The sequence below is a fragment of the Bubalus bubalis genome, chromosome 7 (assembly GCF_019923935.1).
Source record: "Bubalus bubalis isolate 160015118507 breed Murrah chromosome 7, NDDB_SH_1, whole genome shotgun sequence".
In the NCBI taxonomy this organism is placed as follows: Eukaryota; Metazoa; Chordata; class Mammalia; order Artiodactyla; family Bovidae; genus Bubalus; species Bubalus bubalis.
Window position 1 is genome coordinate 4,864,699 of NC_059163.1, and position 71,302 is coordinate 4,936,000.

At 45.4% G+C, this 71,302-nt stretch overlaps 2 protein-coding genes across 3 annotated transcripts; one reads left to right on the forward strand and one right to left on the reverse strand.

Moving 5' to 3' along the window:
* Window positions 1-6,462: 6,462 nt before the first annotated feature.
* On the reverse strand, window positions 6,463-16,569 carry CLRN2 (clarin 2). Its single transcript, XM_006060721.4, has 3 exons — window positions 16,143-16,569; window positions 9,856-10,035; window positions 6,463-6,935 (listed from the first exon to the last, which is right to left on the reverse strand). The coding sequence occupies exons 1-3, from the start codon at window positions 16,393-16,395 to the stop codon at window positions 6,670-6,672; spliced, it is 699 nt and encodes a 232-aa protein (XP_006060783.3). The 5' UTR covers window positions 16,396-16,569; the 3' UTR covers window positions 6,463-6,669.
* A 2,463-nt stretch (window positions 16,570-19,032) lies between these two features.
* QDPR (quinoid dihydropteridine reductase) lies at window positions 19,033-40,356 on the forward strand. Of its 2 annotated transcripts, XM_006060720.4 has the most exons (7): window positions 19,036-19,206; window positions 22,169-22,261; window positions 25,945-26,041; window positions 28,961-29,101; window positions 35,750-35,858; window positions 36,783-36,866; window positions 39,705-40,356. In XM_006060720.4, the coding sequence occupies exons 1-7, from the start codon at window positions 19,108-19,110 to the stop codon at window positions 39,808-39,810; spliced, it is 729 nt and encodes a 242-aa protein (XP_006060782.1). In that variant the 5' UTR covers window positions 19,036-19,107; the 3' UTR covers window positions 39,811-40,356. The 2 variants fall into 2 exon arrangements, with proteins under 2 accessions (XP_044801552.1, XP_006060782.1); XM_044945617.2 differs by lacking the exon at window positions 28,961-29,101 and having other exon boundaries at window positions 19,033-19,206.
* The last annotated feature ends 30,946 nt before the right edge of the window (window positions 40,357-71,302 follow it).

Genomic DNA, 71,302 nt, shown 5'->3' on the forward strand with positions numbered 1-71,302 from the left:
GTAAACTGCCAAACTCATTCTATGAGGCCACCATCACCCTAATACCAAAACCAGACAAAGATTCCACACAAAAAAGAAAACTGCAGGCCAATATCACTGATGAACATAGATGCACAAATCCTTAACAAAATTCTAGCAAACAGAATCCAACAACATATTAAAAAGATCATACATCATGACCAAGTGGGCTTTATCCCAGGGATGCAAGGATTCTTCAATATTCGCAAATCAATAATTGTGATACACCACATTAATAAATTGAAAGATAAAACCCATATGATTATCTCAATAGATGTAGAGAAAGCCTTTGACAAAATTCAACATCCATTTGTGATAAAACCCTCCAGAAAGCAGGCATAGAAGGAACATACATCAACATAATAAAAGCCATATATGATAAACCCACAGCAAATATTATCCTCAATTGTGAAAAATTGAAAGCATTTCCCCTAAAGTCAGGAATAAGACAATGGTGCCCACTCTCACCACTACTATTCAACATAGTTTTGGAAGTTTTGGCCACAGCAATCAGAGCAGACAAAGAAATAAAAGGAATCCAGATTGGAAAAGAAGAAGTAAAACTCTCACTGTTTGCAGATGACATGATCCTCTACATAGAAAACCCTAAAGACTCCACCAGAAAATTACTAGAGCTAATCAATGACTATAGTAAAGTTGCAGGATATAAAATTAACACACAGAAATCCCTTGCATTCCTATACACTAACAATGAGAAAACAGAAAGAGAAATTAAAGAAACAATTCCAGTCACCATTGCAACAAAAAGAATAAAATACTTAGGAATATATCTACCTAAAGAAACACAAGATCTAAATATAGAAAACTATAAAACACTGATGAAGGAAATCAAAGATGACACAAATAGATGGAGAAATATACCATGTTCATATATCGGAAGAATCAATATAGTGAAAATTAGTATATTACTCAAAGCAATCTATAGATTCAATGCAATCCCTATCAAGCTACCAACAGTATTTTTCAGAGAACTAGAACAAATAATATCACAATTTGTATGGAAATACAAAAAGCCTCGAATAGCCAAAAAGATCTTGAGGAAGAAGAATGAAACTGGAAGAATCAACCTGCCTGACTTCAGACTATACTACAAAGCTATAGTCATCAAGACAGTATGGTACTGGCACAAAGACAGAAATACAGCTCAATGGAACAAAATAGAAAGCCTAGAGATAAATCCATGCACCTATGGACACCTTATCCTTGACAAAGGAGGCAGAATATACAATGGAGAAAAGACAATCTCTTTAACAAGTGCTGGGAAAATTGGTCAACCATTTGTAAAGAAATGAAACGATAACACTTTCTAACACCATACACAAAAATAAACTCAAAATGGATTAAAGATCTAAATGTAAGACCAAAAACTAAAAAACCCCTAGAGGAAAACATAGGCAAAACACTCTCTGACATAAATCACAGCAGGATCCTCTGTGATCCATCTCCCAGAGTAATGGAAATAAAAGCAAAAATAAACAAATGGGACCTAGTTAAACTTAAAAGCTTTTGTACAATGAAGGAAACTGTAAGCAAGGTGAAGACAGCCTTCAGAATGGGAGAAAATAATAGCAAATGAAGCAACTGATGAAGAATTAATCTCAAAAATATACAAGCAGCTCCTGCAGTTCAATTCCAGAAAAATAAACGACCCAATCAAAAAATGGGTCAAAGAACTAAACAGACATTTCTCCAAAGAAGAAAATGCAAATGAAATCCACAAGGAGGTACCATCTCATGCTGGTCATAATGGCTACTATCAAAAAGTCTACAAACAATAAATGCTGGAGAGGGTGCAGAGAAAGGGAATCAACCCTCTTACACTGTTGGTGGGAATGCAAACTAGTACAGCCACTATGGAGAACAGTGTGGAGATTCCTTAAAATACTGGAAATAGAACTGCCATATGACCCAGCAATCCCACTGCTGGGCATACACACCAAGGAAACCAGAATTGAAAGAGACATGTGTACCCCAATGTTCATCGCAGCACTGTTTATAATAGCCAGGACATGGAAGCAACCTAGATGTCCATCAGCAGATGAGTGGATAAGAAAACAGTGGTACATATACACAATGGAGTATTACTCAGCTATTTAAAAGAGTGCATTTGAATCAGTTCTAATGAGGTGGATGAAACTGGAGCCTATTATACAGAGTGAAGTAAGTCAGAAAGAAAAACAGCAATACAGTATATTAACGCATATCTGTGGATTTTAGAAAGATGGTAATGATGATCCTGTATGTGAGACAACAAAAGAGACACAGATGTAAAGAACAGTCCTTTGGACTCTGTGGGAGAAGGCGAGGGTGGGATGATTTGAGAGAATAGCACTGAATCATGTATATTATCATATGTGAAACAGATCACCAGTCCAGGTTTGATGCATGAGACAGGGTGCTCAGGGCTGGTGCACTGGGATGACCCTGAGGGATGGGATGGGGAGGGAGGGGGGAGGGGGGTTCAGGATGGGGAGCAGATGTACACCCATGGTTGATTCATGTCAATGTATGGCAAAACCACTACAATATTGTAATTAGCCTCCAGTTAAAATAAATAAATAAATTTAATTTTAAAAATAAAATAAAATGTAATATTCAAGTCTTCAAGAAAAATAATAAACTGAATTAGGCATTTATTATTTTTTCATGACTCATAAAATGACCAGATTAACTACAGTCAGAATAAAGGAGCGATACTTTCTCTGTACCTTTGAGTCTCATGTGAGTGCACTGTGGCCCAGACATGTATTGTCTCCTCTCCTCCTCCCCTCACTCCTAACAAAACTGAGTACATTCCATATAGGAAGCTCTTCTGTGATATCCCTGAGAGACACCTTTCAGACCAAACCTGACTATCTCCAGAAGCATGAAGGTTGCTGCCTGGTGGGCCAGGGTTTGAAAATTTTCGGGTGTTATAGACACTTCTGAAACCTTTTGGAAAGGTGTAGATTCTGTCACTGAAAAAATACACACTCACACTAAAGCCTGCCCTTTGACACCATGGAGCAGATGGATCTTCATCAAGGTTGCCATCTTGATAAGGCCATTCTACTATTAGAAGCAAAACCAAATTCACTCTTCCACCACCTGAGAGTCTGCACAGACCTGAGTCTGATCAGGGTGAAAGCTAAGGCTTAGGCTGGCATTTTTTAGGAGCTCACAAGCTGTCAGAGATGAGTCACCAACCCCCAAGACCCGCCCAATCTCTGAGATTTTGTTCTAACAAAATCTCTGCAGGGGCAGGAAGTTTTGTCTGTCCACTGCTCTACTTGCAGAACCTTCAGCACTTGCTGAATGAATGAATACACGTCCCACGACCCTCAGATGTTTATCATATAAACTGTTGCCCAAGTTTTGTGTGTATGTTATTGATTGTAAAGAACTGTCCTCAGGACTTCATGTTAAACTTGATAGAACATTGACCTTTCCACTTGTTTTCAAGACAGCACTGCAACCTGCTTCTATCTTTTGGATGCATCTCCTGTCACATTTTTTTCTGCCTTCTATTGTGTGCCATTCTGCATATTTGATGAGTGACAACACTCTGCTAAGTAGGACTGCAGCTGTGTCTGGGGTGGGGACAGAGGGTTGAAAGGGGCAGGACACAGAGGGAATCACAAGCAATTAGAAGAGATTCCATGGAAACTTTCTGAGGTTCATTGTTAAGAGAAGTAGGGTGAGTCCATATCAGGTGTCATTTCAGTGAAAGCTAATCTGCAGGGGTGGGGGGGTGGGGAGTGAGATTGGAATACCTTTTACCTGGCATGAAGCAGGAGGGCTGGGAAAGGATTCACCCCAGCTGGCACAATGGGAAAGTGAATTAATAGACTTAACAGAGTGTGTTTTTCCAGTAGTCATGTACAATGTGAGAGTTGGAACATAAAGAAGGCTGAGTGCCAAAGAATTGATGCTTGGGAATTGTGGTGCTGGAGAAGACTCTTGAGAGTCCCTTGGACTGCAAGGAGATCAAACCAGTCAACCCCAAAGGAAATCAACCCTGAATACTCTTTGGAAGGACTGTTGCTGTAGCTGAAGCTCCAACACTTTGGCCACTGGATGTGAAGAGCTGACTCATGGGAAAGACCTTGATGCTGGGACAGACTGAAGGCAACAGAAGGGGGTGGCAGAGGATGAGATGGTTGGATGGCATCACTGACTCAATGGACATGAGTTTGTGCAAACTCCGTGAGATGGTGAAGGACAGAGGAGACTGGTGTGCTGCAGTTCATGGGGTCACAAAGAGTCAGGCATGACTTAGTGACTGAACAACAACAAACAGTTGTGTACTAGAGTCATGTGCCAAAGTAACAGAACTAATAGGATGTGTGTGTGTCTTTGTATGTGTGTCTGTATGTGTTTGTGTGCGTCTGTGTGTATGAGAGAGAGAGAGAGAGAGAGATTACAAGGAATTGGCTCACATAACTGTGGAGACTGGCAAATCCAGAATCTATAGGGTAAGCTGGCAGTCTGAAGACCAAGGGAAGAGTTGCAGTTTGGGTCCAATGGAAGTTTGCTGGCAGAATTCCCTCTTCCTTGAGGGAGTCAGTCTCTTTCTTAGGGCCTTCAACTGAATGGATGAGACCATCCCATATTATGGATATCCCATATCCCAATCTGCTTTCCTGAAAATCTACTGTTTAACCCCATCCCGCCCCCAAATACCTTCACAACAACATTTAGAGTAGTGTTTCTCCAATATCTCTGTACCATGTCCTAGCCAAGTTGACACAAAATTAACCATTGTCACAGCACCACTTAGGAAAACCTAATACAAAGCATCTGGGTTTGTCCAACAGCTGTGTTAGAGCAATATTCTAACCCTGCTGGGCATTCACATACTTTCAAGTCCCCTTTGTAAGGGTATGGCAACCCACTCCAGTATTCTTGTCTGGAGAATCCCATGGACAGAGGAGCCTGAGGGGATCCAGTCCATGGAATTGCAAAGAGTCAGACAGGACTGAGCGGCTAACACACTTAACACTTGTAATGTCATATGCCGTGCCTCCTTATCATTACTGACTCGACCTGGAATCCTTCTCCAACCTTGCTTCCCTTACTGCTGGAAAAAGTCTCCTCCTCTTTCAGAGTTTAGATCGGGTGTCAACTCTGGGATGCACACCGCATCCCCTCCCGAAGCATGAACTCCTTCTTGTGTCCTTTCTCCATATGCTGTGATAACACTGATCTCATTGCTCTGCGATTGTTTGTACACCAAACGTCAGGTTAGCCAAGTGGTTAAACATGTACCTTTTGGCTTCAGACTTCCCTCCATTTAATTCCTGACCTTGGCAAGTGATCCAACATCCTTATGCCTTAGTTTCTCCATCTATGAAATGGGACTTAAGTAGTACTATACCAACAAACTTGTGCTGAGGACCTAATGACTTACAGTACGTAAAGCCTTTAGAACTGAAGGCAGTAGCCACTCCAAAGAAGAGTGAAAAGTGAAAGCGAAAGTCTCTCAGTCGTGTCCGACTCTTTGTAGCCAGTCCATGGAATTCTCCAGGCCAGAATACTGGAGTGGGTAGACTTACCCTTCTCCAGGGGATCTTCCCAACCCAGGGATCAAAACCAGGTCTCCCGCATTGCAGGTGGTTTCTTTATCAGCTGAGCCACCAGGGAAGCCCCCAAAGAAAGGTGGTTATTTTCATTCTTACTGTTATTGTTGCTCTCTGATTCCTGTGTCCTGTGGAAAGACTAGGTGTCTCTGGTGGTCAGGCATATTACCATCTTCCTCTTAGCATCTTTCCTAGTATTGAGTGAAATATACCAAGAGTTTCTAGACATTTCTTGGAATGTATACTGTCTTATATGTACAGGGTGCCAGCCAGTATACAAAGGCTGGCAACACTATCATCCAAGTAACATCACATTGTTGACAAAGGTCCACATAGTCAAAGGTAAGGTTTTTCCAGTAGTCATGTACAGATGTGTTGGATCATAAAGAAGGCTGAATACCAAAGAATTCATGCTTTTGAACAGTGGTGTTGAAGACTCTTGAGAATCCCTTGAACAACAAGGAGATCAAACCAGTCAATCCTAAGGGAAATCAACCCTGAATATTCATTGGAAGGACTGATGCTGAAGTTGAATTTCCAATACTTTGTCCACCTGATGTGAAGAGCCAACTCATTGGAAAAGATGCTGATGCTGGGAAAGATTGAAGGCGGGAGGAGAAGTGGGCAACAGAGGATGAAATGGGTGGATGCATCACCAACTCAATGGACATGAGTTTAAGCAAACTCCAGGAGACAGTGAAGGACAGGGAAGCCTGGCATGCTGAAGTCCATGGGGTTTATAGGGTCAGACATGGCTTAGTGACTGAACAAAAACAAAAAACTCATTACAACATTGCAAGGTCATTAATATTCCCATTTAATAGATATTAAGTGAATCGTCCAGCATCTCAGACAGGTGGCAAGTGGCAGTCTCTAACTCCAAGATCAGTGAGAAAGAAGTACAGAGATGCTATAAATTCAGAATGTTTTCTTTTCTGGTGCACGTACTACCCTCCCTCCTCCCACTTCCTTATTCTTTCTGCCAGTAACACAGACATTCTGGACTGCGAAACCTGGAAAAAGAAAAGGGAGGTTTCCATTCACACCAAAAACTGGTTTTAGGTGCAGGTTATTAATACAAGATGTCCTCGGCTGTGACTGTGGCCTCTTCGATCTTGGCCTTGACCTCCGGCAGGGGGATCTGACTGATGGCCACCACAACCAGGTTAGTGGCATGGGCTGAGGCGCTGGCCACGCAGATCCAGAAGGACTCCTCGTACTGCTCCTCCACCACCACGAAGCGAAACAGCTTCTCCTGGAAGTTGGCGATTCGTTCTGTCAGGTCATGAAATTTTACTGAGGTCATGAAGCTGGCAATGGCCAAGGCCACGACTCCGCCTGAAACCCAGAAAGTGCACCCTCATACAGAGCCCTTTTTTCTGCAGTTCGATTCCTAGAGGTGAGGTGGCTTTTCTGGGGCACAAGCAACAAACTTTTGAGGTTTAAGTTGCTTGGCTGTATCCGACTCTTTGCAATGGATCCCATGGACTGTAGCCTTCCTGGCTCCTCTGTTCATGGGATTTTTCCAGGCAGGAATGCTGGAGCGGATTGCCATTTCTTCCTCCAGGAGATCTTCCCAACCTGGGGATTAAACCCAGGTCTCCTGCATTGGCAGGTGGGTTCTTTACCACTGAGCCACCAGGGAAGCCCCTTAAAACATTCGGAGGGTGACACAAATTTTGATTTCCTTTTAAAAGTGGCAGATAGTTCACTGTGTGAGGGGCAAGAGGTGTGGGAATCAGCTTCCTATCAGATCAACTTTGAATCTCAAGCCCTCTAATTTTTTCTTTACCCACGTTGGATAAGCTCAATCTCTAACTAATTCAGCCTGTGTATGCAGACCCTGAGGCTATAAGGAAAGACGCAAGAGCATCTTATGGGGTGGACTGGAGGATCAACAGAAAGCTAGACAGTTCTCTCCTCTTTAATATCCTCCTTCCAAGCTTAGTGATAAGAAGAGATAAGAGAAGCAGGAAAGGAGAGGAGAAGGGGCAGACTTCATGTCTTTCCCTCCCTGTTGCTTCGGGCTTGGACCTTCCAGATTCTCTCTGGTTCTTTTTCTCTCCCCATGTCTCTCTCTTTTGCTCAACTTTTCTCCTATCCTGATTTTAATTAATATTTTAAAAACACATTTATTATTCTCTTTCTTTAGATTATTATTCTTTCCTTGAAAAAAACTTGGACATCCAAGATAATCATAAAGATGAAAAGACAAATTTGCTTTTTCCCCTAAAAGTCAAATGAAAACACTTGGAACATTTTAGTATATTTCTTTACATTTCTCTCTTTTTAACAGAATTAGTATTATGGTACTCCTACTGTTTTACACTTGATTTTTTTCTCTCTAACTTGAATATTTTTTTCCATGTTGCTAAATATTCTGTTATAGCACCACTTTAAATTGGTCTATGATGCTTCATTCCAGTGACACACTTAATTAAGTTTAATTAAGGGTAACTTAATTTCTGGTTTTCTAGATTGCTTCCAATTTTTGATATTATAAAGTGCTGCAGGAAACACCTTTTAATGTATATTTTTGTGCTCTTTTCCAGTTATTTCCTTAGCATAAATTACTGTTTGGGGTTGTTTAATCAAAGGCTATTCATGTTTTTATGCCTTTTAAGAGTCAAGTTTTGTCAAATTGCCTTCTTAAAAATATTCTGAGCTTGAGAGTACTGCCTCAAGAAGGAAGGAAATTGACCTAGATAGGCATTTATTTAAAGAGTGAGATTGAACACTTTCTACATGCCAGTCACTGTGAGCATTTAGGCAGAGATATGCAAGTCTAGATGGGAGTGAGCCATGTCTATAAGAAATTCTACATGATGGTCATAGTCTGCAAATATAGGCAAGTATGTAATAACTGATCTACTGACATTAGGTTCTAATGCATGATAAAGCAACACTGTTGTCATTGTTCAGTCCCTAAGTCATGTCCAGCTCTTTGCAACCCCACGGAGGGCAGCACACTAGGCTCCTCTGTCCTTCACTATCTCCTGAAGTTTGCTCAAATTCAGGTCCATTGAGTCAGTGATGCTATCTAAACATCTCATCCTCTGTCGTCTCCTCCTTTTGCCTTCAATTTTGCCTTCTTTTTTTTTTAAAACCAACATCACTTGTTTTTATACTTGCTGGTCATCAGGACACCTTCACCATTTGACCTGGATTCTCTGAAATCATTTTTGGGATTTTGTTACTTTCATTACAGGTGATTTTTTTCAGTGCTGAACTAAAGGTGAATTAATTTCTATATACCATATACTCTCCTAAATTAACACACCTGCACACACTTATGCACATCTTTTGACTTGGCTTTTGTCTTGGAAAATAGGTCATGGAGGTCATAGATGACACCATGGATTAATGAAAAGACAAAAGGCCTAGACTCAGTTATACCTGGGTTGGAATCTTGCCTCTATTGCTCATGACTATGTGACTTTCAGTGCATCTTTTAACGTCTCTGAGCTTCAGGTTCTTCATCTGTAACTATGAGTCTAATAATACAACAGAGTCCCTTGGATTGCAAGGATATCAAACTAGTCAATTCTAAGGGATATCAGCCCTGAATATTCATTGGAAGGAGTAACGCTGAAGCTCCAATACTTTGTCCACCTGATGTGCAGAAGTGACTCATTGGAAAAGACCCTAATGCTGGGAAAGATTGAAGGCAGGAGGAGAAGGAAGTGGCAGAGGATGAGATGGTTAGATAGCACTATGGACTCAATGGGCATGAATTTGAGCAAACTTCAGAAGATAGCGAAGGACAGGGGAGCCTGGTGGGCTGCATTCCATGGAGTCCCAAAGAGTCAGACATGACTTAGCTATTGAACAACAACAACAAACATAGGGAGGTTGTGAGGGTTACAGAAAATAAGGACTGTGGGCTCCCCAGGTTCCTTCTCCTCTGTTCTTTGTGAGTTTCCTCCAGCTTCATGGCAGCAGCTCCCCTACCACTGGTCCCAGGGTCCCCATCTCTCCACCCCCGTCTTTCTGTCTTCCCTTGTCTCTCATCCCAACCTCTTTGCTGCTCCAAGTCCTCAGCCACTCATACACGCTAAGACCTGACTCTTCCTGATGACAGCTATCCTTCCACTTTTAGTAAGAAGGACATTGGTGCCCATCTAGAAGGTAACAGGCCCAGGGAAGTGAAGCTTGACGTGGGGTATTTTCACACCTTCACACCTTCTGCCCACCTGCTTGGAACCCAGCCTCCTGGTGATGTGGGCAGGAATCTCTCTCCCCATGGGACCTCCCTTACCTGCAAGAACATTCCATAGGCAGATGCCCCCAGGGCCGTTGACTGCCCGGTATGGAACTTGGATCATGTTGAGAATGGCAAAGCCCATGCTGACCAGAGCCAGCGCCAAGGCCAAGAAGAGGAGCAGCAGAAGTGTGACGTGGAGGCCTGCGTTGAGCTCCTTCACCAGGTGTGGGAAGACTGCAGAGACAAGACACAGCCAACACGTCAGCCTCAGAGCTCAGCTCAAGGGTACACGGCCCAGGCTGTTTACTGTGAAGGCGTTAGTACAGCAGAGTGAGGGCAAGGCAGCAAGCGCTGGGCTTCCAAAAAGCAAGAGACTTCCCAGATAAATTTACCCCTTATCAGTTGCCCAGCAACCTTCGCTTCCTTAGGGTGGATGCAAAATCAGAAGATACCCCAGCTAGGTGTTTAAGCTGCATCGGCCTTGCGGCTCTGGGATCTGGTGTGAGTTGATCCACACAAGCCCCAGAGGGTGTCTGTTTAGCAAAGGAGCCTGGCACGAGAAGCAGTCTAAGAAGGCCGATCACAAAGCTTTCATCAGGGTCAGAGTGTTGTTTGTCCAAATCTTTTGCAACCCCATGAACTGTAGCCTACCAGGCTCCTCTGTGCATGGGATTCTCCAGGCAAGAAGACTGGAGTGGTTAGCCATTTCCTTCTCCAGGGGATCTTCCTGACCCAGGGATCGAACTTGGGTGTCCTTTATTGCACATGGATTCTTTACTGTCTGAGGAACCAGGGAAGCCCCATAGTCCTATATACCATATGGTATATAGAGTTGAGAGTCACTGGCTTCAGTTATTATATATGAATGATTTAAAACAATTAAAGTGGGGACTTCCCTGGTGGTCCAGTAGGTTAAGACTTGGCCTTCCAGTTCAGAGGGGTGCAGGTTTAATGCCTGGCTGGGAGAGCTAAGATCCCACATGCCTCATGGACAGAAAAACAAAGCATAAAACAGAAGCAATGATGTAACAAATTCAATAAAGACTTAAAAAAATAAAATGATGAAAGCTAAAAAAATAAATAAAAACACCTGGGCAAACCGCTTCCTCTGCAACTACTCCGAGGTTTCTACTGAACACTTCCTGGTCTAACCTGGGTCCATCCTGTGCACTTCCGCATCCCTGCTTCACTACTTGGCACCAAACGGACCCGCCCATCTCCCACCCCAACTGAGATCCAGGACTCAAAGCTTTCCTGGCTCCACTCTCTGCCTGACCCCGTCCCCCTGCTCCTTTGCTGGCTCACCTGCCCATTTTTATTCAGAGAAGGCTGGTGTCTGCCAAGTCTGAGAACAAGAATTTTGTTCCCTTTAAAGTGTCCTTTCTGCTCAGAAGTTTCCAGACACAGCGCAGTTACATCTTTAGTTCTGATCGAATTTTCCTTTTAGTTCTGTATTTCCATGTGTATCTATCTTCATGTGGTTATCTCCTCGGCCTGAGAAACTTTACCCTGGAAAATGAACTCCTTCCCATGGGACTTTTCCCTGTAGGACTTCTCGTTTTCATTTCTATTCCTTATATCTCAGTGTCCTTTAGATTTTTATTTTTTATTGCAGACTCTCAGCACTTTTTTTTTTTTAAATTCCAAACATGGGAGCTTGTGCCTGATTACCTAATTGTTTCCTTATCCCCTTACTTGCTCATGCAATCCTTAGGACATATGACCAGCATAATAATCCTCACCAAACACTTAAATTAGAAAATCATCACCTATGTGATTGGCAAAGACCAAAGGTTCGCTAATACATGGTGTTGACGAAGGTATAGGGAAGGAGATGCTGTCAAACCTGGTAGTGATATTAATTTATAAACTTTCTTTGAGAGGAATTTGGCAGCATGTCTCACTGCAATTTCACTTCTAGGAAAAGACTCCCACATGTGCTCAAAGCTGTATATATATGTGTGTGTGTGTGTGTGTGTGTGTGTGTGTGTATCAGATATTCCTTAAAGTAGCAAAAAGTTGGAGAGAAACAAAAATATGAATTGGTGCTGTGCTGATTCCTGTCCAAGTCTTTTCAACCCCATGGCCTGTAGCCCCCCAGGCTCCTCTGTCCATGAAATTTCCCATGCAAGAATACTGGAATGGGTTGCCATTTCCTCCTCTAGGGGAATCTTCCCAACACAGGGATAGAACCCATGTCTCCTGCATCTCCAGCATTGGCAGGCAGATTCTTTACCATTGAACTACCTGGGAAGCCCATGAATCAGTAGGAGACTGATTTAATTAATTAAAGCACAGTCCACACAATATAGCTTTTGAAAAGAATTAATCATATCCATGTAATGGTATGAAGCCATCTCCAGATTTGATCTAATAAAAAATTGAGAAATAACCAGTGACTGTGATGGGCAAGGGCATTTTGGGGCATATGAAGTGATATGGGGGCTTCCCAGGTGGCACCAGTGGTAAAGAACCTGCCTGCCAATGCAGGAGACGTAAGAGATGCAGGTTTCATCCCTGGGTGGGGAAGATCCTCTGGAGGAGGGCATGGCAACCCACTCCAGTATTCTTGCCTGGAGAATCCCATGGACAGGAGAGCCTGGCGGGCTGCAGTCCATGGGGTCACAAAGAGTCAGACATGACTGAAGGGATTTAGCACACACACACAGCATAGCAAGAAAATCAGATAACTTGGATAAGCAAAGATGTAAAAATTTAGTTCTTGCAGAGCTGAAATTCTAGAAGCTTTATTTTGAATTTTCCTTTTTAAAAAAGAAATTATTTATTGGCTGCGTCAGATCTTCATTTCAGCACGTGGGAGCTTCCATCTTTATTTGCTCTCTATATTGGGAGTGTTGAGTCTTAGCTCCTGAACCACCAGGCAAGTCCTGAATTTGAATAAGTATTTTTATTGTGTACATATAAAAGCTACCTTGCTTGAATCCCAGAAGTGATTAATCAACCTATCAGCATCTCAAATTAGATAATTACCTTATTATTACATAATTTGTAATATCTTAGAGAAGTCCAGAGGTCCTTTTTACCCCTAGCAAGGCAAAAAATAATTTTAAAAAAGAAATAATCGATACACTAGATTTCATTAAAATGGAAAAAATTCTGCCCTATGAAAGACAGTGTCAAAAAAAAACAACAACATGGTCACTGAACAAGAAAAAATATTTGCAAAAGACACATCTGAGAGAGAACTGTTATCTAAAATAGACAGTAATAATAAAAGTGTGAGATCTGAAGTCAGTTACAGGTCTGGCTGTGGATGGAATGTTTGGGGGTGAGAGATGACGAGGGCCCCAGCAAATTGAAAATGATCAAGCACATACTACATTTCAGGCACTATATCAGCTGCTTTTACAGAAATTATTTTCTTTACTGGTTTCTCTGATCCTCAGTTTCCTCATCAGTTAGATGGGCATCAGTAGGATCTCCTTTCCAGCGCAGAAATGGATGAAGGAAATGAACAAAGAAGGAAGCTTGTGACACCCATGTGTCGCTGCTCAGGGATCACTTACTGCCTTTCTCTTTCCCGGATGGAAAGCTTCTAATGGCAGACACTCCTCTGTTTAGTTCATCTCTGTTTTCCTCAAATATCAGGCCCACAAATACTCTACAACATGGGTGAATATGTGAACGTGGCTAAACAAGCATCTGTCTCTTTCTTTCCACTCAAATGGCTAGGTTGTTTTGCTTTTATTTCAGAAAGTCTGGGTATAAGCAAGGATCTTAATCATGATTTTGCTGCATATGTGAGTGCTTATATATGTGCTCAGTCGCTCAGTTGTTTCAACTCTTTGCAACCTCATGGCCTGTAGCCCACCAGGCTCCTCTGTCCACGGGATTTCCCAAGGAAGAATACTACAGTGGGTTGCCATTTCCTTCTCCAGGGGATCTTCCCTATCTAGGGATTGAACCTGAGGTCTCTTGAGTCTCCTGCATCAGCAGGCAGATTCTTTACTGCTGAACTACCTGGGAAGTCATCCTGTATATATAGCTCTTTGCTTTTCTCCCGGGTTGATTTGGAAATTGACCTTCCTGGGCGACTCTAGGGGAGACCCCTCTGAAGGTGGGAATGGAGGCTGTTTGTCTTACGAGACCTAACCAAACCTTCCTACTCCAGTTTACAAAGCACTTTCACACCCACCCCCCAATTCTCCTGATCTGCACACAGGCCCTAGGAGCAGGATTTTTTTTTAAATTTCTATGGATAGTAGTAGGTAAATCCTGATTCCGTATTGGGGGGTGGTGGGCTCTGATGCACCCCCTAGGTACCTCACACAGGTAGGTGATGTTGGCTCTAGCAGCTGTACATCTAAAGGTAGAAATATACTCTGCTTTCTCTTCAAATCATATAAATGTTTCACCTTTTACTAAAGGTAGCGAGACTCACTTCTGATGAGAATATCCAATACAGAATAAAAATTTTGCAAATTATCTACAACTGTTTAAAACATTGTGCATCTCCCACTTAATTTTTTTTTTTTTTGTATAAGTGGTTTTGAAATAATCTTAATGCTACCAATAATTTTTTTTCCCCCCTGAACCATTTGAGGGTACATTGCTCCTTCAACCCTGAGTACTTCAGGGGCAGTTTCCTCAAAAAGGGCATTCTCTTTGACAACCAGGATACAACTATGCAAATCATTAGGGCAACACTGGCGTGTGACTGCTGTTTAATCCTGATGCCCGGTTCAAGTTCCGTCAGTTATCCTAGTGACGTCATTTACAGTGAATGGACCCAGCTCAGAACCAAGTACTGCACACAGTTGTCATCATTTCCTTTTAGCCTGTCCTATTTCTTTGTTATATTTTTTAATTTATTCATGTTAAATGTGTTTTCAGCTTTCTATGTAATTTTTTATTACATTTTCTGGGAGTATAGTTGCTTTACAATGTGGTGGTTAGTTTCTACTGTACAGCACAATCAGATTTGCTGATATATTTTATCCCCTCATATTCTTAAAAGACCTAGCTATTTTTTCAGTATCCCTTGTCCAATTTAATTTCTGGGTAAATATAAATATTCCCCAAGATTTTTCTTATTGCTATACCTAACAATTTTTAGTATATATATCCTTCATGTATATAAGTGAAGCCAATTTGTATTATTTGTCAGTGGTTCCAGTTTTCTCTCTTTATATGTTTAAGAAGATACTCTGGCTAAAGATAGAAAGTGAAGTCGCTCACTTGTGTCCGACTCTTTGCGATCCCATGGACCGTAGCCTACCAGACTCTTCCATCCATGGAATTTTCCAGGCAAGAGTACTGGAGTGGGTTGCCATTTCCTTCACTACAATCCTGACATATAGAAATCAAATAATGAATAAAATTCCTTATTCCCTTGTTTTTCCATTATGTGGGTTACTTATGAATTTGTAGGCTACTGTTCTTACCGGTAATCTGTTTCATTCTGAAGACATGCAGAATATTGGCCTTTTGGGGTTGGCTTTTCCTTCCCAGAGGACCCTCCGTACACTGGGCTTGGATTTCTGCTCTGTTTACACTCAGAGCAGCTCTGACGTGACCTGGATGTCCGCCTGCCCAGGTCGGTACCTGCTCACGTTCGCAGATAGCAGCTGTGCCCGAGCTCTCCCTGCCAGGAAACAACGGGTTTGGGCTTTGAACCCAGGTAGTCTGATTCCAGTGCTCGGATGTAGAGCTCTTTGGCTTTTTCTCAGACTCTGAAACTTTTATATTAATATAAACAGAAGTGTAAGTTTCATTTCAGCAGCTGGTCTACACTTGCAGGCCAGACTGGCTGAGTGCACCCCAGTTGCATGGCCTGCATCTGAAGTCTGACACTGTTTCCTGGCTGGTTGACCTCATGCAAGTTAGGTAATGAACTCTCCGAGTGTCCGTGTAACCCTCTGCAAAATGGGAATGTTAACAATGCCTTCTTTATAAATTTGTTACAAGGCTTAACAGAGATAAGCCATGGAAAGCATTCTGTAGAATGTCTGACACAAGTAACCACTCAAAATATTAACAGTGATTATTCACAGAGGTAACTACAAAGATCTACAAATCTCTGCAGAAAGGGAAAAAAAAAGATCTTTTCTTGATGTTGAACAAGAGTAAGTCCTTGGCTTACTGTGGATTTTGTCATCACGCCTTAGACTGAAGCGGCTCTTCAATTCTGCATTTAGACACAAGCCTACTCCAGTATTCTTGCCTGGAAAACCCCATGGGCAGAGGAGCCTGGTGGGTGGGCCACAGTCCATGGGGTCGCAAAGAGTTCGACGGGGTGACTGAGCCCGCGTGCACGCACCCCATACAAATATTTACAAATAAGTGTTCTAAAGCAGCTTCTGCGGCCGCAGTATACTCACTCGTGAACTGAGACTGGCGGCCCCCGAGCCCGCACTGCCGCACCTTACAACCGCGGAAGAGTCCGTAGTAAATGTCTCCGATGAATTTGACCAGCTCTGGATCCGTGGCGTTGACGAGGTCCACTCCCGTCTGACAGAGGATTTTCCCACTCAGCCAGTGGGGCAGTGCCAGGGCAACGATGATCAGGATGAAGGAGGAGAAGCTGAGCAGAGAAGCCAGCCCGTACCACGCCTTTTTGAACCATCCAGGCATGCTGCTGGGTGCAGGTCATGCTCCAGGGGTCCCAGCAACACCGGGGGTCCTCAGCATCTTCCGGACACTGGGTGATCCACTGCTTCAGGGTTGGCTCTCCCAGACACTGGCTCAAGAGTTCAGGTGCGTGTCCTGGTCCTCCCTCAGCACCTGCCCCCACAGCCCATGTTTACTACAACCACATGGGAAGTCTCTACGGAGACGTCTTCACCTGACTGCAGTGTGGAGGAGTGTGTTACCGAAGGAAGTAACCCTATATCTTCCACTAGACTAAGGTTTCAGAAGAGAGTTTAACTGTTCTTCATTTCGAGTATTTGAATAACCCTACTGCGGCTCTCTTAATGACGAAGGAGCTATTAGCAGGCAAAATCAGGTAGATCTGAGTCTAAAGAGACAACAAGCAGTCTCACAAAATGCAAACGGTAGAAGGAAAACAAAGATGGAAAGACTAGCCTTTGAATGTTGCCAACAACGCGCGGTATCAGATGTTGATCTCTTTGATACGTGCCTGGGCATTGCTTTCTCTGAAATGTCACTGCTGTCAGAACCCCTAGAAGTGTTATTAACACCATGGAATGACCTCTGTTCTCAACGCTTTTAATTGAAATGCATAAGCAAGGTTTTATGATTCTTGAATTTAACACTGGGTGGATCCGCTGTGGGTAAAATTGCAGCTTTGAGATGGCTGGGGCAGCCTGGACCCAACACTTACACACACACACACACCCTCTTTATCCTTCACAGGTCATGTCATCTGAATGGGAAAGTGTTTTTCTAATGTTTTAGCAAATAATCTCCCATTACCCTGCTGGGGTCTTTGTCTCTTCTGATAGTGAAGATCCCCTGGAGAAGGAAATGGCAACCCACTCCAGTATTCTTCCCTGGAGCATCCTTTGGACAGAGGAGCCTGGAGGGCTACAGTCCATGGAGTCGCAAGGAGTGGGACAAGACTGAAAGACTGAGCACACAGTAGTGAAGATACGTCACTTCCTTTTCACTTACAGGCACAAGGAATGCAATATTCCCTAATTTCTATCTTATATGGTGCGTTTAAAATTTTCATTTTTAGACAATTGCCGAATGTCAACTTCATGTCATGTGAGGCTGGCAACAGCCACTCGGATAGGTTTGGGGGCAGAGTGGGTTGACTTGGCCCAGTGAAATTCCTCCTTTGGTCTCAGATCTCTGGAGGGGGTCCTGGGGGTTGCATTGTTAACCAACAGGAGTTCAGGGAACCAGGCTCACCCCTGCTGGTGCTGCAACCCATTGTGGGGGGCAGGGGACGGGCCTTTCCAGACACTTCTTTCCTGGGGAAACTGAAGGTCTGGGTTGGGGCTGGAGATCAAGTCTTTGAAATGCTTCTTCATCACAATGACCTTGACATAGCAATTTTTTTTTCTGGTAATGAACAACATACTGTGAAATGAAAATATGTCCTTGCCATATCAATAAACAAGGAATGAAACAGCCATCAGCGATTGCTGGCCTCCAAAGGTGAATGAGGGCTCCCAAAACTAATTGTGACCCATGTGATCCAGTGGATGTAGCGGCTCCCCGCCCCCAGGCTCCCCCTAGCCCCAATTGCTGAGGAGCTGGGAGAGTGCAAGAAGCAAGGTGAATAAGGAAACAGGATTGGCCCCAGATAGCTGAGGTGCATATGAAAGGAATGAATTCAGTGAGTACAGAGGCTTGCTTCTTCCCAGACATACAAAGCCAAGTTCCTTAACTTGATATCTGATCTTTGATGTTCAGACTGCCTGCTCCCTTTGTTGCAAACTTATATGTAGCCTGACTTTCCCTCCTGCTTCCTGGGAGCAGTTTTCTCAGGGCTACTGAGATGCGTCTCCCAGGTTCTGAGTCCTAAACTTGACCACCAAATAAAATAACTAATTTCAGGTTGTGAAAATATTTTTTAGTCGACAGTTCATATAACAGGGCTTCCCAGGTGGCGCTAGTGGTAAAGAATCCACCTGCTAATGCAGGAGACAGACAAGACACAGGTTTGATCCCTTGGTGGGGAAGATCCCCTAGAGTTGTTCTGTTTTCATTTTCTAAGCCATGTTTGATTCTTTGCGACCCCGTGAACTGCAGCACACCAGGCTTCCCTGTCCTGCACTATCTCCCTGAGTTTGCTCAACCTCGTGTCCACTGAGTGGGTGATGCCATCCAACCATTTCATCCTCCGTCACTCCCTTCTCCTCTTACCCTAGAGTAGGAAAAGGCAACCCACTCCAGTGTTCTTGCCAGGATAATCCCATGGACAGAGGAGCCTGGTGGGCTACAATCCGTGCGCTCGCAACAGTCGGACACGACTGAGCAACACACATACAAACACACACACACACACACACACACACACACACACACACAAGCTGTTACGGGCTTGTTATGCAAAGTAAAATGAAACAGCACTTGGAGAGCTGTTTCTCTCTCTCTCACACACACACACACAAACACACACACCACTTGGAGATCACGTCTCCCAGTGGGTGTCACGCCAGGGCGTTACTGAATGAAGAGTGCCCTCCTGCGCTCGGGGCGGGGGCCGGCCGAGCTCCGGCGGGTGGAGCGCGCTAGGCGGCAGCAGAGGGCTGGGCTGGGGCGCGGCCGCCACGCGGGCCCCTCTTGGCCCGGAGGGCGGCCGGGGCGGGGCGGGGCGCCGCGTCTGCAATCCGGGCGGCTGCGGCAGCGGCAGCCGAACGCGGCGGAGGGATGGCGGCGGCCGCGGGCGAGGCGTGCCGGGTGCTGGTGTACGGCGGCCGGGGCGCGCTGGGCTCGCGATGCGTGCAGGCCTTCCGGGCCCGCAACTGGGTAATTCGCAGGGCTGGCGCGGAGGAGCCTTCGGGCGCCGCGCTGGAGGGCAGTCTGGAAGGGAGCTGGGGGCCGCTGAACCCCCCGAGACGTGAGTGCTCGCAGGTGCACGCACAGGTCGACACGTCTGCGTGCGCACCCGGGCCGGGGTGCAGGGCCTTGCTCTGCCGGGAAGCTGGCGGAGGGGACTCTGCTCTCCGGCCTCTGCGCGGTCCGGAGTGTCGGGCGTGATTCCAGACAGACCAGAACCGGAGGGAGAGGTCACGGGAGGGAAGGATCTGAAATCCCTGCCTTGTTCACGGCCGTTGGGGTTACTAGCCCTGTGACCCTGAACTGACCGCTTCATGTTAGCGAGCCTCACTTTCCCCATCTGTAAAATGGGGGTACTCATTGTATTTATTTCTTAGAGGTGTTATGAGGATTAAATAATTGGTGTCATTACGCATAAGTTGTAAATTACCTGACGCTGGTAAAAGCTATTTAAATGTTAGCTACTATTGATATACATATGTTATTGATATATACCTGCTTAGTTGCTTCAGTCGTGTCCGACTCTTTATGACCCCGTGGACTGTAGCCCGCCAGGCTCTTCTGTCCATGGAATTTTCCAGGCAAGAATACTGGAGTGGGTTGTCATTTCCTTGTCCAGGAGATCTTCCTGACCCAGGGATCAAACCCGCATCTCTTGTATTGGCATGGGTTTTTTTTTTTTTTTTTTAAATCACTAGCGCCACGTGGGAAACCCCCTATTGATATATACCCCTGTTCCATTAGCTTCCCTTGTATGTGATATTTTGAAAGCTTGCAAATACCTTTTGTTTGGCAAAGACTACTTGGAGTACTTGGCATCATGGTTAGGAGGGGTGCTTGTCACCGAGCCAGGGACCCTGCCCCCTGCCCTCTGCCCTCTGCCCCCTGCCCCCAGCCCGCCCCGCGAATTCCAGGTGGAAACTCCGTCCACTGTGTCTTCAGTTGCAGCGGCTTCTTGCTCAGAGACCCCCGCTGTAGCTCCGGGAGCTTTCCTGGGGGTTTACTTGCCCGCAGCAGCAGCAGCCTGGGACCAAGGAGAAAGGCAGCCAGGGTTTTCATCTCGTATTAGTATAGGAATATGCTTCGAAGGGTTCTGAATACCCACCATTTACCTGTCTTGAGATGTCTTCCCAGGTCTGCAGGAGGGGTGGGTGGTGACCATGGAACATTTAAGGACTGCCAGCCCAGGGCCAGGCACTAAGCTCCTGCACATCAGAACCCCTCCATAGTCTTAGTTCCATTTAGTCTTTCCAGTAACGTTAATACAGAGTTAAAACATGTATATAGAGAATCTAGAAAAATGGTACAGATCCCTGGAGATCAAACCAGTCAATCCTAAAGGAAATCACCTAATATTCATTGGAAGGACTGATGCTGAAGCTGAAGCTCCAATACTGTGGCCACCTGATGTGAAGAGTTGACTCATTAGAAAAGACTCTGATGCTGGGAAAGACTGAGGGCAGGAGGAGAAGGGGGCGACAGAGGACTAGGTGGACATGAGTTTGAGCAAGCTCCGAGAGTTGGTGAAGAACAGGGAAGCCTGGGGTGCCACAGTGCATGGGGTTCCAAAGAGTAGGACACAACTGAGCAGCTGAACAAACAAAACATAGCTGATTCAGGCTGTTGTGCAGCAGAAGCTAACACAACATTGTAAAGCAATTATCCTCCAATTAAAAATACAGGGCTCCTGTATCCATGTGTTACAGGTGCAGGGGCTGTGCTTCCTCTCGGGGCGGGGTTGGGGGGTGAACGGTGGCTGTCCTTTCACGTGGTGAATCTGGAGAGCTGACCTACCTGTGGCTCTGTCTTTCCCTCCCTTCCTTCCTGGGAGCCCTGGGGGCTCTGGGATGGAGCTCTTTCTTTGTCTCAGTACCCTCCTCGCTGTGACACAGAGCAGTGAGTGTTTTGAATGGATGCTCTGTTCTTCAAGGCTTGTAGGGGAGATGTTTATCTCTGGGGCCTTCAGACTGCAGGGCCCTGGAGCTTTCTGAGTCAGCACCGAGTGTCAGCCGATGTTGTTCAGCCGCTCGGTCGTGTCCAACTTTTTGGGACCCCATGGACTGTGGCATGCCAGGCTCCTCTGTCCTCCACTATCTCCCAGAGTTTGCTCAAACCCTTATCCATTGAGTCTGTGATGTCACTCATCCACCGTAGCATCCTGCATTTCATTTAATTCTGTCACTAACCCTGTTGATTGCTGACAGCCCTCATTTTGCATGGGAGGAACCTCTGCCGAGTGGGTGGATGAGACAGTTGCTGTATGGCAGAACCAGGATTCAAACTCTGACCTGATATCCATGCCTACAGTCATCCTTTCCTACTCTGGGACAGGGGTTGGAAAATTCCAGTTCTCCACGAGCTGGATCTTGCCTGGAGCCTGTTATCACAGAGCCCAAGAGCTAAAAAGGAGTTCCCCATTTTTAGTTGGTGAAAAGAAATCCAAAGAAGAGTAGCCACATGTGAACATTATATAGAATTCATAATTCAGTGACTGATGTCTTCTCAACACACAGCCAGGCTCTTTCATCGATTGCTGGGCTGTTTTCTGTGGCTGCTCTCTAGCTGTGATAGCAGAGTTGAGTAGTTGCAGCAGAGGCCGTATGGCCATCACAGCCTGAAAGACTTAGCCTCTGGCTCTTTAAGGAAAGGTTTGCAAATCCCTGGTCTCGGGCATCTCTGCACCAGCAGGGTTTGGCTTTCAGAGGTGAGAGTGGAAGGGGAAGAGGTGTTTGGAGGTACGGTGTACTGGCCTGGGGATCAGGAAGGGGTATGCTGGCCAAAGCCGGAAAGCCTTGCAAGGGGTGCTAGAGGTCAATTGCTAGGTCCTTTCTCTAGTGGGTTTTCGCTTAAGCCTCTAACCTGTCTCCAACTCCTGCATGAATCTGTCATGCCTGACTGCCTCTTGACCAAACCTGTTTTCTCCTCCCTCCAGTGGGTTGCCAGCATCGACGTGCAGGAGAACGAAGAGGCCAGTGCCAATGTCGTGGTAAAAATGACGGACTCGTTCACGGAGCAGGCCGACCAGGTGATTCCAAGGAAGGACTGCATGTGGGGTGGGGAGCCCTGGGGAGAGGGCTCCAGGGCGGTGTGTTCTTCCGTCTTTCAGGTGTTTCTGTAATTCTGAGAGCCATTGTGCTCATGGAGGGAAATTTGGGAAAAAAAAAAAAAAAAACAAAGACAAGTAGCCCATGGTCCATGTCTAGTTAGCTCACTAGTTAGTTCACATTTTGGCCCATTTTCTTGTGCTTCCTCTGCATACTATAAGTCTTACAGGTTGAGATAAATTCGTATTTTATAAGCTATGGTCAGCTTCTCTTTTTTCAATTTAACTTAGCTTGAATTCTTCCTCAAATCACTTAACACCTCTGTGTCAACTTGTAATTTTTCTTTGTATGGATTGGTCACAGTTTCTTTGTTTGTGCTTGTACATTTAAACTTTTTTTGCAATTTTTCTTTTTTTACTCTAACTTCTTTTACTTACTAATGTTAAGAATACTGTGGTGAACACCTTCATCTCCCTCTCTTATTTATTGAAGATACGTTCCAGAAAGCGGAGCTCCCCCTAAAAGCAAGAATACTAACAAACTAGGTCGTTTCCAATTATAAAGTGAAAGTGACAATGTTAGTCTCTGAGTCATGTCTGACTCTTTGCAACCCCGTAGACTGTTGTAGCCCACCAGGCTCTTCTGTCCATGGGATTCTCCAGGCAAGTATACTGGAGTGGCTAGCCGTTCCCTGCTCCAGGGGAATCTTCCCGACCAGGCGTATTGTAAAGAAGTCAGGCAAAACTCTACAGCTATATAGATAAATTGTGAAATATCCCTCTTTCTCCCTGTGACTGCGTTCCCAGGGAGGAACTGTTGACAGTTCGTTGGATGTCTTGGTATAAGTATCTGAGATGCTCTTAAGCAGGTCTGTATTTCTGGAAGAGCCCTTCCCACCAGTTGCATGAAGGATGTGCTACTGTGGTCTTCATGCCAACCCTGCAGCCCACAGTCCAAGGAAACCTCCTAATGATTCCTGTGCTTAATGATGTTATTGGTTTTATTGGACTTAATAGAAAAACTCGGAGAAGGCAATGGCACCCCACTCCAGTACTCTTGCCTGGAAAATCCCATGGATGGAGGAGTCTGGTAGGCTGCAGTCCATGGGGTTGCTAACAGTCGGACACGACTGAGCGACTTCATTTTCACTTTTCACTTTCATGAATTGGAGAAGGAAATGGCAACCCACTCCAGTGTTCTTGCCTGGAGAATCCCAGGGACGGGGGAGCCTGATGGGCTGCCGTCTATGAGGTCGCACAGAGTCGGACACGACTGAAGCGACTTAGCAGCAGCAGCAGGAAAACTCAGTATGGCTTTGTTGTGTGTCAGACATTGTAAGAAGTGTCTTATTTGCAATAGGCCACTTAATCTCTTTAACACCCCCAAAACCAAGTGTCTCATTGTATCTCCCTTTTAGAAATGGGTACGGAAGCCCCAAGTATTTGCTCAGACAGGTCGTAGGTAGCAGAGCCGGGATTTGAACCTGGGCTCTGGTAGGGGGTGGCGCCTATGCTCTTAACTGCATCTTAAAGTTGCTTCTCAGCAGAATAGCTTCGTGTGAATAAAGCAAGGAAAACTTAAACCAGAGCCCCTGGGCGTGGACAGCTGCGGCTCCTGCAGCCGTGGTCCTCTGCGGCCAGTGTCTCTCCTGCTCCTCTAGTTGCAGGTCTCTGATGTCTGCATCCCATTTCGAATGTGAAATTGTCCACATCTGAGACTTGACTATACAGTGCATCTTTAGGACGAAGATTGGGAAAAGCTTAGCTTTTAAAATCTTTAACCCCTCCTGAGCCTTCTCGTCCCCTAGTTGCTCAATCAGGAATTTCTGGACAAACAGCATAACATCCAGGTTTTGATTCTAAAGCTCTAGAAGAGGAAGTTCAACCTTAGGACATGCAAATTAAGGCTTCCCAGGTGGCACTAATGGGAAAGAACCCACCTGCCAGTGAGGGAGACTTGAGGTGCAGCTTCAGTCCCTGGGTGGGAAGATTCGCTGGAGGAGGGCATGGCAACCCGCTCCAGTGCTCTTGCCTAAAGAATCCCATGGACAGAGGAGCCTGGCGGGCTATAGTCCATGGGGTCGCAATGAGTTGGACACGGCTGAATGAGCACCCATGCAGGCATATTTAAATTGGCCCCCTTAGGCTGAAAATTCACTAGTGACAGAAGATGAAGAAGTGAGAAAAAAACTAAACCTATAGAAGACTGTTGGATAGGCAGAAGGAAGAATTTAAGGGCGAGGAATTTTAAAATGCCTCATTTTAATTTTATTATAAAAATAGAACACAGAGGTGGTAAATGAAAAAAAAAAAAAAAAAGACAAATCAAGCAGGAGCATTGTTGCTGTGGGCTCCGTGCTTCCCTAAAAGGTAGAGCACAGATTGTGTGCGGGTACAGAGGTCAGGGGAGATAATGCGGCTTCTGGCAGATGAGAGCTCGCTGTTGGCAATGGGATGTGGCTTAGAAATGAAGAGGAGGCAGCCAGGGAACCGGGGTAACAGGAGGAAGATCTCAAAAGCTGGACCAGGGTTATGTCAGGTACTTGCCAAGGGATGGTCAGGAATCTACTTAAATTGAAAGATTTTGGTATAGAATGTGGAGGAGAGGAAAGATTGGTTTCCATTGCCAAATCGGTCTCTATGAAAGAATAATTTATTTCTGGCCATGCCCCGTGGCTTGCGGGATCCTAGTTCGCAAACCAGGGATGGAACTCATGCCCCTGCAGTGGAAGCGTGGAGTCCTAACCATCGGACCGCCAGGCAGTTCCCCTGAAAGAGTTATCTGAGGCTCAGAAATTGTTAGGGAAAGCCTTCAGAGACTGAAATGTTACTGCTGTGAGAATTCCACTGTCCTGTGTTAGGCTGCTTCTTTAGAAGCTTGATCTTAACAAAGCTGTTGACAGGCTATGATCCTTTGAGTCATTCCAGGAAAATTTGGAAAAGATTCATGGAAGATGGCCAGGGTTGTGTGTCTACTCAGGTTTTTGTTTTAATAAACTATAACAAAAGACATGTGTTTGTTTTTAACACCTTAAACATTTTAATCAAACAGAAGTAGAGAATTAAAATGAACCCCCATGTATTCATTGCTTACCAACATTTTGCCATGAATTATTTTTTATTGCTTTTTTTTAAAGGAAAAAATTTCTCTTTGGCTTTGGTTTTTTTTTTTTTGGAGTTACAGTTAATGGGATGTTTGTATTGGAGGGAGAGTAGAATTGATTATCTCAGATTATGATTCTGTGATTGGCAAAGAAATTCTGGAAAGAAATATACCAGAAATCTAGCTATAGGCAGTGAAATGCTAGATGATTTTTTTAAAAATATGGAACACTTCATGAATTTGTGTGTGATTTTTTTTTTTAAACTTTTCCTACTTTATTTATAGTTTTATCCCAGGAATGTGTACATCTCCACCCTTTAGACTATTCAGAAGACTCTAGGTTGCTTTATAAATCACACTGAAATGGAGTCTGGCTTTACTGTCCAAAGTGTTCATTGTGCATTGGTCCTGCACCTGATTTTCAAAGTGTTAACTGCCAGGTACTGTGAGCTGACTTACAAAGAAGTGAAAGGTCAGTGGAGGTGGCTATAGCAACGGTAGGCGTCGGCCTGTCGCGGTTTACCTGACAACCTGTGCGTCTTTTCTGGTCCTTCTGTTTCAGGTGACAGCTGAGGTGGGGAAACTCCTGGGTACAGAGAAGGTGGACGCGATCCTTTGTGTGGCTGGAGGATGGGCTGGGGGCAATGCCAAGTCCAAGTGTGAGTCCTTTTCTGAGTTAATCTTTCACCTGCTCTGCTCTTTGTCTAGGTGCATGGGTCGGGCCTGTCCTATGTGCCAGGCCGGACGTTTTCCTGTCTGCCGCCCAGAATCTTTCTAGTCGCTGTAAGGTGGGGATCAACACCCCATTCTACAAAGGAAGCAAAAAACCTCCCATAAAGGGGGTGAGGGGGCTTCCCCGGTGGCTCAGCAGTAAAGAATCCACCTGCAGTGCAGGAGCCGCAGGAGGCTGGGGTTCCATCCCTGGGTCACAGAGATCCCCTGGAGAAGGGAATGGCAACCCACTCCAGTTGCCAACCCACTCTTCTGCCTGGAGAATCCCATGGATGGAGGAGCCTGGCGGGTGCAGTCCACAGGGGGCGAAGAGTCAGACACGACTGAAGTGACTTACCACGCGCAGACGATCAGAGGAGTTAGGGCAGAGGGGCCTTGAGATTAAAAAGGAGACAGGACGAAGTCAGCATGGTCCCCACCGCAGTCTTTCAGGGCTTGTTACTGGGATCTGGGAAAGTGAATGGAATGGAGAGACCATTCAGAAGCTCACAATTGAGCTTTTGTTGAAGCTGTGAGTTTATTTGCTATTTTTTTATCGTGAACATTTTCAAATACACAGAAAAGATGAAAGAACCGTTCAGCGCACACCTTTATGCCCCCGTCGAGGTTCAGTCCTTGTTAATGTTTGCCATACTTCTCGTGCTTTCTCGCACGCGTGTCCTCTGTGTGATTATTTTTGCTGCTGTTGTTAATCATTTGAAAGTGCTTTGACACTTGACTGTATTTCAGTATGTGTCTCCAAGGATTAGGCCATTCTCTCACGTTAGTGTAATACCATTCTCATACCTAAGACAGTTACCAGTAATTCTGTAAGATTAATAGTATCAGCCCATGTTCCAGTTACCTCAGTCTATTCCATAGCTGTTTTCCCTAGATTTATTCTAATCAGGGTTTATGTACGGCATTGTATTATTGTTTGCGTCTCTTAATCTAGAATTTTTTTTTCTTTCCCGTGATAGGCTTGGCAGGTCCAAAGCAGTTTCCATGTAGAATGTCCCCCACCCTGAATGTGTCAGACCGTTTCTTTACGGTATCATTTACTTTGTTCCTCTGTCCCTGGTGTTTCCTGTGAGCTAGAAGGTAGGTCTGGAGACTTGCTTAGATTCAGGTTAAATACTCTGGAGGTGAGGATGCTTCCTGAGTGATGTGGACTTCACTCTGCACCCCTGTGAGTCCTCACCCTATCCCACGGCCTGCTCCGCCGTCCATCCAGAGTGATGCCAACTTTGATGCTGGGTCAGGCTTAAGGTGACAGATGTCCATCATAAGGTCCATTTTTCTATTTGCAATTAGTAAGTGACCCATGGGATGGTGCTTTAGCATCATGTATGAGTATCCTGTTCCCAAACACCTTGAGAAACCCAAATTCCCCAAAACTAGTGGCTATAAACATCCACTGATAATCTACCTGAGTCAGTCCCTCCACTGGGGCTTGGGAGATGGGAGTTTTCCAGTTCTATCATTGCTTCTACAGTTATCAGCCGGAGTGATTTAAAAAGGAATTGGTTGTCTGTGTGTGCATGCACGTGTGTGTGCTCAGTCAGGTCCGACTCTCGGCGACCCCATGGACTGTAGCCCACCAGCCTCCTGTGTCCGTGGGATGCTCCAGGCGAGAATACTGGCGTGGGGGGCCAGTTCCTTCTCCTTCCCTGCGAACCACACCTAAAAGTCAAATTGTCAGTTTGTCGGTGATCGGCTTGGCAGAACACCTGATGGCCTTTTGCGTATTTTGGGAACAGGAAGTGATAATTGTGGGTCCACCCTTTTCTCCCCTAGTTCTTAACGGGGCAATGCAGTGCCTTGGTCATCACCGCCTGCAGACCCCCCTTCTGTATCAGGAGGGCCCTGTCTCTGGGTCACGGGTGCACTGGGTTCTGTGTATCCTGTGAGGGGGAAGGGGATGGTGGTTCAGCTGGTGATGTGACCTCTCTTACCAGTTGTTCCTCCTCACGTCTCTGGCGAGGCCAGAGGGTTAAAACAAATGCACGATCGTTGTTATTTCAGCTTTCTTTTAAAGAGGTCTTCAAAGTTGGCATTAAACTTTCAACCATAGAACACTGTCACTCCATGGAAGCCCTCTTTATGTCATCATAGTCCCTCAGATCTTTTATCACAGATAAAACTTGACTTAGACTTATAGGTTCTAATTAAAGATCTGATGTCCTTTATTTATGTTTTTAATTTTAAAAATTATTTTTTTGGCCACACCACGTGGCTTGTGAGATCTTAGTTCCCCGATCAGTGATCGAACCCAGACCCTTGGCTGTGAGACCATGGAGTTCTAGCCACTGGACCACCGGGGAAGTCCCCTAATGCCATTTATAAAGTAGGGCAGTGTTTGAATTAAAGCCAGTCCCACCTATCTGTCAGCAGTCCTCCTTTATTGGTTGATGTTTACCAGTTTGGCTTCCCTGGTGGCTCAGATGGTAAAGAAATTGCCTGCAACGCAGGAGACCTGGGTTCAATCCCTGTGTCAGGAAAATCCCCTGGAGAAGGAAATGGCACCCCACTCCAGTATTCTTGCCTGGAGAATCCCATGGACAGAGGAGCCTGGTGGGCTACTGTTCATGGGGTCGCAAAGAGTCGGACGTGACTGAGCGACTAACACTAACCAGTTTACAGGTGAGCAGGCTGAGACTTGGCTGATCACGTGGCCTGGATTTGAACCTGCATCTCTGAGCACAAGCCCTGGGCTGTGTGTGTGTGTGTGTGTGTGTGTGTGTGTGTGATCTCCCTGCAGACCCAGAGTGGCCATGGGGGTTTCCTGGAGTATCGGGTGCTGGGGGTCAAGCTCACCCTTCAGTTTCTTCCCTGTGAATGCTGACCTCGTGTGTCTCTTTGCTCAGCGCTCTTTAAAAACTGTGACCTGATGTGGAAGCAGAGCGTGTGGACATCCACCATCTCCAGCCACCTGGCCACCAAGCACCTCAAGGAAGGAGGCCTCCTGACCTTGGTGGGGGCCAGGGCCGCCCTGGACGGGACGCCTGGTGAGCCTCTGTTTCGCCATCTGTGAAATGGGAACGCTCACACTTTCTCGCTTGCTGGGGTGCTGAGTGCTTCCGTGGGAGGGGGAATATTAGAGCCCTTTACCCTCCAGGGCTGTTTGCCGTTGGGTGGCTTTTGCTCCCTATTAGGCCCACGTCTTTTTAGGGGCAGCGCCCCTCGTCTTTTCACGTGCATTGTCCTCACGGTCGTGCTGGCCAAGGACCACTGTCCTGGCACCCGCTTGTCTTGTGTGTGTGTGTCTGGGACCCCCAGGGAATGGGTGGTGGTGCAGTGACTCTCCCCTCGTTAATACGGGCTTTTCTCTGGTGGCTCAGATGGTGAAGAATCCGCCTGCAACGCAGGAGACCCAGGTTCAGCCTCTGGATCGGGAAGATCCCCTGGCGAAGGGAACGGCAACCCACTCCAGTTCTTGCCTGGAGAATTCAGATAATACTGAGTTGTGAAGTCATTTTAGTCCTGTCCAACTCTGTGTGACCCCATAGACGGCAGCCCACCAGGCTCCCCTGTCCCTGGGATTCTCCAGGCAAGAACACTGGAGTGGGTTGCCATTTCCTTCTCCAGTGCATGAAAGTGAAAGGTGAAAGTGAAGTCGCTCAGTCATGTCCAACCCTTAGCGACCCCATGGACTGCAGCCCACCAGGCTCCTCCGTCCATGGGATTTTCCAGGCAAGAGTACTGGAGTGGGGTGCCATTGCCTTCTCCAATGCATGAAAATGAAAGGTGAAAGTGAAGTCGCTCAGTCATGTCCAACCCTTAGCGACCCCATGGACTGCAGCCCACCAGGCTCCTCCATCCATGGGATTTTCCAGGCAAGAGTACTGGAGTGGGGTGCCATTGCCTTCTCCGAATACTGAGTGACTAACACTTTTACTGAAGTGCGGGCAGGGGACGGTTAAGACTTCACCATCTGAATTTATTTTTTTATTTTTTTAAATTTTATTTTATTTTTAAATTTTACAATATTGTATTGGTTTTGCCAAATATCGAAATGAATCCACCACAGGTATACACGTGTTCCCCATCCTGAACCCTCCTCCCTCCTCCCTCCCCATACCATCCCTCTGGGTCGTCGCATTGCACCAGCCCCAAGTATCCAGTATCATGCATCGAACCTGGATTGGCGACTCGTTCCATATATGATATTATATGTATTTCAATGCCATTCTCCCAAATCATCCCACCCTCTCCCTCTCCCACAGAGTCCAAAAGACTGTTCTATACATCAGTGTCTCTTTTGCTGTCTCGTATACAGGGTTATTGTGACCATCTTTCTAAATTCCATATATATGCTTTAGTATACTGTATTGGTATTTTTCCTTCTGGCTTACTTCACTCTGTATAATAGGCTCCAGTTTCATCCACCTCATTAGAACTGATTCAAGTGTAATCTTTTTAATGGCTGAGTAATACTCCATTGTGTATATGTACCACAGCTTTCTTATCCATTCATCTGCTGATGGACATCTAGGTTGCTTCCATGTCCTGGCTATTATAAACAGTGCTGCGATGAACATTGGGGTACACATGTCTCTTTCAATTCTGGTTTCCTCAGTGTGTATGCCCAGCAGTGGGACTGCTGGGTCATAAGGCAGTTCTATTTCCAATTTTTTAAGGAATCTCCACACTGTTCTCCATAGTGGCTGTACTAGTTTGCATTCCCACCAACAGTGTAAGAGGGTTCCCTTTTCTCCACACCCTCTCCAGCATTTATTGTTTGTAGACTTTTGGATTGCAGCCATTCTGACTGGCATGAAATGGTACCTCATAGTGGTTTTGATTTGCATTTCTCTGATAATGAGTGATGTTGAGTATCTTTTCATGTGTTTGTTAGCCATCTGTATGTCTTCTTTGGAGAAATGTCTATTTAGTTCTTTGGTCCATTTTTTGATTGGGTCATTTATTTTTCTGGAATTGAGCTATAAGAGTTGCTTGTATATTTTGGAGATTAGTTGTTTGTCAGTTGCTTCATTTGCTATTTATTTTCTCCCATTCTGAAGGCTGTCTTTTCACCTTGCTTATAGTTTTCTTTGTTGTGCAGAAGCTTTTAAGTTTAATTATGTCCCATTTGTTTATTTTTGCTTTTATTTCCAGTATTCTGGGAGGTGGGTCATAGAGGATCCTGCTGTAATGTATGTCGGAGACTGTTTTGCCTATGTTCTCCTCTAAGAGTTTTATAGTTTCTGGTCTTACGTTGAGATCTTTAATCCATTTTGAGTTTATTTTTGTGTATGGTGTTAGAAAGTGTTCTAGTTTCATTCTTTTACAAGTGGTTGACCAGTTTTCCCCAGCACCACTTGTTAAAGAGATTGTCTTTAATCTATTGTATATTCTTGCCTCCTTTGTCAAAGATAAGGTGTCCACATGTGCGTGGATTTATCTCTGGGCTTTCTATTTTGTTCCATTGATCTATATTTCTGTCTTTGTGCCAGTACCATACTGTCTTGATGACTGTGGCTTTGTAGTAGAGCCTGAAGTCAGGCAGGTTGATTCCTCCAGTTCCATTACCATCTGAATTTAGTGAGGGGTTGGGCACAGTTCACTCTCCCTTTGGATTGGGATAAAGGGATTTAAGCAGAGAGTGGGGAACATAGTTCAGGGAGCCAGAAACTGTCTCCACTACCTAAATTAAACTCTTAAAAAAAAAAAAAAGTGGGGCAGTGTTTTTGGACCTCTTTAGTAAGTGGTGAAACCTTGAGCATCTTTTTCAGTTTTCATGTAGTAAACTGAACTGTGAGGCTTTTACAAATTAATAATTTTTTTGCCACTCATTTTATTAGGTTTCACAGAGAAAGTGATCTTATAAATCCATGGCTCTTGCAGTAATTCACACTGTGTAAATGTTCAGTGGTAGTCTGGCTGAGATCCGATTTTTGTTAAAATCAGAGACTCGAAAGAGTAAATACAGAAATGAGTAATAGCTTGACATTGAAAAGAGAAAACCCTAGGACTGAAACACTAATTTTTCTGAAGGACGAAACAGCTTTCTACCCTTGCTTTTGGTTTATTAGCATCATTCTTTGCTTATAGTTTCAGATACTGGTTAAGACTATAGGATCTGGAACTATACAGGTTGGTTTTGTATTGTGGTTTTGCTATTTAGTCACTGTGTGATATTTGGCTAATTACTTAACCTCTCTGAGCCTCAGTGTTGTCATTTGTATAATGAGAAGAAACAGGAAAACCTCCTTTATATGGTGGTTGGGACTTGCACACATCTTAATGGATGTAAATGGTTTAAGACAGGTATTGCAGAGAGTCAGCAGTAAATGTGAACTGTTACTATTTACTCCAGGTTTCTTTTTGCTCAGTTACTCCTTCAGATGTTGATAAGTTTGTTCCTCTTTTAGCTCTTTAGTTAGATATTGTTAAACTTATTTGAGTCATGAAATCTTTTCACTTTGATTCAGACTCCAGAAAAAATCTGGGGAAGTCTATGAAAGCAGGCGATGAACAAGCTTAATAGTCCTTGAAAACCCAAGAAGAGGTATTCAAAAATGAAAAGTTTTTCATGTGGAAACACACTGAGAACCACCCCCCGCTCCCAGCTCCTATTTCCAAGGTTGTTTATTTGGGGATAGTCCACTGGAGGATAAACCGTATCCAAGAGATGGTGATCTCTCTCCTGTACCATTTAAGGATCTGCCCTGTGTTTAGAAATCAGTCTTTAGGGACTATACTGATCACTTTATACTTATTTATCTTCTTGATGAAGTGCGTTCTTTCCCCATATTTTGCACATGATCCTCATCAGCATTGTACAAAATTCTGTGGAATTAAACCTTTAGGGCTACTGGTTGCTGCTTGCTTGTTTCTCTCCTCATCCGATTCCTTGCTTTCATGCTGTTTGAATGGGATGAAGAGAGAGTCCTGGGAGAAGAGAGAGTGCTGGGGACAGGGGCTGGTAAGATGAAATTCATGTGCTAGTTTGTTTAAAGCTGTTGGAATGGTGATTTTTCACTCATTTATTTGTTATAATCTTTATTGGAGTATAGTTGCTTTAAAATGTTGTGTTGGTTTCCACTGCACAGCAAAGTGAATCAGCTATAGGTATACATACATCCCCTCTCTTTTGGATTTTCTTCCCATTTAGGTCACCACGGAGCCCTGAGCTATACAGTGGGTTCTCTATTAGTTGTCTATTTTATACATAGTAGTGTATACGCAGAGAAGGCAATGGCATCCCACTCCAGTACTCTTGCCTGGAAAATCCCATGGGCGGAGAAGCCTGGCAGGCTGCAGTCCATGGGGTCGCACAGTTGGACACGACTGAGTGACTTCTCTTTCACTTTTCACTTTCATGCATTGGAGAAGGAAATGGCAACCCACTGCAGTGTTCTTGCCTGGAGAATCCTAGGGACGGAGGGGCCTGGTGGGCTGCCATCTATGGGGTCGCACAGAGTCGGACACAACTGAAGCGACTTAGCAGCAGCAGCAGCAGCAGCAGCAGCAGTGTATATGCAATGTCAATCCCAGCCTCCCAACTCATCCCAACCCTTCCACTGGTTTATTTTAATCGCTACAGAGTTTGTTAGATCTTCATGCCATGGTCGACCTTCTGCCCCTAATTAAGCCAAGAAAACCAGGCATGGTGAAATAGTCTTCTTGTGCTTCTAAATAACTTTTTGAGACCTTGACCCTCTTTTGCAATTTGAGTCACTGTGGAAGCGGTTCAGTGATTGGCTGCTCCGCTGAGCTGTGAGTCCCACCTCCCACCAGACTCTGATGCCTCTTGAGCTGTTATACTTTAAACAGCCTACCTGCTGGGGTTTTTAGGGAGCGGCCGACCTTTGGAAGTAGTGGTTTTCTGAAGGCGGAGGGGTGTTGGCAGCAATGAGCCAACAATGTTCTTCGTTGCTGTGATGGCTGCGTTTAGTGCGCTTACAGCCGGGTGCTGTGGGCGCTTCCGAGACGAGAGAGGCCTCGTGTGTCTGCGGGGCAGATGGGGCCCTGTCCTGATAAGCTGTTACGTATAGACTGAGTAAGCAACACGATCCTTCTGTATCACACAGGGAACTAGTCAATATCCTGTAATAAACCCTAATGGAAGAGGATATTAAAAAAGAATGCATATATGTGTGTGTGTGTGTGTGTGTGTGTGTGTATATGGGGCTTCCCTGGTGGCTCAGTTGGTAAAGAATCCACCTGCAATGCAGGCACCATGGGTACAAGCCTTGGGTTGGGAAGATCCATGGATAAGAGAATGGCAACCCACTCTACTATTCTTGCCTGGGAAATGGCATGGACAGATGAGCCTGGTGGGCTACAGCCCATAGGGTCACAGGAGTTGGCCATGACTTAGTGACTAAACCACCACCATGTATGTGTGTGTGTATATATATGTGTGTGTGTGTGTAACTGAATCACTTTGCTGCACAGCAGAAATTAACACATTATAAATCAACTATACTTCAGTTAAAAAAAAGAAAGACATGCCTCGCTTCTGTCAGCAAGCATTCACTGACTGGTGGGGGAAAGGAAGGCCGATGGGAAGCAAGTATACACATACGTTGCGATTGTTCAAACAGTGTGGTTTATTTTTTAATTAATTTTTTTGGAGTCTAGTTGATTTTCAGTGTTAGTTTCTGCTGTACAGCAAAGTGAATCAGTTATATATATATATATACACACACATATATATATACACACACACACACATATATACACATATAGCCACTCCTTTTTCGATTCTGTTCCCATATAGGCCATTACAGAGTAATGAGTCCGGTTCTCTGCGCTGTACAGTAGCTCCTTCTTAGCTTTCTATTTTATATACAGCAGTATGTACGTGTTGATCCCAATCACCCAAGGTATCCCACCCCTACTTCCCTCCCTTGGTAACCATAAGTTTGTTTTCTGCATCTGTGTCTATTTCTGTGTTGTCAATACGTTTATTTGTATTGGGTTGGCCAAAGAGTTCGTTCGGGTTTTTCCATTAACGTTTTACAGAAAAACCTGAGGGCCCTTTTTGGCCAACCCCGTACTTTTTTTAGATTCCACGTGTAAGCAGTCTCATATGATTCAAGTGGTGTCCTATAATGGGAGCTGGACCCCAGGGCACAGCCCTTATGTTAATATGATGGGCAACATATATGGAGGTGCTCCCCTGTTCTGGGCCTAGAATTGAGTACTTTATCCCCATTTTTACAGATGGGAAAACTGAGGGTTAGCAAGGTCTTGAGAATCTACCCAGGATTTCTGTAGTGGTAAATGGGAAGGGCTGGGCTTTGAACCTGTGCAGCCTGACCCTAAAGCCTGTACTTCAAACTGCTGCTTGATTGTGCCAACCCACAGGGCACCCAGCGGCGAATGCTGGCTGCTCACAAGCTGTTATGGATTCAAGGGTTCAGAACCCTTGCTTGGCTTTTCATCTCTCCGCTGGCCTCGGTACGAGTCTGTGTGTGAGCCTGGGCCTGTCCAAGCCTCCATTTCCTTAGCAATAGAACTAGGATTAGCCTCATGGCTTCTCTGATAACCACTAAGTGCCAGGTAAATAGTAGGTTATGTCCTTCCCAATTTCCAAAGATGTCCCTAGTTCTCTCTTCCCGGCCTCCTTGGGACCCTGGCATGCTGCCCTTTGGATGTGCCAGTGGCGGCCAGTGGTCCCTGAAATGTTTTCTCCCGTTTCCCAGGGATGATCGGCTACGGCATGGCCAAGGCCGCGGTTCACCAGCTCTGCCAGAGCCTGGCCGGGAAGAACAGCGGCCTGCCGCCCGGGGCTGCGGCCGTCGCCCTGCTCCCGTAAGTGGCTGGGGTCCCTGCATGCCTGACCCCCACCGGGGACTCACGTGGGTCCTGGAGTCGCTCCACACAGGGACGAGTGCACGCTGTCACCTCAGCCCCCGAGAGTCATCAAGGCCATTATCCTGGGCTTTCCCGGATGGTTGCTTAGCTGCTGGGATGGGTCTGCATCTTCCTCATTCTCTGTCCTTCTGTTCCTCTTTATTAAGAAATAGTGGACACATTTAATTTTAATATCTGTAGCTCTGTCTTTCAAGTCATGTTAAGGTCAGCGTGGAAGAAAGACTCCTGTTTGGTCTGTGGGTGTGGGAAGAGAATTTGGGGAACTCTGGGAGATGTTTCTGGAAGGATTTCCAGACCAAAGACCTTGTCTCTTGGCTTTAGTCCTGAAAGATGATGTCGGTGTGCTGGGGCGCTGGATGGTCCTCTCACCTTTCATTCTGAGATTCTGTGACCTGGTCCCAGGGCTATGATTCTGAGTGATTTCCCAGGCCTGAAAGTTCTGGGGAAGTCATTCATTTCAGAATTCTGTATTCTGTTATTGAAAGTCATAAGATTCCCTGGAAAACAGTACGCAATGAAGGATGAGGCTGTCTTTCCCCCATATTTAAAAAAATATTATTATTACACTTAAAAAAAATCCTGAGAAATGAGTCCGCTGCATTTTAGGGAGGGAATGGAGACATAGGCAGAAAAAGAGTTTACTGCAGTAAAGACTGTTTTAGAAAAAGGCAAAATGTGGCTCTTACCCAAAGTGCCTTGCTGGCTCAGGGCTGGGCTGGGCTGTGGTCTCTAACGGGGGGCGGCTTCCCGGCCTCCCTGGTGAGCTTAGAGTGGTCTGTCCACATGGGCGCGGTCACCCTTGGTGCCATCGTCTCCCAGTAGTGGGGACACACGCGTGACAGGCTTGTCTCTGCTCTGCAGGGTCACCCTGGACACCCCGGTGAATAGGAAGTCGATGCCCGAAGCTGACTTCAGCTCCTGGACGCCCTTGGAGTTCCTGGTCGAGTGAGTATCGCAGTCACATCACTGACTCAGCAGCTCCCGGCCCCCGTGCCTCCCTCTTGAGGGTGAGAGGACAGGCCCGTGTTCTCCTGGCTTATCAATCAACGCGCTGCTCCATGAGGTCCTGACCTCCAAGGGCGTCTCGCAGCTCTATGTGAACGTCGCAGGCTGGAGGGGTTAATGGTGCCTCCCCCTCCACCAGGACTGGTTCAACTCCTCTAGGCCTCAGTCTCTCAGTCTGTACAATGGGGGTCCGTGATGACCTTTGGGAGGGTAAGCCGTCATAGAGTGGGACAGGCTCCCAGCCCACGTCTGACCCACAGAAATGCTGGGTGAGCCCGGCGCCTGGAACACTGGCTCTCTCTGTTAACAAGCACAGCTGCATGGAGTGAGCCGCTGACCTGGGTGGGACCTCTGGGCCCATGTGTCTGAATTAGTGCCGAGCCTCAGAAAAGCATCCTTTGTCCCCCAGATCATATCCGGCCCCCAAGGCCCTTTGTGAATATGAGTGGCTTTGGAAGATCAGGAGAGGATGCGCTTTCTGCTTGCTTGTGTTCACCTGGATCTCAGTTCCCCCAGACCCCTCTGTTTAAGGGGGTGTTGAGCACATGTTTGCTGAGCACCCACTGGGGCTGGGGGCTGTGCTGGGCCTGGGGACGATGATGAGGGAGCAGGGACCACCTTGCCCAGCAGAGTGAGTGGTGAGCCGCCTGGATGGCTGTGTTCATATGGGATGTTTGTAGAGCTTGCGATGTACTTTTAGTCTGAGGTTGCTTTTTATTTAGATGGAATTGGGAGATAGTTGGAACTTTCATGTTTGGAACAAGTGCTTACGTAGCACCTATGTGCCAAGCCATTTGACTTTGTAACCCTGGTCTTATAAAATGCTTGTAGCAGGGGCTTCTTAAGTGGCTCGGTGGCAAAGAATCTGCCTGCCAATGCAGGACACTCAGGAGATGGGAGTTCGATCCCTGGGTCAGGAAGAGCCTCTGGAGGAGGGCATGGCAACCCACTCCAGTATTCTTGCCTGGAGAAACCCCATGGACAGAGGAGCCTGGCAGGCTACAGTCCATGGGGTCGCAAAGAGTTGGACACAACTTAGTGACTGAGCAACAGCAACAACAGCTTCCCTGTACCTACTCAGCCTCTGGTCAGTGGCAGCTCGAATGACTGGACAGCTGAAGGTCAGCTCTGGTCCAGCAGGTTTCTCATAGGCACTAAAGACCTCAGGAGCTCCTGAGGACTTTCCAGTGAAGGAGGGGCCACAGTCCCACCTGTGGGATGGGGGATGTCAGAGGGGACGGTATTCTCAACAGCAGGAGTTAATGCTTTAAAAATGACCAGGGGACTTCCCTGGCAGTCTAGTGGTTAAGACTGTGTGTTCCCAATGCAGGGGACACAGGTTCAGTTCCTGATAGGGGTACTAAGATCCCGCATGCGGTATGGTGCAGCCAAATTAAAAATAAAGAAATAAAAATTATCAGCCTCTTGTTCAGTTCAGTTCAGTTCAGTCGCTCAATCGTGACCTACTCTTTGCGACCCCATGAATTGCAGCACTCCAGGCCTCCCTGTCCATCACCAATTCCCGGAGTTCATTCAGACTCACGTCCATCGAGTCAGTGATGCCATCCAGCCATCTCATCCTCTGCTGTCCCCTTCTCCTGCCCCCAATCCCTCTCAGCGTCAGAGTCTTTTCCAATGAGTCAACTCTTCGCATGAGGTGGCCAAAGTACTGGACTTTCAGCTTCAGCATCATTAAACCTTAATAATTCCTTGTACCCTTTTTCTTTCCTCATTTTTTTTTTTTTTTTTTTGCGACTGCTAGATTTTACTGAGATACAACCGACAATAATATAGATTGAAGGTATAGAGTTTGAGTTTTTATATTCACATACATTGTGAAAGGGCTTCCCTGGTGGTTCAGACAGTAAAGAATCTGCCTGCAATGTGGGAGATCTGGGTTCCCTCCCTGGCATGGGAAGATCCCCTGTTGAAGGGAATGGCAACCCACTCCAGTATTCTTGCCTAGAGAATTCCACGGACAGAGGAGCCTGGCAGGCTGCCGTCCATGGGGTCACAAAGAGTCGGACACGACTGAGTGACTGACACAAACACACACTCACATACACCGAACACAACTCCCCCAGGCAACCCACACCCCTCCCCACACAGAGCTGGTGATTAAATGCCCCATCCTGGCACCGGATGTGTTTTATTGCAGTACTGTGATTTTTTAAATATCTTTTTCCATTGCATGGCACAGCCATGGATGCTCCATAAATGTTTGTTAAGAAAATAATAATAATTTTTTCTCTTTTTAACTTTCTGGGAGGTAATATAACAAAGTATAAAGTATTCTCCCCATGTCTCTCTCTTTTTTTTTCTAATTCTTTTTCCATTTATTCTGTTTTTTTAATTTAAATATATATTGAAAAAAATTTTACAATGTTGTGTTGGTTTCTGCCGTAACAACAATGCAAATCATCCCCTCTCTCCCTCTCCTCCCGCCTTCCCATCCCTCCTGGTCATCACAGAATGCCAGACTGGTGCCCATGTCTCTTAGGATGAACTCATGAAAATCTTTCTTTAATCACATAAAATCACTGTGTTCCAACAATGCAGATTCCAACAACGCAGGAAAATAGCCAAGTGAAAATCTTGCCAAATCCTAACCACTCAGGAACTGCAGTCAGTGAAGTCCTAGAATCACTGGGGACTTGGGTGTGTGTCCATGAGGCCTTGGAGGCTTTTTTACAGCTGCTGCTTGGCCCTAATGTGAAGATAAGCCTGTGTCCAGATTTTTGCTTTTGGAATGTAAAGCTTTTCTTCTTTTTGTTCTAGAACCTTCCATGACTGGATCACAGAGAAGAATCGACCAAGCTCAGGAAGCCTAATCCAGGTGGTGACCACGGAGGGGAAGACGGAGCTTACCGCAGCATCTCTATAAGCTTCGTTTCACCGTCTGTCAGAAAAGTCATCAGTCCATCCGCGCAGCCGAGTGTGGCCCTCGTTTTCTGTGATCCTGTTTGTGGGACGTGATTCTAAGTCCTGTTTTCCTCTCGCCTAATGTGCATTTGTTCTCCTAGGATGGTATCCAAGTTTGTGTGAAATAGAAGCATGTGAGGCTCACAGACAGCAGCATGGGTCAGTGTTATCCACGAGATTTGGGAGGTCTCAGGACGACCCCCTCTGTGTTGGTGTTGTATTGAATTGCTTTTGAGACTCTGCGTCTGAGTCCCTGACCTTGGCTGTCGACCGACTCGTTCAGAAATTTGTTGGGAACGGGGACCTTTGGAGCCTGACTTATTCTGAATGTTGTGCCTTTATCACAGATGTAGTTTTCGTAGCCTTGAATTCATCTGCCTTTAAAGCTCCTTCTGTTGTATAAGCAAAATCCCGTGGACTCTGTCAAGGTGTCTTTTTCCTGTGAAGTTGCCGAGTGCCCACTTGTGATGCTGTGGTGTTTACCCTCCTAATAAATGCACTTCGTTTACGGTATTGTCTTCTCTAATCGAAACGCATCTTATGAACGATCATGGGTGACTGCACTAGAATCGTGGGCTGCCAGTGCTCTTTAGCGTGATGTTCTAGAAAGGGGGTTGGATTCAAACCCTGAAATAAGTGTTTTCAGCACAGCGGCAAGAGGCATGATTGCCTCACGGGCGTACTGGAATCTGCAGGGTGGCCCGTGCGTTTAGAAGCAGGGCTCCGAGTGACTTCACATGGGCTGCTCTGAGAACTGGTGGTGCAGTGCGACCCATTTGACAGGTGGCAAAACTGAGGCCCACAGCAGTGCCTTGTCATCCTCACGGTCAGTAGGTATCAGAGTGAGCCCGAACCCCAGTCACCAGATGGTTGCGGTTCACAAAGGCCTTTACCATATTTGTCCTCTCCTTAATTCTTTTAAAGACATTTTTTTTCATTGAAATAAAATTAATATAACATAAAATTGGCCATTTTAAAGTGAAAAATTTGGTGGCGTTTACTATGTTCACAGTGGTCTGTAACCACCTCTGTCTGGTTCCCAAACGTGTTCATCATCCCCAAATCCAGCTCCTTAGCCGCCAAGCAGTCAGTCTTCTTCTTCCCACCCCTGGCCCCTGGCAGCCAACAGTCTGCTCTCTGTCTCCATGAATTTACCTGTTCCGAATGTTTCAGAATGTAAATGCAGTCACGCACGACGTAGACTTCTGTGTCTGACTACTTTTACTTCCCAGGTGGCTCAGTGGATGAAGAATCCGCCCGCCAGTGCAGGAAACGTGGGAGACATGGGTTGGATCCCTGTGTTGGAAGATCCCCTGGAGGAGAAAATGGCAACCCTCTCCAGTATTCTTGCCTTGAAATCCCGTGGGCAGAGGAGCCTGGCGGGCTCTACAGTCCACGGGATCACAGTCACACATGACTGAGCACACGCGTGGATTTTACTCAGCATGTTTTCAGGGTTCATCCACCATGTGTGCTTAGTCACACAGCCAAGTTCATATCCTCGGGAGACGACTTTATGAGCCCAATTCTTGCAAGAACCATACCCCTAGACCAACAAGCCCCATAATTAGGATGAGATGAGGTCATGGGGGAAGCCCTCGTGAACGGGATTAGTGTCCTTACCAGAGTCCTGGACACCTCGCTTCCCTCTGCTCTGATCTCCACCATGGATGGGCACAATGAGAAGCTGGCCATTGCAGCTGAGAAGCACTTCCACACCAGGACCCAGACATGCTGGCCACCCTGTCTCAGGCTTCCAGCTCCCAGAACCTCCAGAACATATATTTCTGTCATTTATAAGCGACCCCATCCAAGGTAGTTTGTGACAGCTGCCTGAACTAAGACACTAGAAAACTAAAATGTGTGCAGACAAGAGAAGATGACCAGGGACTGAGCTCTCTTAAAATTGGGAAGAAGAGGGAAACTCAGCCAAGGACACTAGAGGGAACAACCAATCGTGGAATGTGCTGTCTTAGGAGTAAGGTGAAGAAAGCATATTGAGGTGGAAAGAATGCACAGGCCAGGTGCTGCTGAGAAGTTAAGGAAGGCGACCGCTAGAAACAGACCATTGGGCTTAGCGGCAGGAAGATCACGGATGACGCTGGCAAGCACTTTCAGTGGAGCGATGGGGGCCAAAGATTTGAGCAAGCTTCAGAGAGGGCTTCCCTGGTGGTTCAGACAGTAAAGAATCTGCCTGCAGTGCAGGAGACTTTGGTTCAGTCTCTGGGTCGGGCAGATCTGCTGGAGAAGGGAATGGCAACCCCCTCCAGGATTCTTGCCTGGAGAATCCCATGGACAGAGGAGCCTGGAGGGCTACAGTCCTTTGGGTCACAGAGAATCAGACGACTGGGTGACTAACACTTCCGTCGGAGAGCAGGGAAGAGAGGGAATGAGTGTGTAGATGCCTCTGTCTCGGTTTCCTTTTTTAAATGTTTGTTTAGTTTTATGTTTAGCTGCGTTGGGTGTGTCCGTTGCGGCCTGCAGGATCTGTCACTGGCACGCGGGCTCTCTCGTTGCAGAGCACGGGCTCTAGCGCTCACGGGCTCAGCAGCTGTGGTACTCGGGCTTAGCTGCCCTGTGGGATCTTAGTTCCCCAACCGGGGAGTGAACCCACGTCCCCTGCATTGGCGGGTGGGGTTTTAACCACTGGACTGCCAGGGAAGTCCCTAACTCAGTTTAGGTATTTTGTTGGAGTCTCCTAAATGTTATTCTTTTTTAATTTAAATTAATTTATTTATTTTAATTGGAGGCTAATTATTTTATAATATTGTGGTGGTTTTTGCCATACATTGACATGAATCAGCCATGGGTGTACATGTGTTCCCAACCCTGAACCCCCCTCCCTCCTCCCCACCCCCCATCCCATCCCTCAGGGTCATCCCAGTGCACCAGCCCTGAGTACCCTGTCTCATGCATCAAACCCAGACTGGCAATCTGTTTCACATATGATAATATACATGTTTCACATATGATAATATACATGTTTCAATGCTATTCTCTCAAATCATCCCACTCTCCCCTTCTCCCACAGAGTCCAAAAGTCTGTTCTTTACATCTGTGTCTCTTTTGCTGTCTTGCATATAGGGTCACTGTTACCATCTTTCTAAATTCCATATATATGTGTTAATTACTGTATTGGTGTTTTTCTTTCTGACTTACTTCACTCTGTATAATAGGCTCTAGTTTCATCCACCTCATTAGAACTGATTCAAATGTATTCTTTTTAATGGCTGAGTAATACTCCATTGTGTATATGTACCACAGCTTTCTTATCCATTCGTCTGCCGATGGACATCTAGGTTGCTTCCATGTCCTGGCTATTGCAAACTGTGCTGTGATGAACATTGGGGTACACATGTCTCTTTCAATTCTGGTTTCCTTGGTGTGTATGCCCAGCAGTGGGATTGCTGGCTTATATGGGAGTTCTATTTCCTGAACAGAATCTGGCAAAGTCTACCAGGCATTTGGCTCTGCTTTGCTGTCAGCTTTACTTTATGGCTGAAGTCTTTTCTGGAGAGCTAACCTGAGATGTGTGGTTTGCAGCCTTCTTGAGGGCAGCCTTTCCCAGTGCCTTCACCAGAGCACACCTGAGGGTCCCTGGACCCAGGTGCCCATTTCTGGCCATGCTCCAGAGGAAGCCTTCTGCTTTGTCCCCGATGGGCTCTCACCAGCTCAGAGGTCAGCCTGGGGCATCCTGGCCACTCTTCCTCACATATCCTTCAGGGGGTCCACACCCAGGGGCAGTTTTCACAGGAACCTGTCTTTCCCTCTCTTCAGGCCCTCACCCCAGGACGAGGAGGACAAGGGACTCACCTGACGGGAGAGGCTGGGCGTGAAGAGTGAGCAGCCACCGTGTGGACCAGGGGCCAGGCCCCGCGTGGCTTTTGGGCAATATGTGTCTCCCTCTCTGGCCCTCAAGGAGCTCACTTGCATCACCCTGGCCTTTTTGTCTCCTGCTGCCTGCCCTTGATGGTTAAGAAGGTAGAGGAGGGGAGGAGTGCACGTTCAAAGCCCCTGAGCCCTGAAAGCATTGTTTGCCATCTTGTTTCTCCCTGTCCTCAGTGTTCTGGAGAAGGGAATGGCAACCCCATCCAGTATTCTTGGCTGGACAATCCCACGGACAGAGGAGCCTGGTGGGCTACAGTCCATGGGGTCACAAAGAGCTGGACACGACTGAAGCGACTTAGCACGCAAGCAGCACATTCAGGGGGAAGCAGTGGGCCTGTTTCAGGGAAGAGTCTGCTTTGACGTCTGCAGTTTTAATCTGCCCCCACAGTCACTGGAGCTCAAGTCCGCAGTGTCCACTCCTCACTGTAGGGAGGTGGTGACGTTGTCATCACTCACGCTTCCAGACACGCGTGAGGGGCTGGATCAGTGCAGCTGAGTGACCAGGGGCTGGAGCGAGGCCTTCCCAGTGTGACCATGGTCCGTGGCAGGTGGCTCAGCCGAGAGTCTGGGAGAGCCAGCGACTGCTCCAAGCTTGTTCAAGTCGCAGCTGTTTACAACCCCAGGAAACAGAAAGGCTAAAGCATCGTGTCTAAGGAAACCCTGAGGGCTGGTGCTTCATCAATCGTGAAGTCGAGAGCTGATCCGGGGGCTTGGAAAAATGGACAGGAAGGCTCTGATCCCGGGTTTCCGTTGGTGGAACATAATCAAGGTTGAGTCTCATGTTTTCCCCACAGATCAGTTCTACCGTGACACTACCATTTCATTGTTGTTCAGTCGCTCAGCCGTGTCTGACTCTTTGTGACCCCCTGGACTGCGGCGCACCAGGCTTCCCTGTCCTTCACTGTCTCCTGGAGTGTGCTCAGATTCATGTCCACTCGGTCAATGATGCCATCCAACCATCTCGTCTTCTGTCCTTCCCTTCTCCTTTTGCCCTCCACCTTTCCCAGCATCAGAGTCTTTTCCAATGAGTTGGTGCTTTGCATCAGGTGGCCAAGAGTATTGGAACTTCAGCTTCAGCATCAGTCCTTCCAATGAATATTCAGAGTTGATTTCCTTTAGGATTGATTAGTTTGATCTCCTTGCAGTCCAAGGGACTGTCAAGAGTTTTCTCCAGCACCACAATTTGAAAACATCGGTTCTTCAGTGCTCAGCCTTCTTTATGGTCCAACTCTCACATCCCTATGTGACTATTGCAAAAACCACAGCTTTGACTAGATGGACCTTTGTCAGCAGAGTGATGCCTGTGACTTTTAGTATGGTTAAAATAAATACTACTTGGGGCATTCTAGCGAGAAAGAAAGAAGGACAGAGCATCATGGAGGCTAAGAGAACCCCATCTAAGCCAGAGGCATCTGCCATCTGGGGGTCCAGACCAGACTATGTGCAGGGGATTATGGATAGAAAGAAACCTGATGGGTTTCTACAGTGTTCTTAGCACTGAGAGACTGTGTCCTAGGGAATACTCCTAAGTCCCTTTCTGCCCTCTGCCTCAGTGTCCCAAAGATATATTTGCTCCATTTTTAGGGAGAATTTCTAAGTTAAAATATGTTTATTTTTAATTGGAGGATAATTGCCTTACAATGTTGTGTTGGTTTCTGCCATAGACCCACATGCATCAGCCACAGGTATGCACACATCCCCTCCCTCTTGGATCCCCTTCCCACCTCCCACCCCCTCCTGCCCCTCTAGGTTGTCACAGAGCACAGGATATGAGGTCCATCTTCAGGGAGAATTTTCTTTCCACAATGTTTTGCAAACTATGTTATCTCTGGATAAAGTAGTTTGAACTAGAAATCTGACTGAGAGGAAAATTAAATGTCCCACCTCACTCATTATTGAAGAAATGCAAACGGAATCAACGAGATGGCAATAGTGATCATTAAGCATAAGGGGGCAAGATCTGTCACCTCAACACGTATCTCTTTGGCAGGAGGGTTTTTTTTGGCTGATTGTCTTTTTTTTTTATTTTTTTTGAACTTTGTTTTCTTGTTTTTATATTTTTTGGCGGCAACTGGGATCACAGTTCTCTGACCAGGGACTGAATTCTCGCCCTCTGTATTAGAAGCTCGAAGCCTTAAGCCCTGGGCCACCAGGGAACTCCTAGGCTGATTAAGAAGAATGATATTTAGGACTTCATTCTTTTGACCTCTCCCTTAGCCTAAGGAGATCAAACCAGTCCATTCTAAAGGAAATCAGTCCCGAATATCCATTGGAAGGACTGATGCTGATGCTGAAACTCTAATACTTTGGCCACCTTGATACGAAGAACTGACTCATTGGAAAAGACTCTGATGCTGGAAAAGATTGAAGGCAGGAGGAGAAGGGGATGACAGAGGACAGATAGCATCATCAACCCTGTGGACATGAATCTGAGCAAACCCTGGGAGATAGTGGAGGATAGGGAAGCCTAGTGTGCTGCAGTCCATGACGTTGCAAACAATCAGACATTTCTTAGCAATGAAAAACAAGAAGAATCAGGTGCCTAAAGAATTTAGATAAAGAGCTTGTTCAGAGAACAGAGCTTCCTCCAGAGAGATCTGAGAAGAATATGGGCTGGGTGTGGTGGGGGGAGACCAGAGTCCACTCCGTGTCCCTCGACTCTGCAGGGTCCAGCAAACATCTGTTTATTCTTTTCCATCTTCACATGGATTGTCTTTCTCCCCTTCTATATTCCAAACCACTACCCACAAGGTCCTCTTTTGTCTTTAGCTGAAGATGGTATTTAAGGTCAGGACTTTGGCCATTTTGGCCATTTTCCTGGGACTCTCCCATACGTACATGTCAATAAACTTTTATTTGCTTTTCTCCTATTAATCTGTCTCATGTCAATTTAATTCTTAGACCAGCCAGAAGAACCTAGAAAGGTGGAGGACACTCTCTTCCTCCCTGATACAAACCAGCAACAGTTTTCAATGCGTGTGCTGACATGGGTTTTCCAGTCCTGCTGATCGGAGGGCCACGTCGAAGCTTTCAGGAGAGTCGTCAGATCTCTATCAATACTCTTAAGACTTTACAGCATTTGATCTAGTAGCCCCATATCTTAGATTCTGTGAAATAATCAGAAACAAGATAGAATGAATAAGCAACAAGGTCCTACTGTTTAGCACAGGGAACTATATTCTATATCCTGTGATAAACCATAGTGGAAAAGAATACACACACACACACACACACACACACGTATATAACTGAATCATTCTGCTCTAACAGCAGAAATTAACACAACATTGTAAATTAGCTATACTTCAATAAGATAAAAAGGCACAAGGAAGGCTTCCCTGGTGGCTCGGTGGCAAAGAATCTACCTGCCAATACAGAAGACATGGGTTTGATCCCTGGTACGGGAAGATCCCACATGCCATAGAGCAACTAACCCTCTGTGCCACAACTATTGAGTCTGTGCTCTCGAGCCCAGGAGTTGCAACAAAAGAAGTCACCGCAGTGAGAAGCCCGCACACTGCAACTAGAGAGAAGCCCGAGCAGCAACTAAGACCCAGCACAGCCAAAAAAAGAAGAAATTATAACAAATATATTAATTTCTGCAATCTTTGAAACAACTCAAAAGACCAACAATGAAATATTGTTCAGTAATCACTGTAGTCCCATCATTTCATGGGAAATAGTTGGGGAAACAGTGGAAACAGTGTCAGACTTTATTTTTTTGGGCTCCAAAATCACAGCAGATGGTGACTGCAGCCATGAAATTAAAAGATGCTTACTCCTTGGAAGGAAAGGTATGTCCAACCTAGATAGCATATTCAAAAGCAGAGACATTACTTTGCCAACAAAGGTCCATCTAGTCAAGGCTATGGTTTTTCCAGTGGTCATGTATGTATGTGAGAGTTGGACTGTGAAGAAGGCTGAGCGCCAAAAAATTGATGCTTTTGAACTGTGGTGTTGGAGAAGACTCTTGAGAGTCCCTTGGACTGCAAGGAGATCCAACCCATCCATCCTAAAGGAGATCAGTCCTGGGTGTTCTTTGGAAGGAGTGATGCTGAAGCTGAAACTCCAGTACTTTGGCCACTTGATGCGAAGAGCCGACTCATTGGAAAAGACTCTGATGCTGGGAGGGATTGGGGGCAGGAGGAGAAGGGGACGACAGAGGATGAGATGGCTGGATGGCATCACTGACTCGATGGACGTGAGTCTGAGTGAACTCTGGGAGTTGGTGATGGACAGGGAGGCCTGGCATGCTGCGATTCATGGGGTCGCAAAGAGTCGGACACGACTGAGCGACTGAACTGAACTGAACTGAAGATGAGAGGTGTTTTTTTTTTTTTTTTTTTTTATTGGAGTGTAGTTGCTTTACGATGTTGCGTTTGTTTCTGCCGTGCAGCAAAGTGAATCAGCCACATACACACATATACCCTCTCTTCCTTGGATTTCCTTCCCATTTAGATCACCACAGTGTATATATTTCCCTATGCTATACAGTCGGTTCTTATTAGTTATCTGTTTTATACATAGTGAGATGGATAGATAGCATGACTGACTCAAGGGACATGAGTTTGAGTAAACTCCAGCGGGTAGTGAGGGACAGGGAAGCCTGGCACACTACAGTCCGTGAGGTCAGGAAGAGTCTGACAAGACTTGGAAACTAACAACACAGTGCATATTTTAAAATGTCCACTTGGTGGTGCTGTGAGCTTAGCTGGGAGTGCGACTGGCTTATCTGCAAGTTCCTCTCGAGCTGTTTCAGTGACTCTTAGAAACCGCTGCCCCAGAACACTGCCTAGCTCCTTCAAACACAGATTCTACAGTCATAACTAAACAACTTGCAATGGGAAGATGAGTAAGCTCTGGAGATTTGATGCACAGGATAAGGATTATAGTCAACAATACTGTATTCTATGCTTCAGAGTTGTAAGAGAGCAGATCTTAAATGCACTCATCACAGAGATGGTAGTTATGTGACGTGATAGAAGCCTTACGGAACGCTATGGGGGTCGTCGTGTTGCTATAGTTAAGTGTATCAAATCACCACGCTGTACGCTGTAAACTGACACAATATGACATGTCAGTTATATCTCAATAAAAACAAAATCCAAGACCCCAAAACGATGTTTGCCTGTTGCAATAATCACTTCATGCCAAATAGATGGGGAAACAATGGAAACAGTGTCAGACTTTATTTTCTAAGGCTCCAAAATCACTGCAGATGGTGACTGCAGCCATAAAATTAAAAGAACTTGCTCCTTGGAAGAAAAGCTATGGCAAACCTAGATAGCATATTGAAAAGCAGAGACATTACTTTGCCAGCAAAGGTCCTTATAGTCAAATCTATGGTTTTTCCAGAAGTAATGTACGGATGTGAGAGTTGGACCATAAAGAAGGCTGAGCACTGAAGAAATGATGCTTTTGAACTGAGGTGCTGGAGAAGACTCTTGAGAGTCCTTTGGACAGCAAGAAGATCCAACCAGTCCATCCTAAAGGAAATCAGTACTGAATATTCATTGGAAGGACTGATGCTGAAGCTGAAACTCCAATACTTTGGCCACCTGATGCAAAGAGCTGACTCATTAGAAAAGACCCTGATTTTGAGAAAGATTGAAGGCAGGAGGAGAAGGGGACGACAGAGGATGAGATGGTTGGATGGCATCACCGACTTAACAGACATGAGTCTGAGCAAACTCCTGGAGATGGTGATGGACAGGGAAGCCTGGCATGCTGCAAAGCGTCGGACATGACTTAGTGACTGATCAACAAAATTGCCTGTTGCACCCCGGTGCTGTGAGCTCCGTGGAGGCACTGAACATAGAGACACCAAATGTCAAGACCCCAGATACCTTGCTCTGGTCCCGTTCTTCCCCTGACTTGAGTCATCAGAAGGATCTTCTAACGAGTTTGTTAAAAACACTTTCCTGGAACTCTCCTCCGTTCTGAATCATAGTTGTGGCTGGAGCCATTTACTAGTTGTCTGCTGCTGCATAACAAACAGTGGGTTAAAAAACCGTTATTTCTTATCCTCCTAAGTTTCTGTTTTGGGGCTGGCTAATTTGGGGATCCTGGCTCAGGGTCTCCCTGAAGTTGCTGTCAGATGTCGTCTGGGGCTACACTCATCTGGAGACTTGGTTGGGGCTGGCATATCCACCTCTGAGGGTGCTGGTAAGTTGGTTCCAGGAAGAATGCAGGACCAGGAGGGTGTGCTGGGCTGATGCAGGTACATTCAGCCACAGGTGCTGTCTGGGAATGGCAGTTTTACAGGCTAATTATTTCATCGAGTACATCTCAGCTGGAGTCCTCTGGCCACTGCCTACAACCAGCAACCCTTAATATAGCTTTCTCCTCCAGCAGGAGTAACCCTTGGCCCCTAGGCTGCCAGGAAAGTGAAAGAAAAGTGAAAGTGTTAGTCGCTCAGTCGTGTCCAACTCTTTGCGACCCCATGGACTGTAGCCCACCAGGCTCCTCTGTCAGTGGGATTCTCCAGGCAAGAATACTGGAGTGGGTTGCCATGCCCTCCTCCAGGGGATCTTCCCAACGCAGGAATCAAACCTGGGTCTCCTGCATTGCAGGCAGATTCTTTATGATCTGAGCCACCGGGGAAGAAACTGCCATAGTTATCACCTTTTGATGCCATGGTACCTTTCTGTGTTGGGCTTCTTCGTCCTGCCAGGCCAGTTCTCCTGGGCAGTGTCCTTCCCAAGAGGCCTTGACGTTGGCTTCTTCCCACATGGCCACCTCTGGCTTGCCCCGTGAGTCTGAGTCTTGGTTCCTCTGTCTAACACAGAAAGGAAGGGACGAGACTCAGTCTTCAGTAGCTCATCTCTCCCTCTCCATCCTCTGCTCTTTCACAAGCTGGAGGTAGGTGTGAAGGACTCTGGCAGTCACTCCCCAGGCTCGCGAGGGGCCCCACACCAACGCAGGCACCAGGTGGCTATCATGCTCTCATTTGCGGGCATCAACAGAAAAACTGACTCACCAGGTCCCTTTCAACTTCCTGTTCCGTCTCTCCGTATTCCAGTGCCGAAGCTTCCCTAATTACTACACTCTGGTTCCTATCTGCTTATTGACCCTTTCCACTGCGGTGTCCAGAGGGAACTTGACGTGTTATGTCAGAGCTCAGCATCCATCCCTGTCTTAGTCCATTCTGGATGCTGAGATGCCAGCCTGCTGAGGGCTTACAGATGACAAAACTTTATTTCCTAGAGCCTGAGACTGGAAGAAAGTTGGATCAGGGTGCCAACAGGACTGAGGAGGGCCCTCTTCTGGGTCCCAGACTTCTCAGTGTGTTCTCACATGGCAGGAGGGGCTAGGGAGCTCTGTGGGGCCTTGTATAAGGGCACTAATCCCTGTCACAAGGGCTCTACCCTTATCGAAGCAGTGACGGACTTCATTTTCTTGGGCTTCAAAATTACTGTGGCTGGTGAGTGCAGCCATGGAATTAAAATAAGCTTTCTCCTTGGAAGGAAATCCATAACAAACCTAGACAGCAGATTAAAAACCAGAGCCATCACTTGGCCAACAAAGGTCCATCTGGTCAAAGCTATGGTTTTTCCATAGTCATGTATAGGTGTGAGAGGTGGACCATAAAGAAGGCTGAGCGCCAAAGAACTGATGCTTTTGAACTGTGGTGTTGGCGAAGACTCTTGAGAGTCCCTTGGACAGCAAGGAGATCAAACCAGTCAACCCTAAAGGAAATCAGTCCTGAATGTTCATTGGAAGGACTGATGCTGAAGCTAAAGCTCCAATACTTGGGCCACCTGATGTGAAGAGCCAATTAATTGGAAAACACCCTGATCCTGGGAAAGATTGAAGGCAGAAGGAGAAGTGGACGACAGAGGCTGAGATGGGTGGATGGTATCACCGACTCAACAGACATGAGTTTGAGAAAACTCAGGGGGTTAGTGGAGGACAAGGGAGCCTGCTGCAGTCTGTGGGGTCACAAAGAGTCGATGTGACTGAGCAACTGAACAATGACTACTATCCCATTCGTGAAGTCTCCACTCTTACGATCTAAGCACCTCCCAAAGGCCCCACCTCCTAATTCTATCCTATCAGACGTTAGGATTTCAGCATAGGAATTTGCGGGGGAGGGTATGTGTACTCAGTCAATGAAACCATAGCAATCCACGAGGGGCAAGTCTTTTCTGCCTTGGATGGTAGCGTTCAGGTTGGAACCGTGGGTCACCCAGAGTCATCGACCACTGTGACCATTGTCTCACCAAACCCTGCCCACCTTAGCTCCTGCAGAGACCCCTTGACCGCCCCCTTCCTCCACCTCTGCCCTCAGTCCCCCTGGCATTGCCCCAGCTCAGTCCTTCAGCAGTCTGTCCCCCTCCCCCCAGATGAGGGCAATGTGGTCTAGCCCTGGGGTAGCCATTCACTCCAGGAAACTCTGTGTGATGAAACCGCAGGTCTTTGACCGAAGGCTGAGCTGTGTTAAGGGCCTGTGCTCTGCGCCTGTGATTCCCTGGGCCAGCATCAGACATCTCTCGTGCCCAGCCTTGCATCCTGGTGTTCAGTTGCCAAGTCATATATGACTCATTGCGACTCCACGGTCTGTAGCACGCCAGGCTTCCCTGTCCCTCACCGTCTCCTGTGGTTTGCCCAAGTTCATGTCCATTGCATCAGTGATGCCTCTGTCACTCTCTTCTCTTTCTGCCTTCATTCTTTCCCAGCATGAAGGTCTTTTCCGATGAGTCAGCTGTTCACATCAGGTGGCCAAAGTATTGGGGCTTCAGGTTCAGTATCAGTTCTTCCAATGAATATTCAGGGTGGATTTCCTTTAGGATGGACTGGTTTGATCTCCTTGTTGTTCAAAGGACTCTCAAGAGTCTTCTCTGGCATCAAGTTCTAAAGCATCAATTCTTTGAGTCCTGCCTGCCCTCATTTATTCCAGCCATTCCTGGGCCACCAGCTCTGGGCAGGTGCAAGTTGCCCACGCTTCCTCAGTTGTCCTGCTGATTTTGCTCTCTGCCTCTGGGCTTGCCTGACTTTGGGGCTCAGGATGCATGCAGAGATGTGCTGGGTGCTTGCAGGCACACAGGCCTGGGAGAGTGAGGGAGTCAACACTCTAAGGGACAATCTTGACAGTTGAGACATAAGAGCTGCTGGATAAATGTCCCCCTTTTCAGTCCTCCAGGCAGTCAATACGAGTCACACTCTTTGTGGCTCCTTAGAGAGTCCCCATGGGCTCAAGCCTCAATTGTCCACAAGATCCCACTCGATAAAGCACCTTCTATGGGCTTTCTTCCTTGCTTCTCTTCACTCCTCCCAAGCCCCCAGCTCTGGTCCCTAGGACCACTTCCCCAGATGAATCAATGCCTACAATTGTTTATCTCAAGTTTGCTTTTTTGGAGGAACTCAAAATCTCTCAGGGCTCAGATGGTAAAGAACATGCCTGCAATACAGGAGACTCGGGTTCAATCCCTGGGTCGGGAAGATCCCCTGCAGAAGATAATGGGAACCCACTCAGTATTCTTGCCTGGAGAATCCCATGGACAGAGGAGCCTGGTGAGCTCCAGTCCATGGGGTCGCAAAGAGTCGGACATGACTGAGCTAAGGACGCAAAACTACCCTGAACTCTACCACTGCCTTTGCCAAAATAAAAAATATCATGATTATTTGTATTTCTTTCTCTTCCATTTGACTATAGGTCTTTCAAAGGCTGCTTTATTTGTCATCCGTGTAGTTCATAAAAAAATTCTTATTAAATGATTGGTTTAGAAGCAGATCTTCTGGAGAAGGAAATGGCAACCCACTCCAGTATTGTTGCCTGGAGAATCCCATGGACTGTAGCCTGTCAGGCTCCTCTGTCCATGGGGTCGAAAGAGTTGGACACAACTGAGTGACTAAATCTTAGAGGCAGAAAGAATGAATTTACAGAGAGGGCTTCCCAGGTGGCGCTAGTGGTAAGGAAGCTGCCTGCCAATGCAGGAGACGTAAGCGCCATGGGTTTAATCCCTGGGTCAGAAAGATCCCCTGGCAACCCACTCCAGTATTCTCACCTGGGAAATTCCAAGGACAGAGGAGCCTGGCGGGCTACAGTCCATAGGGTCCCAAAGAGTCAGACACAATGCAGTGACTTGGCACACAGCACAGAGCAGCTGAAGTTCATCGAGGTGTGTAACCTGTAAGACAGTTTTCATGCTTTATGGCATTTAACCCTACAACAGCTCCAGGAGGTAGGTGCTATTATTGTGCCCGTTTGACAGATGAGGAACAAGCTCAGAGAGGTTAGGTGACCTGCCCAGAGTCACACAGCTGAGGAGAAAAGGGAGCCTGGAGTTTGAACTCTGGTCTGATCCCAGGGTTGGTCTCTGATCAAGGCTGTTTTTGGGGAACTATGAAGGCTGGTGGTGGGGGGAAACGGAGAGGAGGCTGTCTTGGCAGGGGCTGGATCCCCAAGGCTCTTTGTTTAGTGAGTTTTACCTTGCAGGCATTGGGGACGCTCTGAAAACGTTGTTTTCCACTGTGAGCCCTTCCGTTTCTGAAAATCCAAGCGATGTGAAGAATGTCCACAGGGGGGCAGGCGTCAGCAACAAATAGAAGACCGGTGTAGGAAAACCAGCCCGTGAAACAGGTTCGATTTTCTTTTTCTCGCGGGGCCTCTGCTCAGCTTTCTGAGTAGGCCTAAGATCGATACGTAACCTCGGGCACTGGAGACTCGCTGCTGTTCATTCCAACTCCTTTCTCCCTCCTTGCCTTCCTTCCTCCTCTCCTCTCCCCCTTCCTCCTCCGGATTCCTCTTTCGAACTTTCTTCACTGAAGTGGAAAGTCAGGTTAAAAAAACAAGCACAGTGAGTGCCCCACATACGAATGGGTTTCCTTCTGAGAGCTCATTTATAAAAGTCCAGCAGAGTTAGCCTAGGAACCCAACTAACACAATCGGCTCTATAGTACTGTACTGTAATGCGGTTATAACACTTTTTATACAAATGATACATAAAGAACAAACACACAAAAATAAAGAAAACACTTTTAATCTTACAGCACAGCACCTTGAAGAGTTCAGCAGTGCAGTACAGCAGTTGATACCCAGGGGCTGGCATCGAGTGACCAGGGAGGAAGGGTTACTGCCTGGAGGAGGGAGAGGAGGTGGGAGATGGTAGGGATGAAGGGTCGTCAGCAATAGGAGACGGAGGGCAAGCTGTGATTTCACTCTCCTGTCATTATGGAAAGCACGTCCGTATCTTGGAAAGCTCGTGACTTGAAAGTTCGTATGTAGTGGACTTACTGTAGATCCTTCCTAAACACGACGGAGCCTGCAACATTTTAAAAGCACGATCCTCCTGCGGACAGATGACAGCACATACATGAAAAACAACTGTTTAGACCGAAAAGCTCTCGTCCCCCATCGATACGTCACAGATCTCTGTGAAGGCCCCATCACCTCTACACACTGGGAGACGGTTTTGTTGTTGTTGTTTAGTCGCCAAGTTGTATCCAACTCTTTGTGACCCCACGGACTGCAGCACACCAGGCTTCTCTGTCCTTCACTATCTCTGGAGTTTGCTCAAACTCATATCCATTGAGTCGGTGACGCCATCCAACCATCTCATCTTCCGTCCTCCCCTTCTCCTCCTGCCTTCAATCTTTCCCAGCATCAGGGGCTTTCCCAATGAGTCAGTTCTTCACATCAGACAGAAACTATTGGAGTTTCAGCTTCAGTCCTTCCAATGAATATGCAGGACTGATTTCCTTTAGGATTAACTGGTTGGATCTCCTTGCTTGTTGAAGGGACTCTCAAGAGTCTTCTCCAACACCACAGTTCAAAAGCATCAATTCTTCTGCCCTCAGCCTTCTTCATGGGTCCAGCTCTCACATCTGCACATGATTACTGGAAAAACCATAGTTTTGACTAGATGGACCTTTGCTGGTAGAGTAATGTCTCTGCTTTTTTCACACTGGCTGACATTTTATCTCTCGCCCCTCTTCCTCTCTATTAGGGGAAAGAGTGATTTCTACATCCAGGTCTCAAGGGGACAGATTGTGAACAGAACATGTATTAGGACAGTATTAGATGCTGGTCCAGCTGGAGGGACCCAAGAGAATAAAGTCTTTGCAAATATCTCAGGGGAATTTTTGTACATCTTCCTTGTATATCATCTCAGTTAATCCCCACCAGACACTCAGAGACCCAGAGAGGTCAGTCTGAGACCCAGAGAGGTCATGCAGTGGACTTAATGGACCAGCTGGGATTTTAGTCATGTCTATGTTGGCTGAAGGACAGATCTCAAATTTGTTGTCCTGGACAAACATGCCTGGTTACTGTATTTTACAGGTAGGGTGGTCTTGACCCCAAGCTTCCCAGGTGGCTTAATGGTAAAGAACCCACCTGGCAATGCAGGAGCTATAGGAGAGCTGGGTTTGACCTCTGGATTGGGAAAACCAGGGTTGAAACTGTGTCTCCTGCATTGCAAGGTGGATTCTTAACCACAGGACCACCAGGGCAGCCCTACAGAAATAATCTTTACAAGGCAACTGTGTGTTCCTGTCATTCAGTCGCTCAGTTGTGTCTGACTCTTTGCCACCCGGTGGACAGCAGCATGCCAGGCTCCCCTCTCCATCACCAGCTCCTGGAATTTGCTCAAATTCATGTCCATTGAATCGGTGATGCCATCCAACCATCTCATCCTCTGTCACCCCCTTTTCCTCCTTCCCTGAATCTTTTCCAGTATCAGGGTCTTTTCCAATGAATCAGCTCTTCACATCAGGTGACCAAAGTATTGGAGCTTCATCTTTAGCATCAGTCCTTCCAGTGAATATTCAGGGTTGATTTCCTTGAGGATTGATTGGTTTGATCTCCTTGCAGTCCAAGGGACTTTTCAAGAGTCTTCTCCAGCACTGCAGTTGGAAAGCATCAATTCTTTAGCACTCAGCCTTCTTTATGGTCCAACTGTTACATCCATACGTGACTACTGGAAAAACCATAGCATTAACTCTACAGATAGGCTACTGCAATAGCCCCACAAAGACTTAATCTAATCTGCAATCTTAATAAGAAAGACTAAAGACCAGCTGACCCTTCAAGCCACTTGAAATGCTAGCAATTAATGGCAGGATACCATGCATAATTAGACTAGTGAGCAGCTCTTTTTAAAATTCAGTGTTTACGCTGGATGTCAATCTTTCCTTTGGCCAGAGAACTCTGCTGTACATTGTTAAGTGAAAGCAAGCAGCCAGGTTAAATTCTAATTAAATGTTACCATTGTTATTTGAAAAATAACAGCTTAGTGTTGGTGTCAAATTTACTTTTATCAGCGGATGGAATTAGAGCATTTTGTCATTTTAGGGTTGCTAATGCATGTGAATAACACTGCTTAAGAAGCCTTCCTTGACTTTAGTTCGGGTTGAAACAAAGAAAATTAATATGGTGAGGATGTAAATGAGAGTACAAGAAGAGGATTATGTTGTACCTGGTTTTCTTTGAGCCGCTGCTGCTGATGCTTTGCAAACAGGTTGGATGGTTTCCTGGGCTGTGAATTCCAAACGTAGCTCACGCTCCTGGTTGGCAGTTCTGTGGACAATCAGGTCTCCTTCCTGTGTGATTTGCCTAAACTGGCTGCCTGAGTAGGGAAATGAGAAACCTTTCCCCAGGGACACAAGGATAAAATGTGGAAGAGAACTCTGAGTTTTAAGACAATACGTACTTGTCAAGGGAACAAACCCAGCAAGACGCGTCTTGGGGTGGGAAGTGAATACAAGGCAGAGCTGCACGTCTACGGAGCTGTCAGGGAGGTGACATGATGCAGCACTGGGAATCAGAGGTTTGTTACTGTTTACTGGTCAGCCCTCCTGTCCTGGAGCTCCGTGGTGCCCTGTTGATGAAAGATGGGTCCTGCCTTCAAGCATCTTAGATTCCAGAGCAGTGGTGAAGACCTATGGTGGAACATGACTCTGAAGTGGACGGCAGCCTCCAGTTACCAAGTTTTCCCACTTCTATCTATGTGAACTTGGACTCATTACTGCAGCCTTTGATTCCCAGGCTCCTCATCTGTGAAAGTGGGGCACTGATGCCTGCCGAGGGGAAAAGTGGAAACGGTCACGGATTTTATTTTCTTGGGCTTCAAAATCGCTGTGGATGGTGACTGCAGCCATGAAATTAAAAGACGCTTGCTCCTTGGAAGACGAGCTTTGACAAACCTAGACAGTGTATTAAAAAGCAGAGATATCATTTTGCTTACAAAGGTCCATATAGTCCCAGCTATGGTTTTTCCAGTAGTCACGTACGGATGTGAGAGTTGGACCATAAAGAAGGCTGAGTGTGAAAGAACGATGCTTTCAAATTGTGGTGCTGGAGAAGACTCTTGAGAGTCCCTCGGACTGCAAGGAGATCAAACCAGTCAATCCTAAAAAAATCAGTCCTGAATATTCATTGGAAGGACTGATGCTGAAGCTGAAACTCCAGTACTTTGGCCCCCTGATGTGAAGAACTGACTCACTGGAAAAGACCCTGAAGCTGGGAAAGATTGAAGGCAAAAGAAGAGGACAGTAGAGGAATGAGATAGTATCACCAACTCCATGGACATGAGTTTGAGCAAACTCCACGAGATAGTGAAGGACCTTGGTCGAAAAGAATCGGACATGACTTAGCGACTGAGCAACACGACGGTGCCTACCTCACAGGTCCTTTGTAGGGTCAAGTGCTGAAGTATATCATTAGTTCCTGCACACACATAGCCAGACCTCAGGAACATGCTAGTTTCCTTGCTCTGAATGCCTCCCTTCTTAGGTTAAAGAATGACTTTGATTGGACAAGTAAGAAGAGGGCTGCATCAAGACAAACAGGCCATACCCTTCCTGGTCAATGATAAAGAATGAGAAGTCTACTTGATCAAGGGACTTCTGTCTCTTCTCAGCAGAGCTAACATTTAAGCACACCCCATTCTGTTTTGGGGAATGAGCTCAGAACATGTGAAAGCAAGTAGGCCTCATCACCCAGCGGGAAAACGGGTCACAGAGCTGGCTCTCGCTGTAAGACCTTCCACTCCCCTGCTCCCCGTTTCAGATACTCCCCTTCTGAACAGCAAATTAATTTCTAGTTCTTCTTTACAAGTGAGTTCTAGCCCTTTGTAATACCAGCTTTATATGTAGGAATTGGAAGTCAACCTTAGAAAGGGATTAAAAATAACAAGACCTGGCCAGCTTGAGCAGGCTATGTTTTCAGTTGCATTCCTACTTTTCAGCTCCCTGCCCAGGAAAGTTCAAACTCTGTAGGTGTAGCAGAAACCATCAGTGAAAGTGAGTCTTAGCGCTCCATGACCTCCTGCATTTGTCTTGTTTATTTTTGCCTCTCCACACACCTTACCTCTGTCCCAGTTTGGCTGGTGATGCGTTTAAAAGATGCTTTTTAAATATTTCATTTCAGGGACTTCCCTGATGATTCTGTGGTTAGGAATCCAAGTTTCCACTGCCAGGGGCCAGGGCTCAATCCCAGGTCAGAGAGCTAAGGTCCCACAAGCCGTGTGGTGAGGCCCAAACAATAAATGAAAGAAAATGGGTATCATGTTATTAAAAAAAGATATCATTTCATATTTTAGTGATTCTTCATTGGAAATGTAATTCAAAGTACCTGGTCTGCCATCCTGCCAGAAATACAGGTGAAGTAAGTCAGGAAGAGAGGAACAATATAGTATATTAATGCCCTTATGTGGGGTTGAGAAAAATGGTACAGATGAACCTATTTTCAGGCAGGAAAAGAGACGCTGATGTGGAGAGCAGACACGGGGCACAGGGGGAAGGGATGGGAGGGGTGGATGGGGAGGGCAGCACCAACATATGCAATGCCACCAGCAAAATAAGTAGCTGCTGGGAAGCTGCCGTGTGACACAGGGAGCTCAGCTGGGAGCCCCGTGATGACCAAGAGGGCTGGGATGGCAGTGGGTGGGAGGCAGGCTCAAGAGGGAGGGGATAGACGCATACATATAGCTGATTCACGTTCTTGTACAGCAGAAGCTAACACCACATTGCAAAGCAATCATGCGCCAACATAGATAAATAAATGTCTTCAACCAAAAAATTAATATAAATAATAAATTAAAAAGGGCCTCAGCAGTGTTTGATCCTTTGTGACTGCATGGGCTGTAGCCCGCCAGGCTCCTCTGTCCACGGAATTCTCCAGACAAGAATGCTGAAGTGGGTTATCATTCTTCCAGACCCAGGGATCGAACCTGGGTCTCCCGCATCGCAGGCAGATTCTTTACCGTCTGAGCATAGGTACAAAACTGACAAATTTGGTGGATGTCCACAGAACAATAATAAATTGTGTTCCACTGGAATAAAAAAGGTCCCACCACTGTATCTTCCAGGAAAAGGCAGTTCTCTCCCCAAGAAGAGTTTTGTTCCAGCTTTTGAAATATTTCCACTCGCTGCCACATCTAGTCTCTTCTGTTGATCTGGTTGTTTGTTTATTCATCAAATGTCTGCTGAGGGCCTCCTGTGTGCCAGGCACTGCTTCAGATGCTGGGGTCCTAAGTTTGTGTGTAATGGCTAAGGAACATATGTATAAAATCAAATGTAGGAAGGCCTAAACAGAAGGCTTATCTCTTATAAGGGAGGGTTTGTTCTCAAAAAGCCCCCAAATATGATAATATCTTAACTTACACCTTGTCTTTGGGTTGCAAGTTTTGCCAGTAATTTCCAGTGTTTTAAGATGTTTGTAGATTTGTTTTTGTTTTGTGGCTTCCATACCTGAATCCACCATTGCTTATGTTACGCTCATGAGTATGTGCTTGAAGCTCAAGCTTTGCTGCTGTAGAGGCACATACTAGGATTTCCACCTCCACCTCAGCTTGTAACATTTATACATCTACCAGAGTATTAGCATTTTATTTTTTTCAGATTTTTATTCATTTTAGGAGATAAAGATCCAACTTTCTACAAATTTGCCAAACAACATAATAGTTGATCTTGTTGTTGTTGTTTTTTTTAAATAGACTGCTTCACTTTGTTACGGATACTTTGTTAAGTGAGCGCGATCTCACTTAATCCTGGGGTAGGGTTTCGCTCGCGTCTCTGGACCATGTAACAGAAAAGCATAATGTTCAATGCCTTGTTTGAGAGAAAGGGGAGTTGATGCAGTTTAAAAGATTATCGTGACATAAGGAATAGTACAGAAAAGCTATGATCAACATTCTTTCAAATTTCAGATAGAACTGTGATTATTTCAGTTAATGGATAATCTCTTGATTATACTCCTCAAATACATACAGTCTAAAAAATCAGGCTGTAAGCTCCAAACCTCTAAGTTCTAATTAATTTGGAGTGAGTATGTGGGATTCCCTTATTATGAGCCAGACAGATGTGGGTTGAGATCTCCTTTCCCCACTATTACCTGCCATGACCTGGGTCATATGATTTAATTCTCTGAACCTCAGTTTACTTGGCTGTAAAATGGGAGCAATCATGACAATCCCCCCAAAGGTTGTGAAAGGGTAAAATAATTTAGGATTTGCAAAGAGCATATAGTGTGAAATTTCAAACATCATAGTGGTTCAAAAAACACCTGGGCCCCCATTTTCTGCAGTCAGGTATATTGTGAGTATTTAATGACTATTTGTGGAAGATGTCATAATATTAATAGTCTAAATGGGGTATAACATGAAAATCAAATTACTGAAGTTGGAAAGAGGGCTGAAACCATTCAGATCTAACTCTTTCTTCCTTTCCTGGTCATGGAACTCTTTAAGGACAGATGTCTTGAAGTGGCCAATTCTTTGCCTAATTTCTTTGTTTCTAACTAAATGACCTCTCAGAACACCTGTGCGTTCGTGTTTAGTAGCTCAGTAGTGTCCGACTCTTTGCGACCCCATGGACTGTAGCCTGCCAGGCTCCTCTGTCCATCCAGGTGAGAATACTGGAGTGGGTTGCCATTCCCTTCTCTGCGGGGTTTTTCCAACCCACGGACTGAGCCTGGTTCTCCTGCACTGCAGGCAGATTCTTTACCATCTCAGCCACCAGGGAAGCGCGTGCCTCCAGGAAAATAAGATTGTAGATGAGAATGGGAGGAGGATGCCCTCCTGTCTGCTCTGAGCAGGTGAACCGCCCAGTGCTGAGGAAGCCTTTCCTGGTTTCTTAGATGTGTCTTAGGACAGAAGGCAAAGTGGGGGAAAAAAAGCTGCCCCTTTCAGCCTGCCTTCCTCCTGCCTTGACTTATAAAGTCCTTGTGAAGCCTTGGAAGTAGATAGAACCAGAGTTCACAACCACTGATTTCCTCGCCTTCCCTGTCCACAGACAGAACAGCACTTCTTGGCCTCCTTGCCTGTTAGTGGGGTTACCTGTCTCATTCTGGGTGAGGGGCTGTGGCTGATGGAGCATGTGGCACTTCTGAGTCAGAGCAAAGGATGTGCAGACATGAAATCTCCATGCTCTTCTTCACCTTCTCTCAGAGGAACCAGGTGAGTCCCCTGCACCACTGAGTTAATGCCTTAGTCACAACTGCCCTGGAGAGCTGCCAGGACCCACAGTGGACTTTACAGAAGTGAGAAATAAACTGTTAAGGCATTAAAGCACTGAAATTTATTGGTACTTGTCACTGCCTCAACATCTAGTTGATCCTGACCAGCAGAGACTCTAGGAGAGTTTCAAATGGCATGAGGAGCATTGCATGCTTCCAGCAAAGTATCTTAAGATTCTGCCAAATAGTCCTTTCTTAGCTTATGAGGGATCGAGGTTTGAGGTGGGAGGTGAGAAGAAGGGAAGCAATGAATGAAGACAAACTGCAAGAGAATTACAGCATACAGTAGTGCCTGAGTATATTTTCTGGGTTTTGAATTAGTTTATAAACTTTCTGCATTTCAGAATTCTCAAATAAATTCTGTTTACTCTTTGCCCAGCTCCAAAGACTCCCCCCGAAGACCCCTGTTTTCAAAATGCCTTGAAGACTGGTCACAGCTGAAAGCAACCGAGTGCCTGTCTGTGGCTGGGCTCCTTGGCAATCCAGAGACGTCAAGCTCCTGTTCATTTGAAATGAAGAAATTTGGCTCAAGATGTACGGGCGGCAGGCTTACTGCATCGTCATGGGTCTGGCTCTGGGAGGCCTGGACCTTCTCCTAGAGGAGCTCACAGTGCAGTGGGAGAGAAAGATGCGGACAAAACTAGCTGCTAAACAAGCTAGCCTGGGGAAGTGCTTCAGTGGAGGCATAAACAAGAAAAGCCGGGGTCCAGAGGAGAGAGAGATCCACTGGTGTGGGGGCAAAGGGATGGTGGGAGGACTGTGGTTGAGCTAGTGTTTGAAGGACGAGAAAGACCTTGACAGCTTTCTGTGGGAAACGAAAACTGTCCAGTGCTGTATCTCTAGCTTTTCGGATTTTTATTCCTAGGCTGTGGAAACATGAGTTCAGGAGATGTGTGATTTGGGCCTTTTTAAAGCCGACGTAACCAGATTTCTGGGCTAATGGGAACATAGTCATAACATTGTCACTGAAGGCAAGAACCTGTTGATATATTTTGCTAAATTGCCCTTATTAATGATTCATCAACTCTTTTTTCCTTCCTGCACACACAAAAAAATCTTGCTATAAAATTTAACCCGCATATCTACACACCCAGCTGTTGTTGGTGCCTGGCAGTCTTCCTAAGCGGCGTGTGTTTTCCACATGTGGTTGTTGACATGCGAATTTTGGAATTCAGCAACAATGAATATGTATAGGAGGACAGAAGCCTCAGAATAAATCTATGATATACAAAGAGCAGTGCTTCTTAACCTGTAGTGCCCAGAGCATTATTTCTTTTTGGCAAGATTCACAAAGGTAAAAAAAAAAAGTTCTGTGTGGTGTCTAGGGTCCCTTGGACTGCAAGGAAATCCAAGCAGTCAATCTTAAAGGAAATCAGTCCTGAATATTCATTGGAAGGACTGATGCTGAGGCTGAAACTCCAGGACTTTGGCCACCTGATTCGAAGGGCTGACTCATTGGAAAAGAGCCTGATGCTGGGCAAGTTTGAAGGCGGGAGGAGAAGGGGACGACAGAGGATGAGATGGCTGGATGGCATCACTGATGTGATGGACATGAGTTTGAGTAGGCTCTGGGAGTTGATGATGAACAGGGAAGCCTGGCGTGCTGCAGTCCGTGGGGTTGCAAAGAGTCAGACACCACTGAGCGACTGAACTGAACTGAACTGAGTGTTTTAAGTCAGTGTGTCAACTATCGGTTTATCACCTCTTGGTTCCAAATGCACCGTGAATATTACCAGCTCCATGCTGAAGCGTTAAGTAATTCTCCTTTGTAGAGAGAATATTAGGATTTGTCAGTAGAGGGCGCTAGAGAGACACCGCAGGAAGGAGAGGATGCTCTTCCTGGTGCCAGGCGGCTGTTTTCTTGCTTCAGGTGCACCCTTGCCAGCAGCTCTGTTCCTCCACTGCAAGTCCAGAGCTTGCGGTTGCTCTGCAAGCTCACAGCCCCACGCAGCCTGGAGACCTCCTCACACAGTCCTGCTGAAGAACACACCGGGCACTCAGGCTTTGTACTGCCCGGACAACCTTGCAGCCTGCCCTCCTGTGCTCTGGAGGTGTGTTTCCTGCTCACCTGGGCCCTGTGGAGCTCACTTGCAGGCCCATCTAGTGGGCTGCAGCCACACCTGGTCCTCTGGCACCTCAGCCGTGGGGGAGGGGCTCCCTCTTGCAAGGTTTTGTCCTTCCTTGTGCAGCCCTAGGATATTATTTGTTTAAAGATTTTTTTTAAATGTTGACCATTTTTTAAAAGGCTTTATTGAATTTGTTACAATGTTGCTTCTGTTTTATGCCTTTTGGGTTTTTTTTTTTTTTTTTTTTTTTTTTTTTTGGGCCATGGGGCATGTTCGATCTTAACTCTCCAAGGAGGGATGGAACTCACACCCACCCCTGCCCTGGAAGGTGGTCGGTCAACCACTGGATGGCCAGGGAAGCTCCATAGGGCGTTATTTAGAGTCCTAGGTTCATCTTTATAGTTACTCCTTTATGATGTTGGGAGATTCTTCAGAGTCAGTAATCTTTATATTAAGCTTTCCCTGTTCAAGTTCCCGTGGGGCTCCTGTCTCCTCACTGGTCCTCCTGGGACTCTGACAGCCCAGCCGTAGTTCTCAAACACTGGTTTTCAGGACCCCCTTCTGTACTCTTAGAATTATTGAGGACTCCAAAGAGCTTTTGTTCAAGTATGTTATATCTCTTGATATTTCCATATAAAAATGAAATAAAATTTAAACACACGTATTAGCTCCTATAAAATGATAAATCCATTACGTGTTAAATCATATTGAAAAATACTCATTTTTAAAACCAGAAGTATTAATGAGAAGAGTAGTATGGATTTACGTTTCTGCAAATATCTTTCATGTCTGACTTAATGAAGACAGTGGGATTCTCATATCTTCTTCTGCAGTCTCTTGTGCAAATTGTTTAGCTTTTCCCCCCTTTCATCGCTTCAAGTATGTTGTGCCATTCCCTTCTGGCTTGAGTTTCTGTTGAAAAATTAGCTGATGACCTTATGGGAGTTCTCTGGCATGTTATTTGTCATTTCTCCCTTGTTTCTTTTAATAGTTTATCTTGGTCTTTAATTTTTGTCAGTTTGATGACTATGTGTCTCCATGTGTTCCTCCTTGAATTTATCCTGCCTGGGACTCTCTGTGCTTCTTGGACTTGATTGACTGTTTTCTTTCCCACGTTAGGGGAGTTTTCAGCTATTATCTCTTCGAATATTTCCTTGGGTCCTTTCTCTCCTCTCCTTCTGGGACCCCTATAATGTGAATGTGGTGTCTTACTGTTGTCCCTGTGGTCTCTTAAGCTGTCTTCATGTCTTTTCATTCTTTTTTCTATATTCTGTTCTGTGGGAGTAATTTCCACCATTCTGTCCTCCAGGTCACTTATCCACTCTTTTGCCTCAGTTATTCTGCTACTGATTCTTTCTAGTGTATTGTTCATCTCTGTTTGTTTGCTTTTTAGTTCTTCTAGGTCTTTGGTAAACATTTCATGCATCTTCTCCATTGTGACATATTAGTTTGAAATTTATGAAGAAAAGCTGGCTTCTCAAAGATACATAGTTTGGAAAGCGGGTAGTATTTAAGACACTTGTGAATATTCTCTGATGCAACACAAAAATTCAACCAGTGATAGGCTTCAAGAGGTTAGTTGCAATGTGGAATCTGAAATTAAAATTCATTGATCTCTCTTGTACTTTGAGTGTCTTTTACCCATGAATTTTCAATTTCAGAATTGGTCATTTGGAAAATACTGGTTCACTGAGTTATACAGATCTTCTGAATGGTGACATATTTCATTACATAATATCAGAAAACCACCTTCATTAATATCACCACTGATCCCATCAGGGAAAAAAATCCTGATTAGAAAGTGCCAAGATCACAATGACAGATACAAGCTTAAAAACATTAAAATATTCACTTGAATATTAACATTTTAATATTAATGCTAGCATTAACATTCTAATATTAATCGAATTCTAATATTCACTGAAGTTTAGCACTGGCAAGAAAGTCTTTGACAATTGACTAAGTCTGAGTAACCATAGTTTGTCAGTTACCCTTTCAAATAAAACAGTTTTTTAAATGAAAAAGTGGCTAATTCAGTTTGCAACTCAGTCACAAGTGACCTTGCTCATGTTACAGCGCAGCGAACAGCTTTCTGCCCACTTTCCATTTCATCACAAAGAGTATTGAGAAGATGTGTACTCGAGGGGGACCTATAAAATTAGCCCTTTTTTCTGTTTCGTTAGGTGATGAAGTGAAATCTGCATTTTTAAAGAAACCTTGGCTGCATGGGTACAGATACAGGGAACACCGGCAGAGTGTGGTGTCGCTGCTTTGGGGATGAGGACCAGTGGTTTTACCCACCGTTGCTTTCCTACCATTAACGTGTAGACGTGGTGGAAAAGGCGGACAATGTCTTTGCATTGTTATCGAAATAGTTTTGACTTCTTGGGTACTCGAGTCTGGGCACTCACAGGAGCTGAGGACCACACTTTGAGAACCACCAGGCTAGTTATGCCTTGAAAACAAATGACTACAAAACGTCAGGGGCTTACGCCACAAGGACCCGTTGTTTCCTGCTGGCACTAATGTCTGTAAGGCTTGTAAAGGTTTGTTTTGTGTCTTCGCTTCAGGACCCAGGAACTGGAGCAGACTGTTTCTGGAATACTGATGACATTAGCTAAATTTTATAAAGGTTTAAATTTTTCACCCAATTATTGGAAACTAAATAAATTCAGAAATTCATTCTATTGAGGGTGAATTATATGGCATTATGGTGACTCTTGTAAATTACGTTCAAAAAGTAAACATTAAAAATAAAATTATTTGGCTAACATAATAAAACAAATGCAATTATTGGTACAACACAATGTCAAAGTAAAATAGTATTTTTTTAATTATGAAGGCTGAATTATAAAGCCTATATTGCAATTTTTTACTTGGGATTGGTTGAATTATACACATAACTCAAAATTGTATCCAAATAAGCTATAATATTCTACTAATGAAAATAGAGCTTTGCCTGTCAAATTTTAAACATTTTTTTTGTACATGCAGTTTGAGTAACTGAACCACACAATTTATTGTAATTAAACTAGGGTCAGATATAAAAAACCCTCAGCATGTCAGAACATGCCTTTTTTTTCTTAATGCCCACTAATAAGCAGATATTAGAAATGTTTAAATCTACAAACAAGTGTCAACCGAAGCTTTCAATAGTTTCAAAGTTTATGAAATATGTAATACAATTTGGAAAAGCAGGAGAGGCAATTGTGTGAAAACATTAAAACTGATAAAACCATCCATTCTTCAGAAAATAACTGACATTTTACTAGAGACAGATATGGTTAAGAAATTAAGTACTCTGTGTGTTAAGAATAATCATTCTGTTATTTTGAATGTTCAGAAAATCAATGTAAAGAAAGTTTCTTTCATTTTACTCTACTCGTCACAATTTTTTTTAGACAATATTGCATACTTAGAAAATATTACATAGAAAAAATACATCTGTGATTCTAGGGAGAGGGATAAATTGGGAGATTGGGACTGACATATACACACACTATTATAAAATATAAAACTAATAAGGACCTACTGTGTAGCTCAGGGAATACGCTGATCTATATGGGACAAGAATCTAAAGAGTGGATATATTTGTATGTGTAACTGATTCACTTCTCTGTGTACCTGAAGCTATGACAACGTTGTAAATGTTACTCCAATGGAAATGTAAAAGATCATATTTCACACAAAGTAGAAATATTTACTTTTTAAAATTCTAGTCATATTTTATTGGCAGTGTCCTTTTTAAAATTAATTTTCACTGGAACACAATTGCTTTACGGCATTGTGTTAGTTTCTGCGCTACAGCAAAGTGGATCAGCTGAACATGCACACACATATATATATACACATATACATATATATCTCCCCTCTTTTTTGGGTTTCCTTCCAGCTTAGGTCACCACAGAGCACTAAATGGAGTTCGCTGTGCTATGCAGTAGGTTTTCATTAGTTATCGAAGAGAATATTTACTTTTGAAAACAGTTTTTCGAATAGAACAATTTTATAGGTCTACTGATTGAAGAAAACCAGTTTGCTGGTCAGTAAATAAATATTTCAAAATTATATAAGGTCACCTTAAAAAAAAATTACTTACTTTTTTTTAAGGTCACCTTAAAAAAAAATGCCCGACAACTTCCTTTGCCGTTCATCTGCCGAAGCACATGTAGGTTGCTTCCATGCCCTAGCTGCAGCAAACGGTGCTGCAATGAGCAGTGCGGCACGTGGGTCCTTTTCAGTTCTGGTTTCTCAGGGTACATGCTCAGCAGTGGGATTGCTGGGTTGTATGGTGGTCTTATCCCTAGCTATTTAAGGAATCTGCATCCTGTTCTCTATAGTGATTGTATCAGTGTAAGAGGGTTCCCTTTTCTCCACACCCTCTCCAGGCATATTACTCAGCTATAAAAAGAATGCATTTGAGTCGGTTCTAATGAGCTAGATGAACCTAGAGCCTATTATACAGAGTGAAGTAAGTCAGAAAGGAAAAGTACCGTATATTAATGCATATATATGGAACCTAGAAAGATGGTACCGACGGTCCTACATGCAGGGCCGCAAAGGAGACACAGATATAAAGATCAGACTTTTGGACTCAGTGGGAGAAGGCGAGTGTGGGATGATTTGAGAGAACAGCATTTAAACATGCGCATTACCATATGTAAAATAGATAAGCAGAGAGAGTTTGATGTATGATGCAGGGCATGTACAGTGGTGCTCTCTGACAGCCGGGAGGGAGAGGGTGGGGAGGGAGGTGGAAGGGAAGTTCAGGATGTAGGGGACACATGTATACCTATGGCCTATTCATACTGATGTATGGCAAAGACCATCACAATACTGTAATTATCCTCCAATTAAAATAAATTAATTAATTTAAAAAATGTCCCCAAAATTTATTTGAAGGATAAATTTTATGGTCATTCTCGGGATGGGTGTGATCAGTCCCACTGGAAATCCACAAGTTGAGAACGAGAGATAAGGGACTCTTTGAAGGGAACTAAATACAAGTTGCTGGGTAGACAAAACCAGCTGTGAACATCCATGTTCCAGACCAGGGCTCAGGTACCAGGGCTCAGGTTCCTCTGATGCTCTGGCACCAAATCTCATGTTCCATCTCCTCTCCTCTTTCAGGTTATGACTTTTGTACCCCTCAGCCCTCTGTCTGCTAGCTCCTCAGGGCAGCTCCAAAGAGCACAGCTTCCTCCAGTGCTCTGACAGCAGCCAAGAGGTTTCGTCTTTAAACATTTCTAAAAACTGCGGTAAAGTTAGTGTTAGTCGCTCAGTCTTGTCCGACTCTTTGTGACTCCATGGACTGCAGCCTGCCAGGCTCCTCTGTTCATGGAATTCTCCAGGCAAGAATACTGGAGTGGGTTGCCATTCCCTTCTCCAGGAGATCTTCCAGGCTCAGGGAATTGAACCTGGGTCTCCTGCATTGCAAGCAGATTGTTTACCATCTGAGCCACCAGGGAAACCCCAGATCACTTCCCAATTCATTGCAAAACAAATTCATAATGCATAAATGCAACATGAGTTGAAATGGAGCAGCAGCAGAAGCTTTCAAACAAAAGCTCAGGAAAATGAGAAGACGCTTAAGGACTTTTCCTAAAGGATTGCAGTCTATTTCACCTGCTTCTCCCACTCCCAGCCTCAGGGAGGGGCTTCCCCTCCCACAGTAAGCTGTAATTGTCAAGGAGAGCAGTCACTCTGTTAATTATAAAGTAATAAAAAGAGTGGGCATTGATCTTAAGCATTTCCATTCTACACATTCAGGTTTAATTGAAGGTTATTCCTCTGATGCCACTTAAAAGAGATGTGAGGCACTCTAGAATCTGCCTGCAATGCAGGAGAGCCGGGTTCGATCCCTGGGTTGGGAAGATCCCCTGGAGGAGGGAATGACTACCCACTCCAGTATTCTTGCCTGGAGAATTACATGGATAAAGGAGCCTGGTGGACTACAGTCCATGGGGTTGCAAAGAGTCAGACACGACTGAGTCACTAACGCTTATCACTTTTCTTTCACTAGAAAATAATGTTTTAAGTATTCATTCAAGGTTAAGTGAACTCAGAGTTGAGCTTCTATAAACAAGGTATTTTAAAATCTGAACTGGATTGTGTGTGAGTGACGGAATGATTTCTGATTTCTGAGATCCCTTTACATCTCATGCTTCACAACTTACTTGCTGCTAAGTATGCCTGGGGATGAACATAGTATATCTCTGCTGGTACAAGGGTAATACCCTGCTCATTAGCCGGAAACACCCCTTGTGAAAGCAACTTCTCTTCATTCACTTGATGATGTATTCCGTCACTCTTTCGGAACACCAGGATTCAGTGGGACAACCATTTAGGCATAATGTTATGCCAATCCGGGTGTTCATTGTTGTTCAGTCACCAAGTCATGTCCGACTCCTTGCAACCCCATGGACTGCAGCACGCCAGATTCCCCTGTCCTACACTATCTCCTGGAGTTTGCTCAAACTCATGTCCATTGGGTTGGTGATGCCATCCAACCATCTCATCCTCTGCTGCCCTTTCTCCTTTTGTCTTCAATCTTTCCCAGCTTTAGCGTCTTTTCCAATGAGTTGGACAATTCAAGTATAACACACTAATCTAGGTATAGAAATATTTTGGAATAATAATATTTTGGCTTATACTTATGCTGACTACATATAATATATTATTCTGAATGTTTTATACATTTTAACTCATTTAACCTTTACTACAGCTTGTGCTTAAGAGGGCAGATGAATGTGGTCTCAGCCGGTCCCAAGAACTGCTTCTTGTATTTGTATTGTTCTGTCCTAAGAAATGGAGCCATCTTAAAAATAAAATGGAAGAACTCAAATTGTCTGTTTAGTTTGCACATTTTAACTTCTAACGGCTGCATAAAGTAACCATGTTGAGTCAGTATTTTCATTTTTATTCCAGCACAAATATTTAATGGAGGAAATGATTAAGATTCATACATGTGAAATTAATAGGTATTTATGAAGTCTTTCCAAAAATTTTTATTAGCAAACTTCAAAATTGGAAATTTTTACTTTTGA

Bases quoted from the DNA above. Each gene is read 5' to 3' on its own strand.
- QDPR (XM_006060720.4), top strand. From the start codon at position 19,108: ATGGCGGCGGCCGCGGGCGAGGCGTGCCGGGTGCTGGTGTACGGCGGC. The intron at 26,042-28,960 runs GTGAGTCCTTTT...CTCTTTGCTCAG, and splicing joins GGGCAATGCCAAGTCCAAGT to CGCTCTTTAAAAACTGTGAC. The intron at 36,867-39,704 runs GTGAGTATCGCA...TTTTTGTTCTAG, and splicing joins CCCTTGGAGTTCCTGGTCGA to AACCTTCCATGACTGGATCA.
- CLRN2 (XM_006060721.4), bottom strand. From the start codon at position 16,395: ATGCCTGGATGGTTCAAAAAGGCGTGGTACGGGCTGGCTTCTCTGCTC. The intron at 10,036-16,142 runs GTGAGTATACTG...TTGTCTCTGCAG, and splicing joins CCGCCAGTCTCAGTTCACGA to TCTTCCCACACCTGGTGAAG. The intron at 6,936-9,855 runs GTAAGGGAGGTC...TCTGGGTTTCAG, and splicing joins CCTATGGAATGTTCTTGCAG to GCGGAGTCGTGGCCTTGGCC.